Source organism: Neopelma chrysocephalum, unplaced genomic scaffold (assembly GCF_003984885.1).
Source record: "Neopelma chrysocephalum unplaced genomic scaffold, ASM398488v2 Primary Assembly neopelma1_96821, whole genome shotgun sequence".
Classification (NCBI taxonomy): Eukaryota; Metazoa; Chordata; class Aves; order Passeriformes; family Pipridae; genus Neopelma; species Neopelma chrysocephalum.
Genome location: NW_020925465.1, coordinates 694,925 through 764,103, shown reverse-complemented (window position 1 = coordinate 764,103; position 69,179 = coordinate 694,925). Strand labels below are relative to the sequence as shown.

Below are 69,179 nucleotides of genomic sequence, written 5' to 3'. Positions count from 1 at the left end.
CAAGGAGTTTGTACGCATTCCTTGTACATTCCTACAGAGCCATGGAATCCAAAGCATATTTGAACCTTTTTTGATTCCAGCAATCCATTTTATATGCTGAACTCGCTAAATCATTGCTTCAATGCACCCTCTTTGTCACATGCTACTGATTTTACTGCTACCATTGCTGCTCTCTCAAGTGACCAATCTTGCTTCACAGGGTGGGGTGTCGAAAATCAATTTCAGCACCTCTAACAGGGGATTAATTTGTCATGACTTCAGTAAGCACTCTTAGTTGTATATGGCATTGATTCCCTTCACCAGATCAAAGGTGTGGGGCCTTAGAATGCTCTTATGAAGGAAAAAGAGAAAGTGGTGAAGAATATTTTCTTTGTGATACACTGCAGCTGTCTCTTTTACATTTAAGTTTGCCTGTATGCAAGGGCAACTCTTTTGGAGCCTGTTAAAGCACATGAATATGCTGTTGCTGCACTAGGCTTTTAACTGCTCATTTTGAACTGTCTGATTTAAAATTGCACACATAATGTCATGTGTTAACTTAAATGGGAAGTGGAAGTATTTTACTTCTAATTTATTTTTCAGTGGAATAAAAAATATTACTGATCAACCGATACAGTTTTGGGAGCACAAAAATGATTTGCAAAAGGAACCTTAGGTCCACTAGAGCAAATCTATTAGAAAAGTGTCAGATTAATGAATTTTGAGGAGGGTATGAATAAGAACCAGCGAGCTGGGAAAACAAAATGGATAAAGTATTTAAATAATGCAGCCCTGTACCATCTGTGAAATTTTCCTGTTGTGTATCTACATATTAGCACAAATGTTCATTTGTCCTAAGTCTAATCACAGCTTTACTGCTTTCCTGAAATACTGCTTATTTTCTTTCATGGTAACATGTAACTGAGATGTTATTGTATGATTTTTATACTTTTTCCTTTTAGATCTAGCCATTGGATCTCTGTCTTGATTATATATACAACTAGCATATATATTTATTTTCTTTAATTTTCTACCGGGCAAGCTTCATAGGATTAATATAAAATTGTATTAAATTTTTATGTAATATTCTTGAGATATAACAAATAACAGCTCTAATGTCTGTCTGTCCATCTGCCTGTCCATCTATCTGCCTACCTACCCACCTACTCACCTACCCATCTACCCAACTATCCATGTTTTTGAGAAGAGCTTTTGTAGTAATGATTCCCCTTTACACTAATTTTCAGATATAAAAGCAAGCATGCATTTACTGAAAAACACCTCCCTAGCACTAATTTTTACTGCCCACCTGGCCCGGTTGAATCATGAGCTGAAAGAATTCCCACAGGCTAAAGAGGGAGAAGATTGAAGCAGAGCAAGAGACTTGTTTCGTTGTGGTGTTCAGTTTATCAGGAAAAGTAACTTTTATATTTGTTATTGTTTTCCTAATTCTATCCTTCTAAGGAAAGTAGGGGGGAAAGAACATAGAAGAAATACAGCTGAAGTCCCCTCATTCTAATGTGGAAATGAGGGTAGAAAGGTTTGGCCAAAGGCCTCTGTGAAGGGAGCCAGGCTGTATATGTGACTCTTGTGAATGTCAGCTGAACATCTATTCCTTCAGGTCATTATTTTTCTGGTGTTTGACCTGGTCTCCCCTATCAAAAGGACTCTATTGCTCCCACACTGTACATCTTTTAACTACTTTTCCTGGGAATCCTGGATTTGGCCAAGAATCTTTCAGATTGTTTCCCTAACAGATCCTAAGGAACTTGGTGAAAGCTCAGCCCTTTGGCAGATGCTTCAGGAACTGAAGGCATTTTCTGCTGAAATCCTGGTGACTCCTCATCTAATTTTTTGACTCTTCAGCCTGAGCACTCAGCCCTCCAGACCTGCTAAGCTTTTTTGAGTATTTTGTTGAGCTAAGCAGAGCCTTTTGTGAGAGAACAGGGGGTAATGGTTTTAAGCTGAAGGAGAGTCAATTTAGATTAGACATAAGGAAGATGTTTTTTACAATGAAGGTGGTAAGACACTGCCACAGGTGGCCCAGAGAGCTGGTGGCTGCCCCATCCTGGTAAACAGTCAAAGTCAGGCTGAATGGGGCTCTGAGCAACCTGATTTGGTTGATGATATCCCTGCTCATTGCAGGGGGGTTGAACTAGATGACTTTTAAAGGTCCTTTCCAACTGCAACGATTCCAGGATTCTGGGATTGTTTATCCAGCCACCACCAAGAGCTATAAGTGTCACATTCTAGACTCAACAGCTCCTCTTCCCAAAGGAAAACAGTCTCACACAGTAACACTGAGAATTTCTGTGCCAAGCAGATAGAGAAATAGCAATTTGTATAGCTTTGGCTTCTTTCTCATTACTTGTTCCACCTATTTTACATTTCATTTACAAATGACTTCTAATGCTTGTAAATAAGCTGAAGCAATGGAAAGCCTTGATATCTATGGCTAGACCCACACACCTTCATGGACAGTATGAAAACCTCATTTAAATGTGAGGAGTCTGTTGAGTATTGACAAGGAAAAAAGACATGCAATTCACTGACAACTGTGCAGTCAAAAGCATTAAAACTTAACAGGTTGAGGTGGAACTCTTTCAGTGCTTTTTTTCAAGGACCTTGGTGGTGAGGGATAATCTTATACTCACCTTTGCCTTCTCACATCAACTTTTCCAGAAGCATGTTTCCTCCAGGACTTCATGCCAGAAACAACTGTGGCTTCATAAGAGTGTTGAAATGCTTAGTGGGACAAAAGCAGAAATCAAACTGAGTGTGGATCAGCAGATCCATAAGCATAAATACTGCTTAAAATAAGGAATCAAAACTTGTCTAAAAAATCACATGGATGTCCACAGTAATGCCATGATGAACTGCTATTTAAACTGGAGACACAATCAAGGCCTTGATGACTGGCATGAAACAGCAGTGATGAATCAAAGACATGGGTGACAGAGAAAGTGGAAAGTGGAGCTGCAGTAGCCCCAAATGGGTGTGTGGAGGCATGAAGGGAATGCAGGGTGTGATGGTTTCAGTCTAGGCCTTCATGGAGACCAGCTTGTAACCAGGAAGGAACTAGGAAAGTGACAAAGGAAGTATTCCATGCTATTCCTTTACGTAACCTGGGGTATAAATAAGGCATAGATAAGAGAGCTTGCTCTCTTCCTTTCCGGCGAGGTTCGAGAACAGTGGGTCCCTGTCTTGGTCTGGCTTATCTGGAGCTGAGGCCTACAGTGACTGCTGTTGTCTGCCACGTGTGAGGGGAGAGTGCTGGGCCGCATCCAGACGTCCTGCTTCTCTCAAGGGAAGTGGTGAGATTTTGCCAGTTCTTTAGTCTGCTGGTTACCGGGTTTTTAGATTGTGTAGGCCTGTTTTGTTTTTGTCCCTTTTCGTCCTATTTTGTCCTTTTTCCCTTCTCCCTTCCCCTCTTCCCTTTGGGAAGCTATTTAGGGTTTCTGGGATTATAGATATATATATAATACTCTCACTGTATATATCTGTTTTATATGTAAAATATATATTTTTGCTAGAACTTTGGCTGCTTGATTTTTTTCTTCCCTCTCTGGGAAGCAGACCCTGTTGTCAAGTTTTGGAGACTTGGCAGGAAGCCAGCTCGAAACTTGCACAACATTTTGGTGGCAGCGGTGGGATGAGGTGTGGGAGGGGGGCTAAGAATCAGGAATTGGATTTTGTGGCTCTGAAACCATGACAAGGGGCAGATGTTCCATTGAGATATCACTGGGTGGTGGAGAAGGATGTCATCATTGAGTGGTGGATTGTGACATCACATCCCTCACTGCTAATGTTTGGGCACCAGCAGAGCTGGTCTAGCTCAAGCCTGGACTTCAGCTGAGCGTGCCTGCACATGGGAGCAACTCCTGATCCTCAGCTCTCCCCCACCTGCTACAGCAAGTAGACATGGCCACAGGGACAAACTGGAGCTGCCCCATCTGTCACAACACTCGGAATGATGTGGCTTCTGCTCTGCCTTGCCATGACCAATTCTGCCTGAGCTGCATCCTGCGGTGGGCAAAAACAAATCCAGGGTGCCCACTCTGCAGCAGACCTATAGAGATTGTCAGATTTTCTGAGCGGAGTGAACGGGACTATCTACAGTTTGCCATCACAGCTCCAGAAGAGACAAGAGAGAACAGTAGCCAGGCAGGGAGTGCTCCTTTCCACCTCGCTGAAAACAGGTCCGATGACCCCATGGTGTCCCCTCTGTCTTCTCCAGAGGGGACATTGTCCCCATCTGAGCAGAGGTCTGCAGGGCCAGAGTTCATGGGTGGCCTTCTGCCTGAGGTCTGGGCAGAACTTTTCCAAAGGCAACAGCAACTGCTGGACCCTGTGCTGCCCTGGTTACGCCAGAGGTTGGCAGCAGTCTATCAGGACCAGTGGTGGCGAGCAGAGGCTGCAGAGGGCTCCATCCTGCATGGCCTCTGTGTCTGCGGTCCAGATGCAGAGGTCTTGGTTGAGGTGCTGGAACCTCTCCTCAATGGGCACACAGCATCGCTTGTCCATGGCATCATTGATGTCATTTCAAGGCAGTGCAGTGAGGAGGCCCAGAGGCTACTGTGCTTCTATCATGCTAGCATCATCTCCAGCAACTCCAGCTGCACTAGCTCCCGGGAGGTGACTCTGGCCAGTGGCCCCACAGGCTCTGACGTGGAGGAGGAAGCTGGTACATCAGAGACCAGCCTTCAAGGGAGTCCCAGCTGCCCCCCATCTATGTCCATGTTCTCAGAGCAGGACCAGCCCCAGGAGGAGCCAGGGCAGGTGGTGGTGGTGCCAGGTCCATCTAGTCAGGGCTTCAGCCCCTCTGCTCCTGGCCAGGGCAGGAGACATTCACCTAGAAAGCCCCGGCGTGGCCGAAAGAGGAGAGCCTCCGGCCTCCGGAATTCTTCCCAGCCCACCAAGAGGCCACCCCGGCAGCGGCACTAACAGGGCTCCAGGAACTCTTCAGCCAAGGAAAAAGAAATAAATTGCTATTTCCCTGACAAAGTTTCTGGGTGCTGCTTTCTCCCCCTTCTGGTGCCTTTCCCTGACCTTCATGCCCCACCATCAGCCAACACCCCCCAGGGCCATTTCATCAGCACCTTCTCACACAGGAAATCCTGCTGCAGCTGTGGTGATGGAAGAGCTTCTGAACAAGCATCAAGTTGATGTTTCCTGCAGCATTGTGAGTGAAAGACTGATCAGGCATTCGTCACGAGAAAAGGAAAAAAATCCAATCGTACCTAACACAATTTCTGCCTAAGGCATTAGTGAAAAACATAGAGTTTGATAATGTACAGTCAGAGGAAAGGTGCCACCTGAAGGCGCAACCAATTGGAGTTCATTTAATCAGTGGGAGGAAAAAGACCTATGCATTAATGTAGAAAGGAGTATTATAAAAAAAGGGCAGGAAGAAAGGGAAAGGTGCATCAAACTGGGGAGAGGAGAAAGAGATAATACCAGATAAAGAGATAATACCAGTAGTGTCCATACTGCTGACGCTAATAATACATATTGATCTTGCAGGTGTGTTTCAAAAAAACTGAATAAACAATGAAATTGAAATGAACCAACCAACCAAAAAACACCTAAACCCAGCAAAAAATATGAGGTTTTTTTTATAAAACTTTGGAAACTGTTTTCAGACACATTAAGTTTGTATTTTGGGTGATCCTTTTGTTGGAGAGTGGGAAGAAATTACTGAAAGCAGTTGAAGGAGAAAGAAGTAATAACATTTAGCACATTGCTTTTTGTTTCTTATGTTTCTTCACAATGCCTACCTGTGCTGGTTTAAAAGTTAACCAGCAAGGGAAAATGAACTCAATTCAAAAGAGAGATTTATAAGTCAGAATAACGATTTATTAAAATAATGCAATAAGTACAATTATACAGACAGACAATTGGTTTTAACCCACAAAACCCAAATGTGTAACTCAGCACCCTGGGGTATGAACAAAAGTGGTGTACCTTGGCCCACCCCCGAGTCCAAAGCAAAGGGAGAGGGGATAAACCTGCTGGTGGGAGAGCTGCTGCAGTCTGGTCAGAAGTGATGATTGCAGTCCAGTCGAGGGTGGTGGTCTCAGTCTGGTTGAAGGCGGTGGTCTCAGTCTTCCTCTGGATCCCACGAGAGGTGGCAAGGTTCTGAAACTCCCAGTTATATACTCTCCAGTTCAGGCGGGAGTGCTCAGTCCCTCCCTCAGAGTAGGGAATTCCATAAAAGGGGATCAGAGCGGGGAATTCCATAAAAGGGTATAGGAACATCTTCCCACCTTGCAGGTCTCTACTGACAACAGTTTCTGGGAAATGGCATGGACGGCTATAGAATACACAGTTTTGGGTTGCACCCATCCAGTGATGAATTGGTCCCAGCCGTTCTAACCACGACACTACCACAGGTCATTCAGGCCACAGAGAAGGCTGGCCGGTGTGACAAAGTGAGAAGCTTGCAGCTTTGCCACCTCCCTGTACCAAGCAGCAAGCACTGTGACAGAACAGGCAGTCACTGTCCTGCCGTGTGCTCCTGGCAGGGAGCCTGTGCTGACTTCCCCGACCAAGTGAGTGCTGTGCACTCCACAGTCATCCTGTGAGATGCATCTGAGCATCTCACGAGAGCCTGGATGTCAAGAATGTGCTCCCAAGAGGAGAGAGAGGTGCTCAGCTGGCCAACCAGCACGCCTTCATCAAGGAAAAGTCCCACTGGAACAACCTGGTGGCCCTCTACAGTGGAATGACTACACCAGTGGACAAGGGAAAGGTTACAAATGTCATCTCTCTGGAGTTCTGTAAGGCCTTTGACACTGTCACCCACAACTTCCTTTGCTCTGAATGGGAGAAAGACAGATTTATTTGATGGGTGGACTTTTCAGTGGATGAGGAATTGGTTGGACAGGCACATCCAGAGGGTAGTGGTCAATGTCTTAGTTTCACAATGGACATTGGTGACAAGTGATGTCCCTCAGGAGTCCCTACTGGGACCAGTGCTATTTAATACTTTCATCGAGGGCATAGTGGGATCGAGCCCACCCTCAGCAAGTTTGCAGGTGACAACAAGCTGAGCAGTTGATCCGTCTGAGGAATGGGATGCCGTTCAGAGGGACCTGGACAAGCTCAAGAAGGGGCCCATGGGAACCTCATCAGGTTCAACAAAGCTGTGATTGCAGTCCAGAAAGCCAACTGTGTCCTGGGCTGCATCCCCAGTGGTGTGGGCAGCAGGATGATGGGGGTGATTCTGCCCCTCTGCTCTGCTCTGGTGAGACCCTATTTGGGACACTGCACCCAGCTCTGGGGCCCCAAGCACAGGAAGGACATTGACCTATTGGAGCAAGTCCAGAGGAGGCCACTAAGATGATCAGAAGACTAGAGCACCTCTGCTGTGAGGAACAGCTGAGAGAATTGCTCTTGTTCAGTCTGGAGAAGAGAAGCCTCTGGCAGACCTTAGAGCTCCTTCTAGTTCCTAAAGGGTTACAAGAGAACTGGAGAGGGACTTTTAACAAAGACATGTAGTGATAGAATAAGGGGAACTGAGAGAGGGCAGGTTTAGATTAGATGTTAGGAAGAAATTCTTTACTGTAAGGGTGGTGAGACACTGGCACAGGTTGCCCAAAGAAGCTGTGGCTGTCCCTTCCCTGGGAGTGTTCAAGGCCAGATTGGACAGGGCTTGGAGCAACCTAGTCTAGTGGAAGATGTCCCTTTCCATGGCAGAAGGGTTGGAACAAAAAGGTCTTTAACATCCCTTCAATCCCAAACTATTCTATTATTCAAAGCATTCTATGACTCTATGATTTCAGGTAAACCAAGTGGCTTTACTCACATTGGTGACCTGTGGTGTTTATTGCATGTTTCACCCTTCAGGCCAGCAGTTCTTCAAGAGACATAAAAATAAAGTTCCCCTTTAAAAATCTCACAAGATATTGTAGAGCTCCATGTTTTTAACAATTTGTTTTACTAGAATAGTAAAACACTAGTGTTGTGCATGACAACATAGTACCTTATCAGGATCACCTATTGTGGAAGACCAGGCACAAGCACATTTTGTCTCAAATGTTCTGACTGTTGGAACAGGAAAACTGTAATTGGAAGAGAGGGTTCTGAGGAGGTGGGCAGTGCTGTGCTGAGCCAACTTCCTTTTCTGCCTTGAGAATTGTACTCAGTGTGCCTGCATCAACTCGCATCCTCTACTCACTTCTTGGAGGGCTCAAAAGGGCTGACTGCAAAAGTCCAAACAGTATGGCACGAACAGCTTGAAAAATCTCTTTTGTATAAGGTGTGCACCAAGTAAACCATAAAAGGAAGTGGATAAGTCTCCCTAGCTCTTTTTCTCACGCTTTATTTTCTAACTCAGATGAGCATAGGAGTTCACAGACACGTGGTCTGGTGCTTTATTCAGCTTAACAAGAATTTATAAGGAACATCGTGCCCTCTGTTGAGTTGTTGTGACACCAGGGACTTGGAAAACAGCACAGGAGTGAAATTATATATCAATATATTTAAATTATATTAATGAATAATTGCATTCAATATCCAGTGTAGTTGCGTATATTTGAAAGCCTGTCATTTTCCCAATTTACTGCATGGCTAACAACCAGCAGGTTGTAGGCTTACAGGATAAAAAACCACACCTCAGCCTTGCTGCAAACTGAGTCTCAGGAAATAAATTCATATAGCTTCTTCCTCACAAGTTCACCACAAAACAAGGTGGGACATGGGCCTCCAAAGTTTAGGATTGTAAAAAAAAAAGTGGGCAAAGCCAAGCAACAAAACAGCTGCACACACATCAGCCTGCTGCTGCAAGGCTCTGGCATGTCCAAGAAGCCTTTTGGGCCTGTGACACACCTCTGGGAGCTTCCCTGGGCACATCTGTGAGCCACAGAGAACTGCCTAGTATTGATGTAGAGAAAGAATGAAAAGAAACTTAAAAGGGGTTGTGGGACAACTTGGAAGGTGGAGCTAGGAGGAAACCAGTGGGCCAAAATGGGAGAGTCCCTTCAGAACTGGGAGCTGTGAGGCAGAGACCAAATAGCTCAGGTGGTGGGAAGGCTCCAGGAAGGCAGGCTTAGGAAACCAGCAAAATCCCAACCATTCCAAAGTTTGGAAGCATCCTTCCCTCACCTCTCACTCTGAAAGCAGTTTTTCTCTCCCACATAAAAAGAGAGGGCTGAGGATTGATGGCAGCTTGTCTCACCTGAAGAGCTGAGAGGCTTTTGCCCCTGCTGCTGTGCTACAGGCGGACTGAGCACCATTGCTCAACACAGAGACACCCAGAGGGACCAAAAGCAATTCCATTGGTGCTCCTGAAACTCCAAGGTCAAAAATCTCTATATGAAAAGGGAATTGTATGGCGACAAGTAACAAATAAACATTTACTGACTTTATGAATTCGCTAAAGAAAATGAAGTTACTTATCATATGAACACTCTTAGCTAATTAAATGAGATTAAATAATTTTTTTAAATGTATCACTTAATATGCCCAGATAGTCATTTACTTTGAAAGAAAAGCAGACTGCTGCAAAAACATACCACTGATAAGACCTCATTTAAGCAAGGCTTCCACAGTTTTCTGTCTGTAAACCATGATTAATTCATACAATTAACACTTTTTTTAAAAAAAAAATCTGACTTTACACAGCAGTTTGCTTGAGTCCTGTGATATTTCCACTATCAAATCAAAGCTGGCTTTCTGCTCTTTAACAATTACACTCTATTTTTTCAACAAGACAAGAAAATCAAGTTTTTCACATCTTACAAAATCTTTTAAGGTGTTGGTTTAAGTGCACTGTGGGTTTTTTTGTGGTTTTTTTTGTTTGTTTGTTTTGTTGTTTGTTTTTTTTTTTTAATTCTAGGTTTATATCCAAAATTAGTCATTGTTGCTAACCATTCTGTATGTGCAAAATGCCTTCTGAGCAAACTCTATTAATTGTGCCTAATTACTGCAGGCAACCAATCTTGCTTTCTGCATGTGGCTCCTGTACAGCACAAAGTCCAAGCTCTGAAGTTCTACTTGAATTACCACGTTTTGCTGCAGCCACTGAGACTCTAGAATTATGGAATGGTTTGGGTTGGAAGGGACCTTAAATTAGCTCATCTAGCTCAAATGCCCCTGCCTGGACAGGGACACCTTCCACTAGACCAGGTTGCTCAAATCCTCATCTAAATAAATGCATGGGGCTACTTACTGCAGCCACCAACTCCAGGTTTTTCCCCAAAATGTTTGGGAACTATCCAAATATAACTGTATAACTATATCACTGTACAGTACTCAGGAATGCTAAAGGTAGAGGCTGTAACCAGAGGGTATTTTTAATTATGATTATTTTTTTTAACCATCACTGCCCTCAAAGTGGGTCTGGCAGACCAGGAAAGATGCTCAAACAGTAGGTGTGAGCAACTGGCTTCCCCTGGAAAAATGAGAGAGCAAACATGCCTTTAATTTGATGGGAGTTTTTTTCCTGAACATAATAGGTTTGCAAGCTCAGTGATTCAAAGTAGGAGAATTAAAAAACAAAATAAAGCATGAGAAACTTGGTACAAAAGAAGTAACTGACTCTTTGGTGACAATTCAGATAAAAAAGCTGAATGTAAATAAAGTGCTTTGGGCCAAATTAATATTTTCCCTGATTTAAAATGGCATTCTGTTTCTCTTTGATTCATTATTCATGAAATAAATAAACAGCATTTAATTGTCACTGTAACAATTCTATATACCCTTTCTTATTGTCTACTGGTACATTTTGTACATTTTCAATTTTAGAATATTCTTCAGCAATGCTGAAGGAAACAAAGATCCACACTGTTTCTTGCTGCATTCAGGACACCAACCTTCACATTCTCTATGGTGCTCGTACAGTATTGGCACATCTACTTGAGTAGGGAAACCTCTCTATGAAGAAACGTGAGGTGTAACATACCATTAATCTTTTATTCCACTGTTTGTGGCCCAAGATCAAGACCAAGGAGTCTTTGAAGCATTAACCTTCAGAAAATCTGGGAGCCAACTGCACATTTTGTCCTTTTTGGTGAAAATATCTCCATCTCCTTTATTTGTATATAACATTGGTCATGATATTTGTAAATAACATTAGTCTGTTACTAAATCTTATAAGATCTTGAAAAACAAAATAACACGCCTAGACTGCATCCTCTGCAGAAAGACAGCTGTGATAAGCTGGAACAGAGAATTATCTTTATCATAGTGTTTTATTTTTCAAGACTTGTCTCCCCTACTTTACATAGGGGAAAAAAATTTCAAGGAAACCTGGTTACTCTAAAAAAGCTTATGGGTATGGGAGAATCATAAGATGTTCAGTATTTAACAATTTATGAACCACCCTGTTTCCATGGCTGTCTCAAAAAGGAACTTTACAGCATCAAGAGTTTACAGTATTTTAATTTGGATCTTTCTCCTGCATAAATCCTCATACATTTTTATAAACCATTTTCAAGAGAACAGCTGAAGTGCCATAGAAAAAAGATTCTTCTTTGAAATTAGCTGCTTTATAGGATGAATATCTAAAAATGTTTCTGTGACATCTTATTTAACAGCCTCATAACAAGCTGCCTTTGAAAAAAACTACTGGAAGCTTTATGAAGGAATGACAACCAAAGAACAACTCTAGAGCCTCCAACTCACTCATGGTGGGAATGAGTCCTGATGCCAGTCTATAGGTTTGGTTGCCTCGATTACCGCATGCAAAAAGATCTATTCTCAGCAAGTCTTTGTGCCTATAATTGAGATCAGTCTGCTTCTTAAACTGCAGCAGTTCTTCCTGGATTGGAAAAAGGCAACACAATCTTTCCTGGCCCTCTTCCTTGTGCAAATGCTCCAGCTCCTCCTGGCGTTTCCTCTGCTGCTCTGCCTCACTCAGTTTTAGGCTCAATACCTGGGGAGAAAAAGACGGGAGAGAAACAAAACACTTAAATAACTCCTGTTCCTACACACATGTGCCTTTTGTGTGTTTCCACAACAACGCAGCAGGTGCCCAGGACAGTGTCAGAAAATACATCCTCACTCCAGGACTGCCATGTAAATGCAAATAAATCCATCGGTCCTTCCTGTTCCAACCCAGTAGTCACTGCCTTTTACTAAAAGCAAGTCTTTAAAGTCTCAGACCTTTACTCTGTGTAAGTGTTCTTCCTTCAACTTCTCTTGCTGCCCCTAAGTGTCTTTTGAGCTATAATACACATAAAACCAGAAGACCTGTATTCCAAACATGCACAAAACAAAATACAAACAAACACACAGCAAGTTACTTTTAAAATAAGCTAAAAAAACCTGTAACTGTCACAAATAGAGTATTTTTCTAACCAGTGAAACCTCGACAATAGCCAGAGATTCACCCTGAAAGATGAACAATAGGACAATTAATGTAAGAGAAACAGCCAGTGAGTTTCCAACTCTTGGAATTCCTGATGCTGGTTTACTTGCCTTATTTCATCAAAGTGCCTCAGTTGTTTGCTTCCCTGGGCATATGCTGCCCTCACAACCCACTCTGGCTGTTGGAGATTGCAGAGGGGCCAGAAGCACTACAATGTGGTAATTGCCAGAATTTGGATAGAAAAAAATACAAACTAAATTGCCCAAAGCAGAAAATTTAGTGAATTCTGAAGAATTCAGAAAACCTGGGCTGAAGCCTGGAGAGAATTTCCGCACAAGAGAGTTGGAAAGATCTTCAGCTGGGAGGTTCTCAGGAGGATGGTGCTACGCAAAGGTGAATGCCTTTGAGAAATGCACACCAGAGCTGAGGATGTTGTTGTGCTGAAGGCAGGCTCCTTACCTGGTGCACAGCGCCCGCTCACACACGAAGGTGAGGTATTTCTATTTTTTATTCTGGTTTGCACAAAGCAGGAAGCTGGGCGGTAACCCACGAAAGGCCCGCTCCATGACCATCAAAACAATACACTGTTTATACATTTATATGTACAACAAAGGAATCAGCATCCATTGGTTAGAGATCACACTACTTTTCCATTAATTAATACTCAAACTCTTATTTTCTTGTTATCTTTCTTGCTTCTCATGTCAATTAGTCTGCTTGCACACTTATTCCCTCCATTTGAGTCTGGGGTCTGTTTTGAGTAGGTGGTCATTGAGTTGGTAGTTGTGATCTCCCACTGTCACATTTACCTCTCCCTCAGTTACTGCTCAGTCCTGCTGACGTCCCTCCTGGTGCAACTGCCAGAAAGGGAAAAGGGTGATAGATAATATGATGAATATGATTTTGATTTTTTTAATTGGTTCTTTAATATTAATACATGCTTGCCCTTGTGGCATTCTCTCATTAAGCAAGAAAAATATTTTAAAAGGGTCACTGAAAGAGGTTATGTATTAATAACAGTAAAAAAAAACAGAAAAAAAATTAATTTTTTGGATTAATATTTCTCTGTATGGCCTGGGGAAAGGTGGCCATTTAAAAAAAGGGGTTTGGGAAGCTACAGTGCCTGCAAACAGGTGGACAAAAGTAAATACTGAAGTTGGTACTAAGTAGAAATCTTAGAGATGGAAATCTTATCCTTTACTTCACAATAGAAAGGTGATTTTAGAGACTATTTCAATACATGTTGTAAATGCCAATGTAAAATCATACTCCCCTTGCACTGGAAGAGCAGGGAAAGCCTTTATCATGCAGATGGATATTGATATAGGACTAGTGGTTCTTAATCAGTCTTTCACACCACACGCTACATTTGCAGCTTAATTTTAGACTTTGATGTGTTTAGGCTGTGTCTGTACAAAGCTGTTTTCCAGTCCTTATGGACATGTGATTCCTGATGAAATCAGGGTGGCAGAATTATGATGCTGCCTTGATATTTGTATCTTGGAAAGGGGTTTGGGTTTGTTTTTCTGGTTTATCTTCTTGGGAAGAAATCTGGGTAAGGTAAGAGAACTGATAATAGATAACATTGCCACTGTGGTTATGATTTATTCTGATGTTGAGTATCAGGAAATTTTGGCTCCATGTGCTACAAAGTGTGGAATATATCAAAATTCTCTTAAGTCAGGAAGTTCTTCAATGTTTGATCTTTGCATACTTTCAAACCTAGTCAGCAACAAAGGAGACTTAATTGGTGGAACAGATAGAAGCTAACATTCCTTGGTCAGGGACATCCTGGAGCTAACAAGCTCTAGGGATAAAGTAAACCAAGATATATTGCCAACTTGGCAAAAGACTCATGGTCCATGTATCCTAAAGATGAACTATCTTCATTACAATACTAAAAATCATGCCTACAGGTCAAAAAGGCCCCTGCCTGGGTGAAGACCCTTCCCCTGAGCATGCATAGAAATTAGGTGGGATCATGTAATTTGTATAGAAATTATTAACCAGAGGGACTATACTTGGGAAGTTACAAGCACTAAAATTCTGTGTATAAATAGTGGCATGGAAAGTCTGGAGCGGCGTGCTTGATTTGTGGAGCACCCAGGCTTATGCAACTCTGGAATGAATAAAAAATCAATGTTTCTCTCTCAAGTGTGTAATTATTGGCTTGTTGCATACCAAGTAACAAATCTGAGTTTTGCAGCCAACACAGGCACTGACTGTAAGGGTGATAGGGCAAAAAAATACAGTTTTGGAGACAGAGTTATATGATTGCCCAGAAGCTCATCTTTATTTGTGGTAGGATTGGGGCTTGAAAACAAAATTTTTTGGGAAAAACCTGGGTTTTTTTGGGATGTGGAATGGAGTGACACGAGATATATGTGTATAAAGCCTAAGCCTGTGGCCAGGACTTCCTGCAAAGCCAGTTGCAATTTTGTCCTCAGGTCCTCTTGTTATGTGTAAGTGTTAAACTGAATCCTGTTAAGCTTCAATATTTTCATGAACTTCATTGCTTTAGGAAGATGCATAATTTGTATTTCTTATGTGTTGCTGAAGAAAATAACTGGAAATGATTCTATTAAAATTCAGGGAAGCAGAAAAGCTCTAGAGGAGTTGGATTGCTGTGGCATCAAGTTTTTATTTCTTTTCCTAAGAACTGGAGCATAAAGCCTCTCAGATAAGAATGAGAGAAATCAGACTTCAAGTGAAAACTTGAAGTGCTTGAACTTTGGCTCAGCTGGTATAGGCAAGACTGTCAGGGTCTATTCTCCTGCCCTTTAGGGTTAGCTGTGCTAACTTATATGCATGTGCTTGCTGGCAAGGAAAGGGTTACAATTTTGCCTTTTTTTTCCAATTTTTTTTTCCGAATGAATTAGAAAAGATGTGTGCAAGTCTGCAGTGGGCCACTGTTATATTTGGGGCTCCCTAGAGTTTAATTCTTGTTCAGCCAGGTTTGAAGTCACGGCTAAAGAATGGGTCTCTCACATATCAACTGACTCGTGGCTGAGATGATGAGTCTCTGTCTCTGGTGCCTTGAGCTCCTCCTCTTTATATATAGAATTAGTCACTGGATTGCTGAGAGAGTGACTCAAATAACAGGAGTTTTAGGGCCTCTGTCTGTAATGGAGGAGATGCAGAACTGCCCTTGGGCTGCAGTTTGACAGTTTCTCTTAGGCAACATAAACACTTGGGCTTTCACTGAAGGGTGGTGGCTTCCTTCGGTTGCTCTGCTGTTCTGCAGGATTTGTTCAGCCCTGTGGTGAGCTGGAGCAGGGGCGGAATCCACGTGAAGCCTGAATCTGACCAAAAATGTTTTCTTCAGCTTGAGCAGTACTCAGGCCACAGCTTTGCTGAGCATGAGCATTAGAAGAAAGAAGAGGTGTCACAGTCAGCCAGGAATGAAGGGGCAACAAGAGTGTCAAATTGCCCTCTTGGCAGCAGCTTCCATTCAAATTGGCTGGAAGCAACAGCTGAACTGCAGCCTAAGTCTAGTCCATTTCCTTGATGCATGAAGAAGTATCTGCAAGAAGCATTGTATTTTGGATGGAAATACTTATAGTACATATTCTTGTGTATTTTTTAACTATGTCTTGAGATATCCTCCAGTTTTGATAATGCTGTAATGACTAAGGTATAACAAACGTGACAAACTTGTCTAAAATATCTTCCTATCTCCTTTTTCTTGAATAAAGACTTACTGGAGCGCTGATAATGCCGCTAGCAGAGTGGCCTCTTGAAGGACTGGGAGAGTGCTGGGAGCCAGCACTGGTCTCTGGTAGCAACCCCCAGGTACCCTAGCTTGGTCCCAGTGCCACAAGGGCCATCCTGAGCTTTGTCCATCCAGAAGGAGCATCCTCAGAGCCTAGGACCCTGCTACGGGGTGTCAGCATGGAGACAGGTGAGGAGGAGAAGTCCCCTCTCCCCAGTGTGCCTGGCAGTGACTTCCTCTCCCAGCTGGGCACAGCAGGCTGTGTGCCAGTAACAGGACAGGTGTGCAAATGAGGGAGTGATGAAGCTCTTCTTGCAGGAATACCTGGCCAGTGTGGAACACTGCTAATGTGATGCCAAAATTCTGGTGGCGAGAAAGGTTCTTGTGTCTCATTTTACAAGCTGAGCTTCCTATCCCCTTCCAAATCCATTCACAGCCTGATCTGCTGTCAACATCTCTTCATTTCCATGATGGGAATTCTGAAGTCCCTTGAAAGAAGTTTTGCCTGAAGGAGAACAGGTCTGGCTGGCAGTTCATCATTGCCCTGCAATCCTTAGGAAATCACTTTTTCAGTCCTTACCCACTGGCTATGATGATGGCCTGAAGAAAAGGCAGTTGGGGCGAAATAAAGACAATTATTGTGGTGTTGGCAGGTTGGGTACCAGCTGATTGAAAAAAAGGACCCTAAGCCATCTGGAAATAGCTCAACCAACAATCAGGGAGGGGAAGGTGCAAAGAAAGAAAGAAGTAGAAACATCAAAGGAAGGAGAGGATATGTATTGAAGGTGAAATTAGCATAAGCAAGAGTAAATTGATAAAATACCGAAAAAATAAAGCAAGGCTTCTCCTAGAGCTGGGTGGTGCATTGGGAGCTGCTGTCAGCAGCTCTGGGTGCCTCTTCTGGAGCCATCACCTATTTCCCCAGCCTTGCCTGGTCCAGGCAGCATTTTTGATGGTGTTCTCCCACAGAGCACACAATTGATCATAAGCCTTTGTTTAGTTTGCTTTTAAAAAGAAGAGAGTGATGTCAAGTTTGCTGTAGAAGATTTCTCTGGTGAACACAACATTCATTTGCAATCCAGTTTGAAAACTTAGTTGGCCATTGTTTGAAAAACTCCATATAAAGCTTTGTGGCACTTGACCAAATTCTACTACCACTGTGCAAAGATTTCAGTAAAAAGGACAAAGAAACGTTTTTATTTTAAATGGATTAATTACATGTGTAAGTACTTGCAAGCATAGACCCTACTGCTGTCCAGATCACCTGTCAGCAAGAAAATATCATATCTAAAGCATCACATTCCCATCTGAAGGGAATGCCATACATTTTGATTGTTTGTTTGTTTATGTTTATTATTGTTTGTTTAATGATGTGCAGTGCGACCTGAAGACCAATTAGAGTTCATTTAATCAGGGTGGGTAAAAAGACCTATGCATTAATGTAAAAACAAGTGTAACAAAGGTCAGTATCACTGCGGAGATGGGTTTTGGAGTATATTTGAGGGTTAGCCAGGACACACACGGAAGGTGACCTCTGACATGCTCTGTTGGTGTGAGTGCCCCAGGGCTGGGTGTCCCATTGTGATGTCACCAGGTACTGTCACTTGGCAGTGGACTGTGATGTCACCAGGAGTAGATTGTGACTTCACATCTGTCACTGCTTTAGGTACAGGCAGAGCCTGATTCAATCTGCTTGGGTCTGAACTTCTGCCAAGCATGTCTGTGAGATCTGCAGGGCTGAGAGAGGCTTCTCCTGGTGCCGGGGAGTGTGCTGGGGCCTGCCGTCATCTGCTCCCGGTACCAGTCGCAGAGCCATTGCCACTGTTCCTTCAGCCCTGCAGGGGCTCCCCAGGACAGCAAGGGACCATGTTTTCTCCATTTTGTTGCAGTGTGTGAAAGCCTTCGGTAGTGTCAGCAATGGGGAGCAGCTTCTCAGGATTCCTTGAGTTGCCAAGGAGAACAGACAGGGCCATGGGGATAGAGTGGAGCTGCCCCATCTGCCATGATGAGCAAGAGGGTGTCTCTTATGTGATACCCTGTGGCCACAAATTCTGCATGGGCTGCATCCTGCGTTGGGCCGAGAAGAAACCAGAGTGCCCACTGTGCAGAAGATTGATAGAGTCTGTCAGGTTTTCTCTGCAGGAACAAAAGTATCTGGAGTGTGTCATCGCACTCCCTGAAGAATCACCTGAGGGCAGCAGCCAAGCAGAAGGAGCTCTTGGCCTCCTGGATGGAAACAGCTGCCATCGCCCTGCAGGGTCCCCTCCGTCTTCTCCACAGTGGACGCTCTCCCCAGCTGAGCAGGGGGCTGCAGGGACTGAGGCTGTGAGTGGCCTCCTGCCCAAGATCTGGGCACAACTCTTCAAAAAAAAAGAGCATCTCCTTGACCCTGTGCTGCCCTGGCTGCGCCAGAGGCTGGAGGCAATATTTGGGTCCCGATGGTGGCTGGCAGTGAGAGCAGAGAAGAGCATCTTGTACACCCTGTGCCTCTGGGGTCCAGATGAAAAGGTCATGCTCCAGATGCTGCAGCCTCTCCTCGAGCAATGTACAGAACAGCTGGTTGATGGCATCATCAGCATCATTGTGGGTCAGTGCAGCGAGGAGGCGCAGAGGCTGCTGCACTCCCATGCTGCTGGGGAGGAGGACAACAGCCCTGAGGCCAGCTCCTGCTCCACCAGCTCCCAAGGAGGTACTTCCACTTGGCCCCCAATCCCTGCCAGCAGCCCTGCAGGCTCCGACATGGAGGACCAACCCAGCACAATAGAAGCTGCCCTCTGTGCCCTCCAAATCATCCACCCATCTGTGCCCATCCCTACAGAGGAGGTGCAGCCCCAGAAGGAGCAGGGGGAGGCAGTGGTGGCAAGTTCCTCTTCCCACAAGAGCAGCTGCAATCCTGCTACTCCTTGTCAGGGCTGGGAACACTCACCCAGCAGGCCCCAGCACCTCCCAGAAAGAGAACACTCACCCTCCAGGCCCCAGGACTCTTCATGGAGTACAGAGAGGCCCACAGAGACAGAGTGGAGCTGCCCCATCTGCCATGATGGTCACGAGGATGCCGCTTATGCGATGCCCTGTGGCCACCAGTTCTGCCTGGGCTGCATCATGCATTGGACAGACAGGAAACCAGAGTGCCCAGTTTGCAGCAGAACGATATTGATTGTCAGGTTTTCTGTACGTGAAGAAGATGACTATCTACAGTGTCTTGTCACACCCTCCAGAGAGTTGCCAGAGGTCTGCAGCCAGGCAGGAACAGCTCCCAGCCACATGGCCGAAAACAGTCCCCATGGCCCTGTGCCATTCCTACCATCTTCTCCACATGGGACATTGTCCCCAGCTCAGCAGAGAGCTGTATGGCCAGAGGCTGTGGGTGGCCTCCTGCCTGAGGTCTGGGCAGAACTTTTCCAAGGACAAAAGCATCTTCTGGACCCTGTGCTGCCCTGGCTGTGTCAAAGACTGGAAGCAATATATGGGTCCCAATGGTGGCTGGCAAAGAATGCAGAGGGCTGCATCCTGCAGGTCCTGTGCCTCTGTGGTCTGGATGGGAAGGTCTTGTTCCAGATGCTGCAGCCTGTCCTTGAGGGATATACAGCACCACTGGTCTATGGCCTTATCAATGTCATCATGTACAGGTGCAGCACAGAGGCCCAGAGACTACTGAGATCCCATACTAGTAGGACTGACAACAGCCCTGCAGCCAGCTCCACTAGCTTCTGGGGGGAAAATCCTGCCTCCTCTATGGCCCCTGCAAGCAACTTTGCTGGCTCTGATCCAGAGAACCAACCCAGCACCTCACAAGCTACCCTCTGCAGGGATACTGGCTGTCCCCTCTCTGTGTCCTTGTCTGCAGAGCAAGTGCAGCCGCAGGAGGAGCTGGGGGAGGTAGAGACAGCAGGTTCCTCTGCCCAGGGCAGCAACTGCAGAGCCTCCACTTCCAGACAAGGCAGGGTCTGCTCACATGGGGGGTCCCAACATCCCCGGAAGAGAAGGGCCCCTGCCCGCCAGGACTCCCACAACCGTGTAAGAAGCCACTCTGGCAGCAGCACTAGCAGGGCTCCAGCAAGTATTTATTCAAGAGAAAGGAAATAAATTGCTATTTCCCTGAAAGAGTTGCTGGTGCTGCCTTCTCCCCCTTATCCTGGGGTCTGTCCCTGACCTCATGACCCTCCACAGCCCAAGGCTCTGCGGAGCCCCAGGGCCCTGTCAGCAGTACCTTCTCCTGCAGGAAATCCTGCTGCAACCACAACAAATGAAGAGGTTCTGAATTAAAAAAGAGCAGTGCATTTACATAGGAGAACGTGACAAATGAAGGCTTATGGTGTCTGTGTGCAGACAGAATGAACATGCTGCTCGGTGCAATGCCTTTCTCTGTGGCCAAGGGAACAGAAGGGACAGCTCCTACCCCAGCCAGTCATGACAGGCCATGTCACTGAAAGGGCAATGGCCCTTCCAGGGTACGGGGCATTGGGGCTTCAGAGCCCAGCTTCTCTGAATCCAAACACCGCTTTGTAGGGATGTCATGGTTTGACAGCTCCAAAATCCAATTCCCTTGTTCTAGCCCCCCTCCCACATCTCAACCCAGTATGAGATGGGTTTCCAGACACCACACGAGACTCAGAATGGGGGGAAAGGGATATATTACAGCCTGTGGCTGGTCACAGCACTCAGAGCAGATTAGCTCTGGCAAAAGAAAAAGTGGCCTTGATGCTCCTTGAAGAGCTACACTTGCATGAAGAAATGTGCTTCACAGAAGACACTCTTTAGTTGAGCCCCTGGCTGACTCTCGAAGTCAGGAAGTATCTGGCTTATGGAATGATTCCTCCCTCCCTTTCTCCCTCCTTCCCTCCTTCCTTTCCTCTCTCTCTTTTCCACTTTCTCTTCCCACTCCCTTTCCTCTCTTTCTCACTGAAGAGAACAATTGATGGGACCACACATTCCACGTGGTGATGGATGCTGGTCTTCCTGGAGCAGTGAGAAGGTTGTCTTCTGCAGCCCTTGTACCGTGCTCTGAAGGGACAACTACAGCTCCTTCCTGCATCTATGGGATGAGGCTCCCATAGAGGTGTTTTTGAGGAGCACCAGTGCAACAGCTGTCCAGGTGCACCAGCTTCCAGAAGCATGGCAGACTTGGGAAGCAAAGAGGGACCTGGCACTGTGGGCAAGTGCCAGCAGCAGTGGATGGGGTGGTGTTGTGGTTTAACCACAGGCAGCAACCAAATGCCACACAGCTGTCCTCCCATTCCTCTGCCAGGGGCAAGGGGGAGAGAATTGGAAGAGTAAAAGTTGCAAAACTCCTGGGTTCAGGTAAAGAGAGTTTAATAGGTAAAGCAAAAGCTGTGCACATGAGGAAAACAAAACAAGGAATTCATTCACTGCTTCCCATGGCCAGGCAGGTGTTCAACCATTCCCAGGAAAGCAGAACTCCATCATGTGTAATGGTTACTTGGGAAGACAAACACCGTAACTGCATGTCCTCCTTCCTCCTCCTGCTTTATGTGCTGAGCATGATACCATTTTACAGTTACTGCACCAAAATTAATCCATTCCATCTTTGTTTCCTCTGGGAAGCTGTGTGTTCTTGATTACCCAGAGCTGTTCTTCCTGTGAACTGCCATGCAATAACAAAATATTCTCCAGCAGTGCCCCCAAACCTGCTTGCCAGCTATTGTCCAAAAATTTCATGAACTCTCACAGGCTTGGTGCAGTGCCCACTTCCCTGGGGAGCCTGTTACAGTGCCTAACCACCCTCTGGGTGAAGAACCTTTTCCTAATATCCAACCTAAAACTCCCCTGACACAGCTTCATGCTGTTCCCTCAGATCATGTCACTGGTCACCAGAGAGGAGAGATCTGTGCCTGTCACTCTGCTTCCCCTTGTGAGGAAGTTGTAGACTGCAATGGTTTCCAGTGTTTCTTCTTTTGCTTTTTCTTATTAGGAGGTCTCATTGTGTCCATCACTTTTCCTTCACAGACCATCTGTACACTTGGACTCCTCATCCTTTTTTTCTTTTTCTCACTCTTTGTCTCACTGCTTATTAGTTACGCGAAAGGCTGTAGTCACCTGTGCAGCAGTCACTGAGTTATGATAGTTTTCTCAGGGTCATTTTCTCTCACTATACTTGTGAACTCCTCAACTGTGCTTTTCACGTGGCAAGTTTTTTATTTCCTTTATCCCTCACATTTTTCACTTTTCATCCTGTTCTTTTCTCCAAAAGTGGTCCTTGACCTGTTGTTTGATCAGTTTCTTGACCTGCTGCTTTTGTCAGAGCAGTAGCATCTGCTGCAGTGTCCCCTCTGGCTCTACAGAGCTCTCCATTCAGTAAAGGATTGTATCCTGAGTTCTGTACTAGTAAATTGCTATAAACTGTGAACAGTAGACCGAACCCTCCTCCTGCAGGAGGGCTAACAGTCATCTTCAACAATCTCATAAAAAGCAGAACCTCTTCAATATTTGCCTTGCCCACTGTATCTTCCATAATATTGATCACTGTCTCTGCTTCTTTATCTCCTTTTACCATGGCCTTTACTACACAATCATGATCTGTTTCCTTCTCTTAATGGAGTGCTCTTATGACTTAAAGAGCCTCTCTGGCTTTTTGGAGAGAACACGGAATCATGGCATGGTTGAGGTTAGAAGGGATTTGGCATTGGTGGAGGAGGAATACTTAAGCAAAGTGGAAATAATGAAGGCCATGGACCCTGATGGGGTGCACCCATTCAGTGCTGAGGGAGCTGGCAGCTGTGAGGCCTCTCTCAACAATCTTTGATCATCACAGCAACTATGGAAAGTGCCCAAGTGCTGGAGGAAAGCAAATGTTACTCCTATCTTCAAGAAGGGCAAGAAGAACCCTTTCCTACCTTATCCTTTTACTATGGATGTTGTAAACTATTTCTTTTCCTTGCAGAATAAAGAAAATAATTACATTCATGAAAGAGGCTCTCTAGATGTAATTTGCAAGGTTTTTCAGGTGATGCAAAATGTGCAATAAACAATCTCCCATTTTTTTCTATGAAAACTAAAGGCATATGGCTTTGGTGAAAGTTAAATGACATTTTGATCATTTTTCCTGCAAAGGTACTCTGTTCCCTGTTGAAACTCAGTAAAGTGAGCTGTGCAAAACATTATGGATGTATTTGTCTGGAGCAGGAATAATATTTTTTGACAATGAATATGTAGAAGGGTTATGTCTGTTATGTATAACCTCAAAATCAGTTAACACCAATCCAATATAGATATCTGCTATGCAAGTGTTGATGTAATTTAATGCAATGCCCTATATTCTTGATAAGCTTTGTTATCACTATGTCTCTACAGAGCTAAGCTTTTATGATGTAACCTTAATTCAGAGGAGGTATTTTCATTGCTCAGTTCTGTATATGTATCTAGGTCCTTACCTCCGCACTTGCAGCATTTTTTAAATAGCCCATTGACTTTGTGTATGGCACTTCTGAAATTATTTATTTTGCTTTGAAGTGACCACAGCTGCTGGTAAATTGAAGAGCTGAGATTACACTTGGGATATATTAGCTGTGTAGTATGTGAGAGGGAAGAGAGCCATGCTTCTAGGTTTAACTCGTAAAGATGGAAATAAAATTATTCTGGTGGTGTCTTCTGGCATTCTAAGTTTTTATCGTTTTGTGTGCATCAGTAAAAGATAACAAGTTCCTCTCAGTAAATACATTTTGGCATTTTGGCGTTCATGCCAATACATGGGTAAATGGATGGGAATATCCAAACAAAGCTCACTGTAGCTCTTAAGTGGATCATAAAGAGCTCATACACACTGTAGAAAATCTAAATAGTCATAAAATAGCTTTAAATTTTAAATACACTAACTTTAACTATAAAAACCAGAGTTAAAAAGAGAACTTGAGAAAAAGCAGAAGTAACAGTGTGACAGATTCTACACAATATGTCATAATCAGATACTCAAATCATATTGCACCAAACGCTGTTGTCTCATGTTTTATTTAACAGAGATTAATCAGAAGGGATGATCGTGTCAAATAAAACTTGCCGAGTTATTCAGGTGTTTCAGTTAGATAGCAGATTGGTACTCAGTGATATTGTGTAAATTTTGGGGAGACCTCACATTGATGCTGCTCTTCCGAGTGCCATCAGAATGTAGTATTACTTTTTATACATATGTAATTTTGTTCTTCATTTGTGGGTGTTCATGAGTGATACATGGACTTTGGCAGTATTAATGGATAAAATGGGTCCATGGTTATCAAGGGAAAAGAGACAGATAAATATGTAAAAGATAAGTTCCCTTAGTTCAATAAAGAACTTTTCACCCACCACTAAATCCAGTTGTGGGTTTAAACTGAAATTGAACCTCTAGATTTTTTTCTCTGTTCATGGACAGCAGAAGGCAATTATTTTCTTACAAAGTGTATGGCTTCAAATGTCTAGGTTAGTATTGGTGACAATGAATTCCTAATGAACAGTAAACTATATCAGAAGTATGAGAGATGCAGGCCATTTGTGTACAGCTTTTGTCCAACTTATGTCAGTATTTTATTATAGTGGGTCATAGAGTCTATAAAATATTCCACAAATCATTTTTAAGTAGAACAAGCATATGCTAGCACTGTATTAGAGGCCCTATGCCTTTTTTTCTGAAACACTTGAGGTTTTCCATTCGGTTGCTTTCCGCAGTAACCTGAATATCTTCTGGGCACGTTGGGTCACTGCTGTTACAGAGTGTGGTTTACTTTGAAAGAGACACACTGTATAGAGACCTTGAGTTCATACAATGCCTTTTTTCTATCTTAGTCACAACTGAGTCATGGAAAAATATCATGTGTCCATGGCTACTTGAGTGGTGATACATCCAAATGCAGCCAGGGTTTTTTGCCCACTGCCACACAGCAGTGGGGTCCTGGCCTTTATGTAGCCCCAGGGGTTCCTTATCAATGAAAAGGTAAATGCTTGATGCTTCGAGGGAGATATTACACATAGATTTCTTAGAGAAGAAGGTAGTACAGATGAGATTTCCATTTAATGCTAAACTTGTCAAATATTTTACTATAAGCTACTTCTGTAGCTTATAGTAAACAAAAAAAATAATTGGTTGAAGAGACACATAAGTATTTTTCCTTTAACGGAAAAACAAACTGGGGGCCTCTGACAAATTCTGCTCTCTGTGTCCAAGTTAGTCTCTCTCCATACTTTTGGGAGAGTCTTAATCCCAAGCTCATGCAGACAAAATTAGTGTTGTAATACTGCAAAATATTCCCAAGGGTAAGTTTAAGCTTGTATAGTTTAAACCACATCAAACTGTCATGTAAAGTTTACCAGTTTTTAAGTGTTTATCAAAAATAGCTCTTCGCGAGATACCAAAGCTTTTGTCACTTTTTTTACATTTGAATCAATGCTTTTGTAGAGTGTAGAAAAAAACTACATTAGTCTGCATTGGTGGTGAAATCTATAATCAAAGGATAAAAATTTTCTGGAGCCTTTAATATCCAGTGAAAGCAAAAATGAGGGAATTCACCGTGTTTATGATCTATAATACATTAACTGCTTATCTCTTTTCTGAATTCATTCTTCGGCATCTTATGTGTAGTTATCATTAAAACCATCTTGCTGCTTTTCATTGTACAGAATATATTCATTAGTTATGGTTTAGCAGGTTTTTCACTCCTGTTTTGGTGTTTTGGCTCCCCCTTATGGTATCAAGAGAATTGTCTTGCTGTAAAATCTCTTTTCGAGCTGCTTTTTACAACCAGAGCTATTAGATGGAGCTATTGCCTTACCGTGCTATGTTAGCAAACCCAATGGCTCTTGCACTTAGTTGTGGGGTAGTTGTTTGTTTGCTGTTGGTTTGTTGTTGTTTTTTTTAATCAGTAAGCATAATGATATGGTTTTGTAACACAAAATGTTAATTTGCCTAATCAAAAAACCCACACATGCTATACATGTATGGTGGGTATATAAATATACTTTTAGTCTCGTAGCCAAGATTCAAGCTCTCCTGTTGGGTTTGTGTTGGGAGGAATGGATTTAAAATCAAAAGACTGTTGAGGAGGATTGTAAATCACTCAAGCAACCTCAAGCAGTTGGGAATTACTCTTGATAAGCCTCTGTGAAGAGCAGGCCAGTGATCCTCCTGCATGGGTCATCTCCACTTGTGTGCTTCTGCCCGTGTGCTGCTTTGGGGTTCCCCTGGTTCCCCTGGGCAGAAAGTACTCTGGTTAGAAAGGTAACGGGAATAAATTTATTCTTTTTGTTCTCAGAGTTTGTGGTTGTTCTGGGTGCCTGCCTGTGCTGACTGACACAGTTTGAAACAACACCAAGAACATCTTCAAAACTAAAGTAACTTAAAGAATGAAATAGGTGTCTGTCCCACCAGAAATGAGGCATATGTGATGCTTAATAAACACGAGTCAGGGTTCTCACGTTGCAGTATTTAAAATCCTTCTTCTCTTTTTTTTACTGTATGGATTTCAAGTATTTGTGTATGTTTAATTCCATCATGTTGTTATTTTGTCATTCAGTCCCACAAAGTCCTGGTACAATTCTTCTGACAGACCACATTCTTACTAGTCTGTTTAACTTAGAATCATCAGCAAGGTTGCTCATCTCCCTCTTCTCAGGGTTACCCTTTTTTTGCACAGGGTTACGTTTAGGAATGTACTGGATTGCCCAGGTCTGAGCACTGATCTCTGCAGAACTGTAGTGGCAACTTTCCTCCATTGCAGAAGTTAACCATTAACTCATACTCCCCTCTCCCATTTCCTATCTGTTAATTATTTATCAGACTTTGCTCTTAAGTGATTCTTTTAGGCTTAGGACTTCTCTTAAGGCTTAAGGTTTCTTTTAAAAGCCTTTAGGAGACTTGGTGGGAAGTCTTTTGGAAATCCCACAGACTGTATTAACTAGATCCTCATTCCTTACCGATTTCTTTAAAGTGTTATCAACAAACTCTAAAGGCTTTCAAGCTTTTCCCAGCTTAAATAAACAAACCCAAAGTTTGCAGTGCATTTAAAAAATTGTGTAAAATGAGGCAATCCATTAGCAGGTGATTACTGTGTATGGTATGTAATCCACAAAACACTGTTCAGACATCTGGGCCCCCTTTGCTACGTTAATTACTTGTAATAAAAATCTTTATGCCTTAACTAAGGCTTTACTGTCTGGATTAATTAATTTTTCAGGATATGTAATAATAAATACATAGCTGATGGACTGTAGGGAATAATTATTCTTTGAAGGCAGTCTGTAAATGTGGATATGTAAATATAAAAATGAAAATGTGTCAAACACTTCAAATATATACAAACTCTTTCAGTATCCAAAATAGTGCAAACATAAACAGGACCACTTAACTAAACATATGATTTATTTTTCAGTGTCTTTAATTCCATATACGTAGCAATCTACCCAATATCATACTGGTGTTCATTTTTCTCAGGTCAGATTTATTTTATCAAAGATGTTGGGAAGCTAATAATAAAGATATTTTGGGAGGTAAGCTTGACATTTACTTTCTTTAAGAACACCTTCTTTTTCATTAAATTAAGGAAAATAATACAGGAACATCTTTAGTGTACAAGTGTAACGTGACATCTTTCCTCACTTGCAGCCTTATTATTTGGCTCTTAAAACTTTTTTCAGTTCAAATCTACATAGAATTACAATGTTAGTAGCAACATTTTAACTATGATCTTGTTTTTTAATCCTTGTATAGCTTTCTCTTCCATTGAGACCTAGGCATCATCCGACCTAGGCATAGGTCTGTTTGTTCAGTGTGTGATCTGGATAAAATCTTTGGGTTTTGGAAATTAAAATATTTAAGTGAGAATAAAATTGTCAGCCAAGGTCAACCCACCACACTAGTCTGTGCAAAAATGTTTATAACCTTACAAAGAATTATAGAGTTCCTTATGCCATAAATTTTGTCTGCAGCATACATTTAAATACTAAATCTTTTGTATCTGCATTAATAAGTTGGGTGTATTCCATTCCATTTTATCTGAGAGTAAGTTTCATATAATCTGTGGATTCTCATTGGGTTCTCATGTACTGTTGAGTTTTGGGCAGAAATACCTGCAACTGGAAGATGTGCACAGAGCTACAAAAGATAATACTGATGGTAGTGATGTAAGAAAAGAATGTGTAAGGCTTGAGTTAATGGTGTTGAATAGGGCTTAATACTGGCAGAAATTTTGAAATGAATTGAGCATCAATGAAGGGGAAGACGTGAGGACAGCCTTTTGTGTTTGTTTTGATTTTTTTCCCATGGTAATTTCCCATTGCTACATTAACGTTACAGGTCAAAGTTTGAAACATTTACTGATAAAGATCCCGGAGTGGCAGACTTAACTGCTACTTAGCCTGCTGATGTGACTGCTACAGGTATGATTGTACTGATGGAGAAAGGCGAAATGAATTACTTTCAGCCAATGGACTGGAAACGAGCATCCTTGCACTCAGCCTCTGCATGCTGCATCTAAAGCAATCGTGGAGGAAGATGAATTAAAAACAGAGGAACAGGAGACTCAGTGAATATAACAAAATATCAGCCATTAACTCACCAGAACAGATTAATATGCTAGAACTGGCTTTGCTAAAGAGAGTGTGTTCTGCACAGAAGTACTGCCATACCTATGTAGGTGGGCTAGAAGGCCAAGTCAGCTTCAAGGCAAGTTTCCTCAGCTTCCTCTTAACTTTGCCAGGATCAGACCTGAGCTGAATAAGAAGTCATAGGCCTGTTCTGAGCCATAAGAGTTACCCATATATATAAAAAGAGGAAACAATAAATTAAGACTAATACAGTTAGAAAGAGACTGCAGCTAGTGTTGCTCTTTAACACATTTTTATTTACTTTGCATTTGTACAGTGTGTTACTAGAGTCCACACTTGATAAGTTGTGAGCATTTGAAGGTTTTATTAAAATTTATACCTTAAAAAAAATCACTATTTGGAAGTTTAAGCCCTCTGAAAAAAGAGATTGAAGTGTAATGTAAAAAATTTGATAGCCCATACTGACAATGTAAGCAAAACTCCCACTGCGTTAATGCTGTTTTGTACTCAGCCGCAGATATTTGAGGTGAATGTAAAACACCCTTCGTGTTCTGCAGAAGACAACGGCGCAGCACACAGGATTTCTCCTTCATCTCCTGAGTCTGACAAATGGTGGGAAAACAGCAGTGTTGGCTTGTCTGAAGAGACTGCTCGGCTCCTTGTGGTTCCTCATCACCGGGCCGGCTCCGCACCCGGTGCTGCCCGAGCACCAGCACATGCTGGGGGCTGACCTGCTGCAGAAGTGCTCTGTGGAGAAGGACCTGGGGTCCTGGTGGACAACAAGCTGTCCATGAGCCAGCAGTGTGCCTTGTGGCCAACAAGGCCAATGTTATACTGGGATGCATTAGGACGAGTGTTGCCAGCAGGGAGAGGGAGATGATCCTGCCCCTCTGCGCAGCCCTGGTGAGGCACATCTGGAGTGTTGTGTCAAGTTCTGGGCTCCTCAGTAAAAAAGAGACAAGAAACTACCAGAACGGGTCCAGTGGAGGGCTAGAAACATGATGAGGGGACAGAAGCATTTCTCTTATGAGGAAAGGCTGAGGGATTTGGGCCTGTTCAGCCTTGAGAAGAGGCAACTGAGAGGGGACCTCATCAATGCCTGTAAGTATCTGAAGGCTGGGTGTGAAAAGGATGGAGTTGGGCTCTTCTTGGTGGTCCCAAGCAATAGGACAGTAGGCAATGGGCAGAAACTGATGCACTGCAAGTTCCACTTGAATATGAGGAGGAACTTCTTTACTGTGCGAGTGAGCATGCATTGGAACGCGTTGCCCAGAGAGGCTGTGCAGTTTCTCTCACTGGAAATACTCAAGAACTGCCTTGATGCAATTGTTGCCATGTGCTCTGGAATGACCCTGCTTGAGCAGGGAGGTTGGACCAGATTACCCACTGTGGTGCTTTCCAACCTGCCCATTCTGTGATTCTGTGGCCACCGCGCTCAGCCCTCCTGCGGGGCCCCCGCGCGGGTCACCGGCCGCGCCCCCGCCGGCACCCGAAACTCCGGCGCACCGGGAATTCGGGAAAGCTCCCGTCGCTCCCAGCCGGGGCGGTCCCGCCACTCCCGCCCGGAAGCTCCCGCCTCCCCGGGCGAAGGCCGTGGGGCCGCCGCAGGTGAGGCCGCCGGGGCGGTGCAGGTGTCGGGAGGCTGCGCCCGGTAGGCGCTCTCCGTCCGGCTCGTCCTTCTCCTCCGTCCGGCTCATCCTTCTCCTCCGTCCGGCTCGTCCTTCTCCTCCGCCCGGCTCGTCCTTCTCCTCCGCCCGGCTCGTCCCTCTGTCCCGCCCGGCGCCGGCTGCCCTTCGGACTCCGCGGCAGGTCCCTCCCGTCGGGTGAGCCGAGCGGGGCCGGGGAGCGCCCGAGGCCGCGCCGAGCGCCGGCCATGTCGCGGAGCTCGCAGGGCGGGCGGCCCGGCAGGTCCCCGCTGCCCCGCGGGGCCAGCCCCGCGTCCACCGCCGCCCCGCTGCCGCCGCCCCCGCTGCCCCTGCAGCCGCCCTTCGGCCCCGGCGGGGGCAGCCCCGGCCCCAGCGGGCCGGCCGAGCTCAAGCCGGTCCGGCGGTTCATTCCGGACTCGTGGAAGAACTTCTTCAAAGGGAGACGCCACCCCGGCTCCAGCTGGGACAGCACGGCCTCCGACATCAGGTACATCTCGGACGGGGTCGAGTGCTCGCCGCCGGCCACCCCCGCCCCTCCGCAGCCGGGGACCAAGGCGGTGCCCGGCTCCTACAGGGACCCTTACGGGGGGTCGGGAGGGAGCTACAACTCTGGGAAGGAGGCCGAGGCCATGCTGCCCTCCGGTGACCCCTTGGGCTCGCTGGAGCGCCGCGCCGGCACCGGGCGAACGTACAGCGAGCGGGTGGAGGAGTACCACCAGCGGTACGCCTACATGAAGTCCTGGGCAGGGCTGCTCAGGATCCTCGGCGTGGCCGAGCTGCTGCTGGGCGCCGCCGTCTTCGCCTGTGTCACCGCCTACGTGCACAAGGACAACGAGTGGTACAACATGTTCGGGTACTCGCAGCCCTACGGATACGGGGCTGGCAGCGCCTACGGCGGATACTCCTACAGCGGACCCAAAACGCCTTTCGTTCTGGTGGCGGCGGGAATGGCGTGGATTGTCACGATAGTGCTGCTAGTGCTGGGCATGTCCATGTACTACCGGACTATCCTCCTTGATTCCAACTGGTGGCCTCTGACCGAGTTCGGGATCAATGTGGCCTTGTTCTTTCTCTACATGTCGGCTGCCATAGTGTACGTAAACGACACCAACCGAGGTGGGCTCTGCTATTACCAGTTGTTTAAGACACCGATAAACGCATCTTTTTGCCGTGTGGAAGGAGGTCAGACTGCAGCAATCATCTTCTTGTTTGTCACGGTGATCATCTATCTAATTAGTGCAGTGGTCTCTCTAAAGTTATGGAGGCACGAAGGGGCTAGGAGGCGCAGGGAATTAATGGAACAGGAGGTAAGTCTTTAGTTACCATTTTCTGTCTACTGGGTACGGAGTGATAGGGAGCACTTGTGACGTCTTAACCGTGTAGCAGATGGAGTCATATCAGATGTCCTCTCTGCAGCAGGTCCATAGCCTTCAGGGTGAATTTTAACCAGTCTTACATTATTTGAGACTGCTAGATGAAAGACCTTTTAAGATGTCAGACCCAAGTTCTTGGACTCTTTTTTTTTTTTTTTTAATAGTTCACCCTGGCTCTGTTTTCTTTGTAATACTAGGCTCTCTTCCTGAGTCAGCTGATGAACTACTTCCTGGTGTGTATTTTCCAAACAAAGGAAGAAATTAACAATGTGCTTGTTCATCTGTTCGGCAGGGTTAGGCTTAAAGCCACCTAGCATTTATTTTAAAACTGCTTTCAGCGCATCAAGTGTTAGTGCGAATAAATGTAAGAACGCGAAATACTTTTTACTTTGCAAACGAAACTCCAAGCTACTTCTTTTCATCTTTCCTTACAATGGTTATCAAAAAATAATAGTAATAACAGAGTGGGCTAGATTTCGGTGTGTCAGATTTCCGTCAGCCTTATGTTTTTCAAGGCAAGTATTTTGCCTGACTTCAGGCCTTGCCCATACTCAAAACATTCAATACGCATCTGGTTAATGATAAACTATAGTAGCAGAGACTTACACTCTTAATTGGAGAATTCAAGTCATTTGTGTAAAACTTCCTTCATGCGAAAACACCAAAAAACCCCCACAACTTTAAAAAAAAATGATAAGACTTAATATAGCATAAAAATAAAGGCACGTGAAGCCTACATAAGCCTAACCTAAAGAGCGGTCAGCATGAAAGTGATTTTAGTAGGAGAGAGCTGCTCTGTGACTGCGTACTCTTTTGCAGCACTTCCAGCACTGCTTCCCAGTTCATCATCTTGCATAAAACTTTGGAAGAGTACATAAAAGTTTTTTAACCAACTTATAATATGTTCTGCAAGAATGAGGTGATTGCTGGAGTTACACAGAAGGCATTTGTTCTTCCCTGTAACTATCCAAGTTCTTTTATTCCAATTACTAAATATTTCTAAACACAATGCTTTTATAATAGAGGTTACAGTCGGAGAGTACTGTGCAAAACAGCTGCAGGTTGAGCTACCAGTTCGGGCTCTGTTGTGTTTTCTACACAATGAATTAAGGTGCAGAGTGTTAGTGAGTTAACGTGGGCTGGAATGTGAAATAATAAAGGAACTTGGGAAGTGAATGGAGTATTTCCTGCCAGCTGTTCCTTACAGCTATGCTCTGGGAAATCCTTCTGGGGTTTGGGTGGTTGTTTTCCTTCTACTCTTCTTAAACAGTCTTTAAATCGATGGCTCTGAAAATATTCTTATGCTAAATTTCTTCGTACCTAAATATAAATCTAATTCTCTTAACAGTATGATTTTGAAAAAGTTTAGATTTTAAGAGTCTGTGCTTTTGCATACTCTTTTTCCTGAAAATAAAATGTAGTTCTTTCCATATTTTTTTTTGATAGATGAAAACACAGTCCTCTTTTCCAGAAAAGAAGGTAGGAAATGGGAATTTATTTTTATGTTTACTGGTAATTCTATATTGTTATTCTTTTTCTTGTGACTATTTTGATTGACTTATTTATTTAGTTATTTGACTGGGAAGAGATTAGGTTTAATTCTTTAACCTAGTTTGTACATCATTCTCCTACCTAGAAGATTCGGATGAAGCTCGTAAAGGAGTTACTCCTAATAAGGCTAAGTTATAAAATAGACTGTAAATAGCAGATCCGATGGTTGCCTCTGTATGTTCTTTTACCCTCTTTTACAAGGTGACAAGTTCTGTAGCATTTATCAGTGGATTTGGCAGGTGACTAAAACAGCAGGTCAGATGTGAGGTGGGTTTTAGACTTACTTTCTTCCTGGCTGTGTGCTTCATTTACAGGAGAACCAGTGGGAAGCACAGTAGGTCCTCCTTGAGTTGAGTTTCTTCCTGTGTTTCTGAGACTGCTCCAAAGACCTTGCTGGTTTTGGAGCATCAGCAACGCTACTGCTTCTGCCACACAAAGGTGTGGTTGCATATGCTGCAAAGATTCTATAGGATCTTAACAGAACATGCTGATTCCCAGAGGAATTATGGTGTATTAATTTTAGCCTTATTTAAAATGTCTCCTGTAGACGCTGTGAATTTCCTACCATTATTTTCTCTGTTTATTCGCTACTGGATCAGGATCCTTTTCTGTGTGTTCCAACAAGACTGCACGTTTTTATTTCTGGATCAAGGGATAAATTGTGCCAATGAGTGACCTCTTCAAAGACTACAACTTCCTTGTGAGGGGAAGAGGAGGGGCAGGCACTGATCTCTTCTCTGTGGTGCCAAGTGACGGAACCGGAGGGAATGGCCTGAAGTTGTGTTTAGGTTTAGGTTTAATATTGGAAAAAGGTTTTTCACCCAGCCAGTGGTTGAGCACTGGAACAGGCTCCCCAGGGAAATAGTCACAGCACCACACCCAGCAGAGTTTGAGAAGTGTCTGGATGATACTCTCTGGCACATGGTGTGACTCTTGGGGTGGTCCTGTGCATGGCCAGGAGTTGGACTCAGTGATCCTTGTGGGTCCCTTTCAGCTTGGCATATTCTGAGATTCTGCTGATAGGAAACAAGGAGAAAAGGAAACTCCAGAGAACTGAATGATTCCTGTTCATTCAAAAATTAGATGGATATCCAAAGAAACTTCCTTAACTTGTTTTTTTAAGACAGGCAAACAAATCTTTCCAAATCCTTCTTTGGGTATTTATCTGTCACTGGTACCGCTGTTATGACAAACTGAAGAAGAATACCGTGTGACAAACATTACTGTAACTCATTACCAATTTTCTAATTACAATAAGGGTTGTAAGAAATACCTGTTATTTGCTCCTACTGCTACTAGGTGCTTGTATCCCTGTCTTCAATGAGTTGCATATTGTGTGGTTTATGTAAAACTGACTTCATTAAGAAGAAATTCTTTTTCTTTTAAAGCAGTATGAAAGTGATGACAGACCAAGAGAAGAAGTCAGTTACAGGCAGCTTAAGTCTGTGGAAAGAAAACCAGAACTACTTAATGGTCATATACCTGCAGGCCACATTCCTAAACCTATAGTGATGCCAGACTACTTAGCGTAAGTGACTTGACTTTGGTGAACCAACTTAGTGGATAATACTTGAATGATGTTTTTCACCCAGCATTTCTCATATATACACACTTGGTTTCTATGCCATGCATGTGCTGTCTGAACTCACGGTTCTTTATTAAGTTAATGTTAAAAAATAGAGAGGATGGGGGCTGGTATCAGTGGCATTCAGTGGCATAAACCAGTAATTATAAATAAAGAATCTTAATGGAAAAAACAAACCCACACACACCTCAAATGTTAAAGCAGAAAGTTATCATCTAGCAAGTACAGTAAGTGCCAAAGGAACAGAAGACCACCATACAGACATTATAGAAAAAAGTAAAATACATGGGAAATTGCCTTTTTAGCTCCTGAAGTTTGACTACTCTTGTACTTTCTAAGTGTTAAATTTGTAACATGCTGCCTTTTAGAGGGGAGATCTTTCTGTGATAAACTACGAGATCATTAAGTAATTTTTATACTATTTGCCATAGATCAGGGCACAAACTGAAACCCAGGAGGTTTCACCTGAATATTAGGGAAATATTTTTCACTGTGAAGGTCTGCACAGGTTGCCCAGAGAGAATGAGTCTCCATCCTTGGAGATATCAAAAGCCATCTGGACACAGTCCTGGTCAGCCTGGCCTAGGTGGCCCTGATTGAGCTGGAGGTTAGACCAGATGAACTGCAGATGTCTCTTGCAACTTCAGCCATTCTGTGATTTCAGTGCTTTACAGGCATGCAGATTTCAGCAGGTTGTGAGATTAGCAAGCAATACAGAAATACACTATCAAGGTGAAGGGTCCAAATGTTTGTTAAAAAGTCCTATCTCTAAAACTAGTTCTTGAAAACGTGTTTGTTTTGTTGTTTTTTTTTTAAGGAAATACCCAGTAATTCAAACAAATGAAATGAGAGACCGGTACAAAGCAGTATTCAATGATCAGTTTGCTGAGTATAAAGAACTGTCTGTGGAAGTTCATGCTGTATTGAAAAAGTTTGATGAGCTGGATGCGTTGCTGAAACAGCTTCCCCACCATCCTGAAAGCATATATGTAAGTACCTGTGAAATGGGCTCACAGAAAACAATGGTATTAGGTGGTATTATTAGGTAGTTTCTGACTGTCTTTAGCTAGGACACAGTGTTTTGTAGGGCTGGCTGTGACTTGGTGGGAGAGAAAGTTTTCCCATATATGTGACATCTTGTCTGATCGTTTGTTAAGAACACCAAGTTGAAGTTAAGACATATACCTGCTTTTCTGGGGGTTTGTTATTTGTTTGTTTCATACTAGTAGCTTTTACATTTGAGTGAATCACAGTTAATATACTTCCACTATTTCTCAAATACAAGATTTACAACTGAAATGTTACAACTATAATGAGAATTTTGCTTTTGATGAGTATTTTGTAGAATTTACATGAAGATATGGAGCATACTCAAAGTGTTTAAAAATCTGTGGTCTCTCATTAGGAACAGGAAAGGATATCAAAAGTTCTGCAAGAATACAAGAAGAAAAAAAATGTAAGTATTTTTAGATTTACACTGCTAGTGAATCTAATTAATAGCAAAGAGAGTGTAAATAGCCAACAGTTCTGACACTAGGCACAATTCACTAGCTCAGGGTATCTGTAGACACGACAGGACAATGTGTATTTTCTCTTCTAAAACTTTGGAAAAGTTAGGGCACACACCCACACACTCATGCCAACAACCTGTTTTGAGAATGATGATTCCAGTAGCCAGATGTGGAAGAAAAACCTAAACCACAAGCAAACATTTAAGTGTTTTCGTCTTCTGAGAGTATGTTTCATCTCTTAGCATTCTGCACTCAGAAGACTAGTTATTTTTTGGGATCCATTTGGGGTTCGTTTATGTTCACTGACGGACGCAGCCAACAGATAATAACAAAAAACATAATCTTACCCTAGAAAAGTAGTTTTGTATTTTTTGAGGCATGGGATTTAGGCACTCTGAAGAAGTAATTTTCAGTGTAATGCCAGAGGTTTCTCTTTGTCATTTTTAATGGTGGAGAGCAAATGTGTATCTGTGTTCCATTAAAACTGTAATACATTGCAAATACCATTTTTCTTCCTCCATGGAATTCAAAGTTTGTGTCCATATTAGTTAAACTAACTTCATAGCTTTGGGGGGGGATTTATTGCACTTACTACAACACATCTATAAAGTAGTAGGATGAGATTTATATTTGGAGATTTCTGTTTTAAAACTGCTCTGTTTACTAAGTAACTACAACATATAAAAGCAGAACATCTTTTTCTAGCCTTTCGTGAAGGAAGGGGAAGCAGGACATGAAAAATTGTGTCCAGGGGAAAAAAAATGTGATTTTGGAGACAACTTATATACTGTCCTTTGTCAAGAACATAACTGAAAATAGACTATTCTTGGAAGAATATGAAAACATAATATATTAATGTAAAGGTTTTTGTATTTTTGGCAGGATCCTGCATTTCTGGAGAAAAAGGAGCGTTGTGAATATCTAAAGAATAAGCTTTCTCACATAAAACAACGAATTCAGGACTATGATAAAGTTATGAATTGGAATGTAGAAACTTAGCTATGCCTTCATTTCATGGATGCTATTTTCTGTTTTTTAAATTGATATGCATATTTTAACCTATTTATTTACTCAGAACAGTACAGCTACGGGGATTAGTTAATCATTGTCGCTTACGAAGATCCAATTTTAAATCAATGTAATTGAAGTTATCAGATAACTTTAGAAAACCTCTTCTAACATTCTGTTTTCATTAGTGGGAATCCTGACCTCTTAAATATGAATGCTTTATTTGAAAATACTGTGTTTGCAAACCTGCAAAGCCCACCAGAGAAGGCAGTTCTAAATACCATGTGGAAATTTTGCATAGAAATGCTGTTAACAATTTCAGATTTTATTTTTAAGTGGTATTTAAATGATATCAGGAACAGCTGAGCTGTTCTTTCTGTCTGGGTTTTGATGGAGTGCTTCATCATATTGAATAATTTTGGCAATCCAGAATAAGAGTTTTTGTATTGTATTTCCAAATGCTGTACTGTGTGCCAGAAATGATGTTGAATTTCGCCCAACAAGAGATGAAAAATAATTTCCTATTTAAGCAATGTGGGGAGGGGCACTTTGGTTTGGGTTTTTTATTCCCCTCTTTAGAGATGATGCAACAAATTTATACATGGAATAGAGGTACAGGATGGGACTCACATTAATGTTCCATTAGTGTTGCTATATGTCATTAGGCTCTGCATGCCATTTCTGGGTCATGCTATGATGAGTACAGGTGTTTAAAGGCAAAACACTTTATTCTTCATGAGCAAGTAACAGGACATTTTGTCTAGGCAGCAGATGTTTGTGAACTCGGCATTCAGAGAGTTAAGCAAAATTAATTAATTCAAAGTATAAATTGTTAGTATCATTTATAAGGCCAGGTAAAACATATTAACAGACATTCTTTCCAGAGCATATCTGCATAAATTCAATATATATTTTTATATTTTCTTGGGGATATTAACATGGGGATAGGTATGTATGTGTAGATGTTTTCATAAGCCAGTAAAATTTGTATCCTTTTTCACATCTTTGTTAATTATTTTTACTTACTAAAATTGTTAAAAGCATTGATAGTTTCTTTGTACAGTTTTTTACAACCTCAATTTGTCTGTTCTGAAATATATTTTAATATAAAAACCACAGCCATATTACTCTATTGCTTATATAGGCATTTTGTTAGAAAAAACTGTTCCGATTAAGGTTATTGCAAATTTTTGTTAGTGATCATTTTTTCTTTAAAAGAAAGTTTTTAACTTTTGCCTTAATTTAAAGGAAAGACATCAGGAAAGCCGTTTCCAGTTCAGAATGGTCATGGTAGTACTACCTCCGTCCTTCACTTCTGTTAACATACCTCACTCTGACAGTTAAACCCCTTCTGACTTTTCAGCCCTTATCATTCACACTGCAATCCTGATGGCCGCACACCCACTTTCATATTTATAAAGTTGACATTCCACTTTTATCAGCCACTTAATTCCAAGAGTTTTAGTGGATGAAGTAAATAGCACAAAACACTATGGGAACACTGAGAGAATTTGAAAACTTGGCACCTCTTCATTTAAAAACCTTCAGTCCCATCTACCTCGAAGGTGCTTCAACATTTTCATCAGTCTGAAATCAGATGACAGCCTTGTTCTCCCTCTCTATTCAGATGCCACTCTCTCTGGTTCTGGTTTGTATTAATTTCAAACAGGAAATCTCTCTACTTTATAAAGGAGATGGGCCAAATGTTTATACCTGTTGCGCTTTATACTTGTTAAACTCTTCTTTGTAAGAGAAATACTTGTCCAAATCCCCAAAATCTAAATAAATGACCTCTCACTTTGCATCCAGTTTTCTCTTTTTTTTCTCAGTGAGAGTTGTGGGCATGGCATCAGTTATAGGAGAAGATGAACGCAACTTGAAGGTTCAACTGGTGTTCATAAAGTGCTAGAAATAAGCTGACTGATTCTTTGAAAGATTCACAGTCTGCACCCTTAATAGGTCTTCTTTCCATAGGACACTGACATCCAGCCCCAGGCTCTCTTTGACAGTGGTCTTGAGCTTCAGTCTTTGAGGAACTGGCTCCTGGTCTCTCAGACAGTGTCTCCATAACCTGTGAAGAACTATTGTGCTTACCCTTTACTGCAAGGTTTCCAACAAAGGAGCTGGGAAAATGGAACAGTATGCCTGTGGCTGGAACAGGCAAATAAACCAAGTGGAGACAGCTCTATGTGGATAGCTATGTTACTGGGTGTGGTCCATGTTTCCTAGAAAGATGCCACCCTTGTGGCCAAGGGGGTTTTCCAAAAGTTGGAGAGAGAAGCTGGGGAGAGAAATGTTCGTTTCTGACTGCTTTTTGGGTTCCAAACAGGATTAGTGCAGTGCATGGCAGTGGGCTTGCTTAGCATGGAGCCTCATGAGAAGGCATTTACTTCAGTACTGGACTTCCCAAGTTACCATCCCAAGGCATGCAGGGCATCCTTAGGTTGCAGCAGGGCAACATGTTGCAACCATTGCAGTAAGTTACTTGCCTAGTCCTGTATCTCTTGGGGCCTCAGGACTGTTAAGGCACTTTTGGTGCATACAATCAGCTGGTTTTGCTCTAACCTATCAACGGAGGACTGAAAAAGGTCTGTCTTGTGATGCCTCAGAGCTTTTAGGATTTTTTTAGCTTTTTGTAGTATATAGAAGTAGTTGTGTAGTAAATGTAGATTTTAATGTAGCTTACCCTTTAACATCGTAGTTTACAAATACCCAACCTTACTACCCCATTTCATATCAAATCCTCTAAATTCCTTTAGCATGTTTAGTTTTCTTTTCAAGGTAGGATTGTAGAAAACACCTCTTTTTAAGAACATTGCACCCTAGGCCTGAACAATGAGATACCACAACAGACAAAGTGACCTTCAAGCCCAGGACTTTGGAGGAGCTCCAAGGACTGTACTGCTGTGAAGATGAAGACGAGGAAGAAGGGGTCCCAAAGACCCCAGACCCAGTTCCCGAAGGGATGTGTCAGGGGCAGAACTGGGCAGAACCGAGGGGGTGGATAAATCTGGGATTGGATGGACCTTATTATAAAACCATAGAACCATTGCCTGTGTGCGAGTGTGTCGCATGTATTCCCCTGGGCCTGAGAGCCTGATTAAACGACCTGCTCTTTTATCATATATACTAAATTGGCCTGGAGTTTTTTTCTCTGTGGTCTCTCAGCCCATCAGTTGTCAACAGTGCTCTGAACGTGCCAAAGAAGAATTATTAGTTTAAGAAACATTTTCATCTATAGAAGAAATTGAGATTAACAAAATAAGAATAAATGGCTGGGAGTTGAAGCAAGTCGGATCAAGACAAAAATTAAGAGGGAATTGAAAATTAGTTACCATCAGAGCTATCAGGGCAAGTAGTCTCTTGATATCCTGAAAGAATAGAAGGTATACTCCAGACAAAACTGAAGTTATTAAATGATTATCACCTCAGTCTCTTCATGCAGAGTCTCTGGGCTCAACTCTGTGAATCTACATTTTTGCATGTACATGTTAACAGTCTGTGTGGTCTTACTCGTGTGACGGGATTTTTGCAGAAGGTGTAGTTAACATGTATTTGAATCTTACCAAGTAATACTGTCCTACATCCACGGGCATGTAGTGTCTGCTTCCAATTACAGCCTGTCGTCAGACCCTGTGTATAACAAGAAGTTTTATCCTTCTTAGAAAACGCTCTCCTGTCTCCACAGATCTACAAAGGAAATTACCCAAGAAACTTAGTTTCTAGGAATAAATTTAATAGTTTCCAAACTGGACCTTTTTTTGTTCTTTTTTTGTCTTTGAAAACAGTTGGATATCCTTGATCAAGGTAAGTGTGGCAACATCTGCATACTTTTTACTGAACTGTACATTTTTTCAGGCCCGATAAAGCAATGTACCCAAAAGTTTGGATAGCATAATAGGTGGACCAGCTTCCATGACAGCATACTCACAGCAATGAAAAACTTAATTGATTTGAAATTGTAAGAGAAGGTAACCAGTATTTAGTTTGTTAATCTCAAAATTGTGATGGAATTTCAAGCACTTGGACAATTATAATCTACAAAATTATTGTATTCCAGTCAAGTATTGAAATTCTTGGCCTTGACAATAAAAAATATCGCTGTTCTGAAAGAAGTCTCGTTTTTCTCCTATAAAATTGTCAGCTTGCAGCCATTTTCCCTTTCAATGTTTTATAAATTGGACTTTTTCGTCCTAAAGAAAGGATGGCATGTGTTCTAATGGGAATAGATCAAAGTACAGATATTTCAGTTCCAAGAAGCAAATCTTGGCTTCTCAAACTAAAGAATCCCCCTTTTTCCTATCTTCAGTGGATTGCTTTCCTTAAAAAAATTGTGAATTTTCCCCAGGTATGGTTTAATTGAAAGCAAGTTAATTTCACTTCTCTTTCCCTTATAAATTGCTCCCGATAAGCGCAACAGGCTTAAGGGTACAGCAGAAACGGCAAGTTTTTCCCTGCTCCTGTTTCAGGAAGTGTTACCACTGTTTACACGTTTTCTTCCTCATTTATTGTCTTACTTGGATGCAGAATGACGCACCCCTCTCCCCCTTAGGAACGGATGCTCAGCACCTTTCCTGTAATTGAAGAGGTGAAACCCAGTCTTGGCACACTTCCACTGTATCCCTGGAGTTTGGGTTGCTCTGCAGAGCAGTCAGTGCTTAGCTCAGCTGGCTCTGACCTAATCCTTACTGCGATGCTTACGAAATGGAAACTCTCGGTGACATCAGATGGATGCTCAGAATTATTTCAGGTAGATGCAAAACATAAACACGTAACATCAAAATACCTGAAACTGTTTGCTTTCGCTACCAGGGCGGTAGACAGCTGCTTTAAGTAACTGGCCTATGAGCATAACCGTGTTAAAATTCAGTGCTACAGCGTGGCCTTTCCAGGCTCTTGGGTCCTCCTGTTAATTACTAGAATTGTTTCAGTTAATTACAGAAACACAGGTAAACCCAGACGGTGCCGTGACTCCGAGAGATGAGCGAGGGGGCACCTCACAGAAACGCCACCACCGGGGCCTGGCGCCCGCACGAGCGATGTCTCCATGAGGCGTTTTCCTTACGCCCTCACCCTCCCCACGACTTACGGGGAGCACTTTGGAGGCGGTGTGGAAAACACAACAGAGCGCCCCCGGAACGCTCGCTCCGCGGCCCGGGCGGCGGCCGGGAGGGTTTGGCGGCGCACCGAGGCGAAGGAGGGCGGGCGTGTCCGGGACGGCGGGGCTTGGCGGCGGCCCCGGCTCCCCTCGGCCTCCGGACTACCTTCAGCACCCCTCGTCTGCCCCCGGCCCTCCGCTCGGCTCCCCTCGGCCCCCTGAGCCCCCCTCGGCTCCCCGCATTACCCCGAGCCCCCTTCGTCTCCCGTCAGGCCCCCCAAGCCGCCTCAGCCCCCCGCGGAGATGGATGACGAACCCGAGCGGACCAAGCGCTGGGAAGGAGGCTACGAAAGAACATGGTGTGTTCTTCCCCGTTCCCTTCCCTCACCCTATTTCTGGCGAAAGGGGAGAGAAAAATCTCCCTTCCGCTCGCTAACACTGCTTTGCGTAGGGAAATTCTTAAAGAAGACGAATCCGGCTCGCTGAAGGCAACCATCGATGACATCCTCTTCAAGGCAAAGAGGAAAAGGTACTTTTCGTGGCCACAAGCCTGCAGATAGCCCTGGCTTGATCATACTGAAAGTGGGTTTTTGTGTCCTTACTCCTTCATGCTTCCTGCCTACTGCTTATTGTACCGTGGGACATTGTAAAATGAACTTTTAGCTTTAATCTAAGCACTGTGTGTGCAGGCTGGATACCCCACGTGTATGCAAGCTGCAGGTCTTGATCTGATGGACCGCGGTGCAGAGCACTGCAGTTGCAATGTGCACAGCTTAGAGAAATCCTCCAGCACATTTTTTAATATACAAATCATAGAATCATAGAATGGTTTGGGTTGGAAGGGACCTTAAAGTTTATCCAGTACCAACCTGCCTGCTATGGGCAACACTTCCCACTAGACCAGGCTACTCAGAGCCACATCCAAAATGGTCTTAAAAACTTCCAGACATGAGGTGTCTACAACCTCTGAGCTTCTGTGGGCAACCTGTGCCACTGCCTCACCACCCCCATCATAAAAACATCTTTATGTGTAATCTAAACCCACTCTGGTTTAGTTAAAACCGTTGCCCTTTGTCCTATCACAACAGAAGCTGGGGTTTGGTATCATGGGACCAGATTTCCATTTCAAATTTCAGAAAAATTACCAGAAAAAAAATCTAACTTTTGCTTTATTTCAAGTTATGTTAAAACATTCAAATTTGGATAAAATTTTAAAGCTTCATTAAACCTGGTTGTAGCAAATAGTTTTTATTTCTCTTCTGAGAGACGAGAAGTCTGTGGCTGAGTTGTGAGATTTTTCAGTGTAAATAAGTGTCTTCAGTTTGTTACTGCTCCATATTTTGGCAGAAGTCTAGTTTAGGATTTGTTTTGGGCTTTTGTTTTAGGAGCCATTTCTTCACTTGCATCTTACTTAAATCCTTCTGTGTTTTGTTAGGCTCTATGAACACCATGGACAAGTTCGACTGGGAATGGTATCTTGATGTCTTCGCTCTCTTCTGTCCTCGGTCCAAAGCTACTTGACTAGAGTCGGTGTTCCTGCACTGAAAGACACTCCTTCTGACCTAACGTGCTTGAGACCAAACCTTGTGTTTCCTACCAGTTTTATTTTTTTTTTGAGCATTCTTTGTTCATTGGCAGGGTGAATGTGCAGCATGAGCATTCAGAGGTGGAATTCAGAGGTTTGGCACACGGGGTGTGTTTTGCAGTGGGATCACGCGTACTCGCACTGTCCATTTCCCTTTATGTGAAAAATGGGTGTAACTGAAGCAGCTTGTAAATAACAACGTAGCTTTAGTCCAACACTAAGTTCTTCAGATGAAAACATGAAGGTTCCAGCTGTGCATGTATTGCAGCTTATCGTGAGAAGAAAATAGCAGTGTGTATTCTCCGAGAGAAGTGGTTTGGGTTTTTTTTTCATTTTGAAGGAAAAGTGGACAAATGTGTTACTTTTTCAGTTGATGTTGATTGCATTGCTCAATATTCTGAATTTTCCCAGTTTGAGGGAGGCATTAGTGGCTTTTTTAAGTAAATGGAATAAGGAATTCAGTTCAGTATGTATTCTGTGAGTGATTTTCGCTTATGGTGGAAATGCAGATGCGTCACCTTTATGTGGTTGTTGATGGATCAAGAACGATGGAGGACCAAGACTTAAAACCGAACAGACTTACTTGCACTTTGAAGGTATTTCTGGACTCAAAAATGTTCTCTTACTAAGCCACTGTTCCTTTATAAACCCAGTTACATTTTGCATTTGAAAGAATTGCAGTCTCCTGTATATGCGTAGCCTCATCTTTCCTGTCATCCCTGTTTTTTTTCCCCTTGCTTCTGTTGCTAGTCTGTTATTTTCCTGGTTTTTGTATAGTGTGACAATATTTTGCCGTGCACATGTACTTCTGTACAGTAAAAGCACTTTATAAGGATATATTAGGGAAAGACGTTTTATGAAAAGTATGTGGAAATTAATTGTTGCCCATAATAAGGGGGTGAAAGGAAAACAGACGTGTTTTCAGAAAATTTAGAATTGTATTTTTTCTTGCAGTTGGGTTTTTTTAATTAATTCTGATTTGAAAGAGTGTTAGTCAGGAGTTGAATTGGATTGGTGTTTTAGGTATGGGGGACTTGAACTGTACATATTGTACTATATGGTCTTCCCTAATAACACTATAGTGTGAATCCCTGGGTTTTGATGATTTTGTACAGATTGATGCTTTGTGGTGTGTTGGAAACCTCCATTTGAACCACTGGGAATCTGGAACTTGAATGTATGACGTGAATAAAGTAAAAAGGGGACAAGTTTCTGAAATTTGCATTGCATTGGTAACATGGGATGAAGGAGAAGGGCTGGGGTGAAAGACGAATAGAAAAGAACGCCTCATTCCCTTGTTTTGTTTTCCTCAGCTTTTTTTTCCCTTTAATGATACTAGATTTTTTTTTGCAAATATCACCTGTTTAATGCATGGGGAACAAAACTGTAATTAGTTCTTAACAGTCTTAACTTTTCTTTGTAGTTACTGGAATATTTTGTTGAAGAGTACTTTGACCAAAATCCCATTAGTCAGGTATGTACAACCATACAAGAAACAAGTAATAGAAAGCTATTTTGAAAGGTAGTTTTAGTTTTAACAGTATCTAGTAAACTGTTCTCTGTTTATGTGTATCTTCCCATCCCATCTAGTGAAACTCTTGTTTCTGCCTGAACTAAAGAAAATAAGAACCTGTCTGTTCTCTTATTCCTAGCATCAATTCTGACACAGAAGACCTGATTATACTTTTTTTCGGGCACTTGGAATTTTCAAAGATTTCTTTTTTGCAAAAGTACTGGAGATATACAGTTTGTATTAACTGATGCATCACATTGGGCTGCTGTTGTTACAGTTACAAGAAAACTTGTATAGACTTGTATGGTTAAGTAATTCTGATCCATAAAGAAGTATTAGGCAAAACATAGCAAAAATATAAATCATCCTCTTTTAAAACTTGGTAAGAAAATTTTTGACTGTTTTTTTTTTCCTTTTCCAGATTGGCTTAATTGTAACCAAGAGTAAAAGAGCTGAAAAAATGACAGAACTCTCAGGTAGGGAGTTAGTTTTGGGTTTTGTGTGGTGTTTTTTGGTTTTGGGTTTTTATTTGTTTGTTTGTTTGTTTTTTTTAATTGGAGATGTTTTTGTCTGTTTCATTGATGTTACAAATTCTACCTGATACACTGCTGGAAGTGATGTTAACGTATTTTTAAAAGATAAATTATTGCAAATCGTCTGAAACCATAGTCTTTATTTTGATCTGTTTTGATCTAGAAGTGGCACAGTGTGCTTTTTGCCATCGTCTTGTCCAGATTGCAGATAAAACATGATTTGTTTCCCCTATAGTTAATTTTCCACCGTTTGTTAATTTTGTATGTTATGACACCTGTGTGTATGGTGAGATTTGATCAGATGTTAAAAGCAGGGTTTCTTTGGTTCCTCCCTGCTGTTACAGCAATCTCTGTGACTTCAGAGATAAAGCAGACTTTATTGAGGAAGTTGAGGATGAATCAATCCTTGAACAGTTCTTTGAGGATAACAGAAGAAACTAAATTCTTTTTTTGCTGAAACACTTTGTGAGACACTTTGCACTTATGTTGACCACTTAATGATACACAACAGTGATTTTATTTTGTTGGCTTCTTGAAGTTTCTAACAGCTGGGTGCCTGTAGAGTAAATGTCTTTCTGTTAATACACTGTTTTATTGTTTTCTGCATTATGATTGGCACATCAGTTTCTAACAAAAAATAAACAGTTTTTTGTCACAGTTTGAAAACTTGTTGTATAAGTACACTTCATTGCATATATACTTTAAATATTTCAATTCTTATAACTTGTTGTATCACTTGAATTGCTTGAGATTTTTTTTTTTCACTTACAGGAAACTCAAAAAAGCACGTAACTGCTCTGAAGAAAGCAGTGGATATGAACTGCAGTGGAGAGCCTTCTCTATATAATTCCCTAAATTTGGCCATGCAGACTTTAAAGTTAGTATTTACGTGGAGGTTTTTTTATTTTCTTTGTGATTGTGAATTTTTTGAGAGGCAGAGACAATTTTTTTCTGAGGATCATCTTGCATTATGCTGGCTTGAGTTTTTAATTATGTTCTCTTACAATACAAATAAGTTAAATATGCTGGTAGTGCAGAATTTGATTTTTTAACACGAGATGCTTCTCTTTAGAGGTGTGCTGCTTATAAAATGCAACAGTATTTTAAAAGCAAGTAGATGATTGTATGTAGATATTGTGATGAAGGACACAATTTTTTTTTACTGGAGGGCTGAGGTATGGAAAAGGACAGAGTTAGGGGTTAATGATAAGAGAACAGGCAAAGAAGCAGCATTGAGTCACAGTAATCTTATGGGAGTTTTGGCATTCTTTAGAAAGATAAATTTTCAGGTAGGATAGATTTAAAACGATTTTTTGCTGTGTGAGGTGTTGAGATGTATCCCAGTTTGGAAGACTGAACAAAAGATTATAGCTAGAAACACTGACAGAACAAAGTTAGTAGTCAGTGTCATAAAAAACTATTTGAATGACTAGCTGGAAGAGAGTTTGCAACTAAGAACCGAAGTAGATAAGAGTAATGAATTTACACTTATAAATTTTTATTTTAAGAAGTCAGAAGACTTGCTGTAGTATTGCTAGTTTGAAGGTAAATTTTACCTGTGGGACTGTGGATAAGGTACAAGGGATTCATTAGTGCAAACAATTAGATAACAACTACACAATCAAGTACTGGAAGGGTTTGGCTTATGGAAGGTGAAATTCTGGCGCTCAGAGAAGGATCGTATTAGAATTTGTGGACGACTTCATATTGTATCATCTTATGACTTCAGAGCATTAAAGTCCTTGTAGACATTATCATACAAGTAGCTTAGTGTGCAGCAGTAAATTAACTGTGTACTTTCCTTAGGCACATGCCAGGACATACAAGCAGAGAGATTTTGGTAGTCTTCAGCAGCCTGACAACATGTGATCCAGCCAACATCTATGATCTAATTAAGGTACAGAATTGAAGTTTGACTACTGCATTGAACATCCAAGCTATTAGAGTAAAAACAGACAGTTGCAGTGTCATCACCAATTAATTTTCATTTAAGACTTTTTACTAATTTTTGTTCTGCACATGAATTTGAGTATGCTTTCTTTTTCTATTTGAAGTGTTTAAAAGCAGTTAAGATCAGAGTATCTGTCATCGGCCTAAGTGCTGAAGTCCGAGTCTGTACAGTACTTGCCCGAGAAACTGGTGGTATGTATCTGAAGTTCAGTAGTAATCTTACTGACACAGGTTTAAAATCAAAATTAAGTAACTGTTTTATAAATTCATTAATGCATTTTGATATTTAATTAATAAAATATTTTAATGAATAAAATATTATTCATTAATATTTTCCATTGTGCTGGCAGAAAATTCAAGGGTTTCCCAAATCTACGAAATAAACAGTAGTAAGTGAAATTATTATGAGCTGGTAGCTGCAGCTCTAGAGAGAAGAAACAGATATATTTTCAAAACTACTGTTCCATGTATTAAGCTATGTGATGTGGAACTTAAGCAATGTAACATGTTAATATTAATTGCTGCAGTGGTAACTTTTACAATATCATTACTACAGTGTAATGTTGGGAAAAAAAGCTATGGGGCTTCATGTCTAATTTAACATTCTGGTGTTACCAAATTCACAACTTGTCAGTTTCAGTAGCATTAACAGGGCTAGTTTTTAGGAACAGGTTTGGAAAAATTTCTACTTGATTTGTTTTCTGTCATTTGGAGTGTATGTTTGTATTCTCAACTGCTCATAACCTGCGAGTAAGGCATTTATTTCTTTGTGACAGGAACATACCACGTGATTTTAGATGAAAGTCATTTTAAGGAACTGCTGATGCATCACGTTAGTCCTCCACCTGCCAGTTCGAGTTCTGAGTGTTCCCTTATTCGAATGGGTATGGTACAGTTTTGTTAAACTCCAAGCACAAGATCTGCTCTGTCTTTTTATTTCTTTGCATCTTCTGTGTTAAAGCCTCACGAATAGTAAGAAGCTTAATAAAGACATTGCACAGTTGTTTTTTTTTTTGACATGTATTTTGCTAAAGAAATACAAGTTTTCTTGGTGTTGTTCCTGCAAAGTAGTCAGCTTTAAATAAAACTAACAATTAAAAAAGAGAAATTACTCAACAGAAGTTGGGAATAATGAAGTGGAATGATATTGCTTGTAGAGTAATTGTTAAAAATGTACTACTTAGAAATGAAGGATGAAAAATTATTTTGTTTCTCCCTGTTATTTCCCTGCAGAAGGCAACTGTCATAACTATTAATTGATTGTAAGAGCCATATGTTTAGCCATGTAGTACATATTTGTGAAGAGCACTGTTGTGGTGCAGATTAGGTGCCTTTTCTTCTCCTGATGTGTTTCTCAATAAATTTAAGCTTGGAGTTAAACCAAAGTAGGAACTGTAATTCCACAAAGTAGAGCATTGAGTTCTCACTTTCATCCACCCCTTTCGCAGAGAGAGATGTATGTATTTTTATGTGTAGATATAAACACTGAAGAGGTTTACTTGTTATAGGTAAAGCCTGAGGAGCAGTTGGGAGAACCAACTGTCCGTTTGTCATGAGCTGTAAAAAATAAGTGGTAGAAAGAAAGGTGTCTGTTACAGTCTCCATAAAATGCTGTAGTGTCATCTGTTGTATACTGCACTTGGAAGGTGAATATAGGCTTGGTGTCTGCATATATAAAAATATTTCCCCCTAGTTGTTTAAGTGAACATTTGTGTGGTGCTTATTCTGCTTTCCTATCATTGCATATAGTTTTCTTTTTCACTGTTCTTCAGAAATGGGGTTCCAGTGAGCTTCAGTTAATACAAAGTCTATCAAAAGACATTTTTTCAGTTGGGGAAAGTATGCTGAGGGATATGTGTATGTAGGTAGAGACCTTTAGGGAGAATTTGATACCTAGGAAGAGTGTATTATTTCTACTGTAATAGCATACAAACAAGAAGGAGATAGGCCTTAATATTTAGAATAGTCTTTGAACTTCTCCACTGAAGTATGAAACTGACACATTACTTGCATGCGTAAAATTGTTAATATGGGCTGGTTTTCTCTTCAGGTTTTCCTCAGCATACTATTGCTTCCCTGTCTGATCAGGATGCAAAGCCTTCCTTTAGCATGGTGTAAGTAGAGTTAATTAGAATTCAGTGAGCTGATAAGAATTCAGTATCAATTAGTCATATTTAGAAAATCTTTACAGTGAAAATATTGCAAAATAACATGAAAAAATAGCAAGCAATGTCTTGTGACTTCTCAGCAGATATTTTATTTTCATTTGCACATCCTGTATGTGACCAGAGTTACCTGTGTTAAATATGCTTTTTAAACTTTGCATTTAAATTTTTGAAAGATGGTAAATGGTGCTTAGTTGTGTTATACAATGATTAGGGCAAAAGGGTGCTACAAGGTGCTAAAGTAATTAATGCCAATTTTATGTGCAGTTCTTCATTTAGGTATTATTATCATTATAAAAGATAATTATTAGGATGAAGGGTATTATCTGAATGAAGTACTTTTTTTTTCTATTTCCTAATATAACTTTAAAGGGAAGCTTAAAATATAGGCATTATTTGATTACTGTATCTGAACTCTTCTTAATTAAAAGAATCATAATTTTCAGGGCTGATATGGGAGTCTGAATTTTCAGAAGGAAACAGTGTCTGCTATTTGAAAGAATAAGTACACTACCATGCAGCTTACAGTCAATACACAATATTTTTGTGCCAAAGTAGAAATAGCAATGCAGTTGTCACTCATAACTTTACTTTTTAAAGATACATTGGTGCTTTTATGTGAGAAAATTTGGTCTTTGTTCTGTTCTTGTGGAAAAATGTAGTTACTAATATCTCCTCATGTCAGATGCTTTCTGACACACATGGAACTGTTGCGTGCAATCTACTGAAACTTTTAAAATTATTTGTTGTGAAAACTATGTAATATTTGTAGTTAATGTAGTAGTATGGTGTTATCTCTTAGGTACTGAATTTTTCTTTCTACTGTAGGCAATTGGAAAACAACAGTGAGCCCAGTCTCACACTGGGTGGGTATTTTTGTCCCCAGTGCAGAGCCAAATACTGTGAGCTTCCTGTGGAATGCAAAATCTGTGGTAAGTAGCAAGAAGAGGTGAGTGGATGAAGTAGGAGTTAGTGGTAAGGGAGTTGTGGAGTGGAAAAATTCAATTATACTTAGGAACTAAAAGCAGCTCTGCTTTTAGAATCCTGCATTCCTGTGACCTGGGATGCCAGCTTCATACGAGGGACTTTCAGGATATACCTGCAACAGTAAACCTGTATCATATCCCCTGGTGTAATGTTATAAACTAAAAGCCCTAAAGCAAAGCCTAGGGAAGAAGGGTGATCCATATGTGAATGGTAATTTCTCAAGAATCCAGATTTGACAGACACACCAGTGTTCCAGACTCCTCAGTGCAAGGCTGTGGAGATAGAATGCTTTGGAGTAAAAAGGCAGACGACCTCCCACCTCCGGGAGTGTGTGAATGGAAGATTTCCAAGTTGACCCCAAGGGCAGGCTGCACAGTGACACATGACAGACCGTAGAGTTGTAAATGGAAATCCTTTGGTCTTGCAAATGTTAATGGACTGTGCAACCAATGATTCCTCCCCCTCTTGCACTTAGTGAGGGTGGGAGGGAGGATTAGCATGTTTTATAGTATTAATACTGTGAGTGGTGCTGTCCTGTTAGCTTCTACTGGCATATGACTAAAACGTGATAGGTATTACCAAGATGTGTGTATTTGGCAAGAGGATGAAATAATTACAGTTTTGGGTCACTTTATCCTATTTTCATTTCAAGTTTTTCATACAAGCATGAGTTTGGTTCCAGCAAGGGAATAGTGTAAAAGAGAAATCCTGTATCAGCAGTGGATTCTCCACAGCTGCAGGGATCAGGCAGAACAAGAGCTCAGATGCTTACACTGCATGTGAGTGATGGAGATGTTTGTGCCAGCCCAAGCCCCAGCTAATCTGTTCTCATGGTCTGACCCCAGCTGGCAACTCAGCCCCACACAGCCACTCACTCCCTCCTCCCTGGTGGGATGAGGGAGGGAATTGGAAGGGTAAAAGTGAGAAAATCATGGGTTGAGATAAGACAGTGTAATATATACAGGAAAAGCTGTACATGCAAGCCAAGCAAAATAAGTAATTAATTCACCACTTCCCATTGGCAGAATCTCCAGGAAAGCAAGGCTCCCTCATGGGTAACAGTGAGGGGAGAAGATAAATGCTATCACTCTGAATGTTCTCCCCTTTCCACCTTCACCCAGCTTTATAGGCTGAGCATGATGCCATATAGTGTGGGATATCCCTTTCTTCTGTTGGGGGACTGACTGGCATCCCAGCTGTTTCCCCTCCAAACTCCTTGTGCACCCCCAGTCCTACTTACTGGTGGAGTGAGAAGCAGAAAGGGCCTTGGCTCTGTGCAAGCACTACTTGGCAGTAAGGAAAACAATCCTGTTCCCAGAACAAACCCAAAACAGATCCATTTACTTGTTAGTGTGAAGAAAATTAACTGTTAAAACCAGCAGACCTGTGTTAGCTGAAACAGGGCTATGGTGTGCTTTTGGCAGTATTACAGGAGGCTGCAGTAGAGCATTTTAACTGGTGATGTGATACAGCAGAGCCATCATTGCCAAAGAGGAGCTTCCTAACTTCACCACCATGCATTGTAAATGTACTTCTAAAGACACAGTTAAACCTTTTCAGTAGAAATGTGAGTAATTTGCTTATTCTTTATATTTGGATTTAAATCTGGAAAGGATTACAGCTTTGGCTTTTAGAAGCTAACGGAACAAATAATTTTAATTTTTTTAATTCCTGAAAGCTTTGAACCACTGAGTAATTTAAAATATTTTTTTCCCTTTTGACTGTATTTTATACAGAAAAGCTTTTCAGTAAGTTCTCTCTTGTAATGATTTTGATGTCTCTTTATTTGCAGGTCTTACACTAGTGTCTGCACCTCACCTGGCTCGGTCATACCATCACTTGTTTCCTTTGGATGCTTTTCAGGAAGTTCCACTGGAAGAATACAAGGGGGAACGGTATGCAAATCATATTTATGATAATGAGCGTACTTGTGGTTCCTGTAATTTTTTTGTCACCAAACTAAGAATAGCTGGCAGCAGCTACTTTGCTGATGGAAACACTGAATGTTTGTGTAGTTTTGGGCACCTCTGGCGTTAAGAAATATTTGTAGATCCCATCAACAGTTATATCTATGAGTTCAGTTGAATAGCTGAAATAATTGCCATGAATTTTTACTATGTATAAGATATTTTTTAAACACTGATTGACTCTTTTTTCAGTTAAAATAACACAGTTTTGCTTTCAGGTATTGTCAAGGCTGTCAGGGAGAAATGAAAGATCAAAATGTAAGTATGTTGAGCTGAGTTGGAATTTGCATTAAGGGGTTTGAGAAGCAGAGGTGATTCTTTAGTATAGTCGTCTTAAGACCACAAAAATATTTGTGGATGTTTATGTTGTGGTTAACTGGTGTCTGTGATAAAGAGCCATGCTTTTTAGACTGCAAAGTCTATAAAAGTGTGGGAAGGGATTTCCTAGGAAGCTGCATAAAGAAGCTTCCACTCTTAGCCATTTGGAAGCATCTACAATGACCTGAGCTCAGCCCTGTGGATATACTTGCTGTTAGAAACTTTAAGTTCAGTGTTTCAGAGTTTCAGTGATGTTAGCAACATAGTCTATTTACACTGTCTTCTTGACACAACTGTTGCCCTACTGTAGTGCTACGATGGTGATAATTTTTTTAATTTGACTTGTTTTTCTGTCCTTTCCACACAGGTTTACATATGTAAAGTGTGTCAGAATGCATTTTGTGTGGAATGCGACCTGTTTGTCCATGATTCTCTACACTGCTGTCCTGGCTGTATTCACGAGCATCCTGCTCCCATATCTATATGAATATCTTTGAGAAATTGTTTTATTTATGTCACTCTTGCATGAATTTTTTTTATTCAGACAATTTTTATTTTTTTCATTCAGACAGTTCTTTTTATTCAGACATTATTTTAACTGACACATCTCAGAACAACAAGATGGTTAAAGAGGGATGAACAGTGGCATCATAATATTCCTGAATTACTTATATCTATTTTCTCTGTTCTTGTCTAATGAGCTCTGGCTTTTTCCAGCTGTTATTATGGCTAATGTGTATATTTTTAAATGTGAAAGTGATAAAACTGGTTTCTATGATAATGTGGTGATTTGTTTTTGTTTCGTTATTTGTTCAAAATGAAGCCCTGAAAGTATGTTTTACATATCTGTTGTTACAAGCTTTTGCTTTTGGTGGATGGTGGAGTTCTACAGATCAAAATATTCTTTTGCAAGGATTCCACAAAGATGTTTTTGAGCAATTAATTGGTGGATATTTCATATATTAATTTCAAGTATTGTGGGTACTCACCGTGGCCTTCAGTAAGACAGCTCAAATACAGCTGTTATAAATGTGCTGAAAACACATTTTAGGTTTTAATGGTGAAACTCAAAGCTAACTGAATTCTGTTACTGCTGTGTTTGCAGTTATGTGGTTTCACTTTCTTGTAGGAGGTAAGGTTGCTGAAAGGCAAGGAACTTGCAGAAGGGCAATACCTGGGTTTATACAAACTATTGCTTGATGGGCTCAGTACTGAAGAGAGATGCTATTTGGTTCTGAGGCTACAGTGAATTGACAGAACTACACATTGTCTTCTCTCGTGGGCTAAACCCCCAGAGCAACAGACAGTAAGGTGGGTGGAGAAGGGGAAGCGTGTGGTCTTATCTGAACATCAAAAGAATAGAATTGAGACTAATGCAAAACTCTTGTCGTGCTACACCTCAGGAAGAGGTTACAGGTGCAGTGTCTGAAGCAGTAGGTCACAGCTGGTTTTCTTGTCATCTTATGATTGTAAACATATCAGTGACTGAGTTACTCTGGATGTATGTGAAATATGACTTGATTTTTTTAAATGGTGAGCTTTGTTGTCAGATTAGAAATGGCAGTATAATCACTGAATCTTAAAACTGCAAACAAGCAAAAAAATCGAACCTCTATTTTAAGTTAGTTCCCTGTTTTTCATGCTCACCACATACAAACAATACACACTACATTTCAGTTCTCACAGGCAGTTTTAAAGTCTGTTAAATATGAAAATTCTCAATTGTGAACATAGCTCTTTCTGTGCTTTTTCTACCATTTACGCCTGCAGGCTGGATAGAAGGCAGTCATTCTCTTGTGTTGGCAGAAAAATGATTGTTCACTTGCATTTCATTTTGTTCTTAGTCAAACAATACCTATAAAGCCTTTGTGCTATGCCTATTACTGTAAGAGTGTCCTTAAAAACTAGCAGAAAAAGGACATAGCCCTGGGGTTTAGTGGGGTCTAGGAGGCCATTCCAAGCCAAACTAATGCCTTGAGCTCTTAGATATTCTGATGCTGGTGACAGCGTCTTGAGACAGTTTTTTCTGGTAATATTTTCATCTTTGCATTCAGCACTTCCTAATGGAAAAAAAGGTTTTGTCTGAACACTTCAAATCCATTCTAGCTTCTTCTCTTACTAGATGCCAAAATAACATACTCCTACACAGCTTCTATTTCTGAAAGCAAAAGCTGTGTATGAAGTTGTGGGCCTATACTCCATTACCTGCTTGTGGTCACAGCAATAATTTGGTTTGTACTTTTCTACCGTTCTCGTTGGAAGAGCAGTTCAAACTAGCTCCTGAAAAATCGCTACTGGGGCAATATTTCTCTGATGCATGAAGAATTTCAGCTGTGTCCTGTGTATTTAAAACAGCATGGAGGCAGTTTTCCCATCACCTGTTCTCTTTTTCTGGCATTCATTGGCTGTCAGGTCTTCTTTGCTTCTGGGAAGCTCCAACCTTCTTAATTCTTGTTATATCCTTATTTACTGGATCTGCCACAAGATAAGTTAGTCAGTGAGGTTATTAGCAGGCCTGTGAGAAATTCTTGTAGTTCTTGAAGATGTTGCATAAAAGGTTTTGGACATAAAGTGTTGAGGGAAGAGACGAAAAACCAGAATATCCTGTGGTGGGATTGAGGACACAACTGCAGCAGTAAGTTCAAGACTGGACTGTGCTGCCGTGTGGAGTGCAGGGGACTTCAGAAAGGTGAGTGCCTTCACTTTCCTTCCACTTCATACTTTCCTTGCAGGAATAACAGTTGCCATCTGTAATAATGGTCATAACTAATATCCAAGACTGGAAGTGCTAATATTAAAATATGAGTAAAAGAGGACTCGACAAGAAGAGCAGGTGGATGATTGAAGGAGGCTGTGACCCCATGGAGAGCCTGCACCGGTAGCAAGCTCCTGGCAGGATCTATGGCCCCATGGAGAGATTATTCCTTTCTGGAGCAGGTTTGCTGGCAGAACTTGTGACCTTATGGAGGACCCATGCAGGAGCACCCTATTGAAGGACTGCACTCCATGGAAGGGAGAGGGCAGTTGTGCCTCTTCAGGAATGAACAATTGCTGAACAGATTATTTAGAAGCTTTGCATCACTGCAATCAATCTTAATTTACTTCAGCTAGACAATGAAGAATACACCTTCAAAGTAGCTTAGCTAAGTTATGATTAAGTTTTTCTCTTTTTTCTTAATTTGTCAGAAAACTGATTCTCTGACAATTGACCACAGTAGGAGGAGGAAGTGAATGCAGTAAAGTTGAGGTCCGTATTTCCCTGAAAAGCAAATCACTGGCATTAACTAAATTACTGCCTAGTTTTGTGTCTACAGCCTCTACTCTGTAAGAGTAGAATTGTAGACTAGAATTCAGCCCTACATGATAAGTGATGCAACCTGTCCATAATTAGCATTATGTTTCCAGAGAGTCTGCTTTTTCTAATTTATTTTTAGTAATGGTACTCAGGAAAAGGCAACACAGCGAGACTTTCTGATATATTCCAGCCATTCATCCAACCAACAAATGTCTACAGAAGCTAAAAATAAAACCACCTCAAAACAAACCACAAAGTTTGAAAAGTAGAACTTTATTAACAAGCACTTGAAACAAGAAATTAGTATTTCTGAATAAAGCTGTCATATTCATGATTCTAATCAGACCCATAAGATGTCTCTGTTACTATGACAGTACAGTTTTCCGGGCCATTGCTACCAGTGGGCACCGTAACACATTGCTGCCACAGCTCTCTCTTTTGTAAAAGAGTATTCCATAATCAATGGTTCTGGTGCTGTCATTCAGACAAAACGTCTGAGGAATACAAGAGGTGTTAGGATGAGAGATAAATGAAATCTATCACATGGGATCAAAAAGGTTAAATCTATCATGTGGTAAGAAGACTTGAAATTGTCTCAGGGAAGTAAGAAATACTTTGTTGCTGCAGTCCTTGCTAAATACATTTGACTGGAGGGCTTAAAGAAATAGCTCATTTCAATGTACATTTACTTACTAGTAAATGAAGTTACTGAAGGTATTTCTTTACTCATTAACGGGGGCAGCTCAGTGTTAAGAAAACATGACTAATTGTCTTTGTAGAATTCTGTTCTTCACCATCAACCATCAGTTGGTGATACAGTGACATACTCAGTGGGAAAGATTTGTACCTGGCTTTAAAAAAGAAGCAAAAATTAGTATAGAATAGCTTTTTCCTTTTTAAACACATAAAGAAAAATTACTCAACTACAGAGAAATTACACATTGTCAAGGAAAATCAGAAAACAAGTCCTGAAGAGAATATAGTTTTGTTTTATAAGGAACTGAACAATATACTGCAGAATTCTGAAGAAAGTATTTCAAATAAAAGCACGGGCACTGAAGTAATGAGAACAGAACTGCTCAATAATATCAAACTGAAATGTTGATCTTGTCCTGAAAACAGTTTAGCTACACAGCTACCGGCTATGTAAGGAAACACAGATGAAAAAACTGCATTTCACTTACAACCCTTTGTTTCCAAAACAGCCCACTACTAACTATTAATAATTCAAATAAGATGTACTGTTAATCCTGATGTAGAGAGATACTGTATTTAAAACTATCATCAGAGCAATAAATACTTTCCTTCATTTTAGCTAAGAAAATACTATTCCACAGCTGCTAAGCAAAGAGGGGATTAACACTGGCAGAAGCAGTCTTTGTAGAGAGCTGTAAGAGCAGATGGAGGTCCCAAAGCTCAAGGGATTTTGAAGAGAACTCAAAACAACTGGATTTTCATTTACCACAAAGTTATGATACTTACAATCCTTCAGAACAATGATGACATTCAGTCATTTCGCATGCGTCTGTCTCTCCAGTGCTGCTTCCATTCGACTTTGTTTTAAACCCTACAGGATACAATTTAGGAAAATCTTGGTTTTGCTAACATGGAAATAAAAACTTTAGTTGCAGAACAAAAATATTTCTGAACAATCTTTTTCGGTCCTTCACAAATCACGAATAGCTTTTAACTCTCTGGAAAGCAGAACGGGCAGTTTAAAAAAGGAGAGAAGCCAAACTACAATGTTCTTTATAATCAGCCGCTCTACAGAATAATTTCAAATATGTATTTCTTGTTCAATTTTAAGTAGATTAAAGCAATCCACAATTACATATAATCTGAAACAAGAAATTCCAAAACTAGTCTTTTTGAAGATATCCTATGGCATCCATCCCTCCCTTTCCAGCTTCTTCAATGCAACTCTCGACATCATTTTCTTTCTTTGTAAGTGTCAGAGGAAAATACGAATCAATAATACAAGTCAAAGATTTTCACAACTATGCTGACAGCTTCTGCTGGGCCTCCACAACCTGATGAAACAATTACTGATGAAAAGTCTCCACAAAAATGCCAGATCTGATCTTAAACGTGATACTACCGCTCATAGTCAAAGAAAATACATAGAAGACTACTGAATAATAAACATATTAACTCCACCTGCCTACAAAAACAGAACTGGTTGTTTCAGAATGCGTATATGACAGTGGTTATAAAAGTACCTCATGGTGGAACGAAGTACTACAACAACATTGACTACATATATATATATTTATATATATATGCTAACTCATGTGACTCCTACTCGACGATGACAATACTTGTACAATACAAAACACTCTTAAATGTAGCAATTGTAGATTAGTATAAGAGATCTAAAAAACAGCCCTCCCTATCTAACTTTTTGCTGCAAACAGCAGCAGCAACAGGAACACAAAATTACAAAGACACTTCAAAACCAGAGTGGCACGTACCAGGTAATATCCAGTGTGATAACCACTCATGTACCAGGCTATCAACATGCTCCCCAATGCTTCGTCATCCTCAGGAGAGTCTGGCCTCATAGGTGGTGGAGGAGGAATCAACTAAGAAATCACAAAGGAAATGTCTTCGTTTCAATAGGGTGTATCCCACGTTAGAGAGCAACCAATTCTAAAAGGTTAAAACATAAAACTGGAAAATAGGAACACATCTTCGATGTCTTCTCTGAAAAGGAGTCGAATAAGATGATGTTTTCTGAACATATCTAATTTCCATAGCCTGGGAGAAACAGGATTCCTGTAGCTTGTACACAAATTGTTATTAGGCAGAAATATTATCTGCTTCAGGGAAATACTTTTGATTTAAGGTATAGTTTCTTCAAATAATTTTCCCCTTGATATTCTCACCAACAGCTTCACTGCCACAAAAATGAGTGCAAATCAGACCTTGTGAGTTATATTATTGCAATATTTGTAACTGAATGTGCTTACACGTGAAAAATACAGACTCTAACAAATCTGTTCTAAAAACACAGGCAGTGAGCACATTCACTGAGAAAACCTGAGATCACCAACACCTTTCTTCCTCATTCTCCCATCACTTACCGGTGGTCCTGCTGGGAAAGGTGGCGGCCAGCAAGATAAAAATGATGGCGGTGTCTTGCATTTTGATCCAGGCTACATGGAAAAAAAAATGGAGCAGTACAAATTAAAAAGGAAATTGGGGTATTAGGATTTTACTTAAGAGAATTATGTGAAGCAATTCACGTGCCTTAAATTTAAGGCAACACACCCCAGCAACTTAATGAAAATACACCCAGTAGCTATTTCTGTGGCACATTCCATGACTGGAAAAGTACAGCTTACATTAAACGTGTTACTGAGGTAAACAGGGCTGAAACGGGGCTCTAGTTAATACAGGCATTTTTAAAAAGTTTTTCCTAAATGGAAGTCAGTCGTTGCACTCTTACAGAAAGAATCATATCCAATATGCACACAGGCAAACAGATAATTTCTCTGCTCCGGTGTGGCTGGGGGCACAAGCTGACTAAATTCCATTACACTGGTGAATGTCTTAAAAAAGATCTTAGATACAAATCTATTGATATGAAGGAAAAAAGATAAAATAAAACCTTATAAAGAAATTTTGCCCAAACAGTAATATTTAGAAAACATAATGCTGAGTTCAACTACACTATTACTTAAGACTCCTACACCACAGGAAAATTTAAGGGTGTATCAATATCCCATCCCTCATAATTCAGTAGAGAAGCTACAGCTTAAAGGTTCTATGACATGTGGACATCAGTTTTGATGCCTTCAAAGACCCATGTTGTGAAACATACTAATTGGCTAGAAAAAGTGAAATCTTAAAACATCGACAGCACTGTCATTAACAGCACTGGCAGAGTCCAGGGAAAAACTTCCCTCTTCGAAGTTACATGGCAACAGTGAAGCAAGTGTTACCTAGGCAGCAGAAGGCTTTCCTCACTAGACAGCAACACTGCAAAAGGGCTATGCTGTAGCCAGATTATCACAAAATGGCAAACCAACAGATTCTAACATGCATATCTGCACATCCCTTCCAAAATGCTGTCAACTGAATTCTAGACAATGATAAATATAATGGTATAGTCCCAGTATTCACTACAGTACCAGGCTTAGCAGTGGTATGTGAATTATTTCAGATAAGGTTGAACTTACTCTTCCCAGGCCTGGGACTGGTGGTGGTGGTGGTGTAGGAAATCGCAGGTTTTGAGGGGAGAATCTTGCTTTTGTGCAGTTGTTTTTGTTTTGAGGTGACTGGGAAGATTTTTCACTCTCATCTGTTGAATATGGAGTCTCATTTTCATTCTAGAAGATCAAGACATTTTTAGGAAATGCACTAAACAGGAGTTCACAGCTAACAGTTTTAGTGTGAAAAGGCTTGGAACGTCCCATTCACATCCTTCCCTCTCTCTAGCCCTCCCAGTCCTACTCAGGAATGATTTTATAATCTCACAACTTTATCTGCTCACCATTTTAGCTATGTTATCTTTCACTGGTGAATTTCTTGTTGTCCCCTCCCTTTCTTACATACTGAGTTCAAGAAGTAAAGGGACACTTTCGTTCCTTCCATCAGCTTGTGTCTGTTTACAACAGAATCGTGTATCGATTCTCTCTCAACACCAGCAGTGCCACCAGACACACTAAGAGAAGTTGATTGTCCCGTTTTCTCTTTCCTTTACAAAAGAATTAAAAGGCGTCCCTCACCTCCCCAGAATTCCCCGTCCCATTTACTGTTTCATCGCTGGCTGGAGGAAGTAGATCAGACAGGTTCTGCTCCTCCTGATTTCCATATCCCGTGTAAGTAACAACACATGTGCCTCTCTTCTGGTTGATGGAGGCAATAGTTGCCAGGTACAAATTACCGTCCTCAGACCAAACAGCACTGCAGCTGTCACCAACTTTCCACTGCAACAGAAGCAAGAGAAGCGTGTCCATACCTACGCCAACAATCAGAGAAAAGGTGCTTTTTCCTAAATTACTTTTTGTCCCAGCCACGAGATGACACCCACCTACAGTGCGGGTTTTTTTGTATTTAGTGGAATTGCTCAATGTAACCTATAAGTAAGGTTTATAACGTTATCACCCCCACCCCAAAATGTTACTCCCAAGGTGAAGAAGCTGCTTTTGAGAGAAGTACAACCCGCAGTACAAGCACGACTGGCATGTAGAGGCAAGCTGACCTGTTTCAAAGGCGCTGTGTTGCTCTTCTTTCTATTTCTGTTCTTTTTATGGTTTTTTCTCTTTATCACCATGCACTGCTCCTGCTTGTCGGAAGGCTCCGAGCACTCCCCATTCTTTAAGGCATTCTTCGGGAAAAGAAAGGGGGAAAACAATAAACGCCAACCCACCGGCCTCAGCCCCAGGGTGCGGCCACGGCCGCGCCGACCCCCTTACCTTGAAGGAGGCCACCGCCTTGTCGTAGGCCTTGATGAGGGCCGTGTCGTCCCAGATGTCCGAGTCGTCGCTCTGCGGAGGGCACAGAGCCGGTTAGCGCGGTGCCCCGGCCCCGGCCCCGGCCCCGCTCCCCCCCCGCGCCCGCCGCGCTCCCCACCTGGCCGGTGCCGCGCCGGAACAGCACCGCGTCCGCCATGGCCGCGAGCCCCGCGCACGCGCCCCGCGCCGGTTCCGGCCCCTTCCCGTGTGTGGGGCCCGCCGGGATCCGCCCCCGCCTCCCGCCCCGGGAGGGGACGGGGGCGGGCTCGAGGAGGGGATACGCACCGCCGCGGGTCTGAGCCGAGTAGCGGCCAGCAGAGGAATTGCTGCTGTATCCAGTGCTGGGCTCCTCGATGCGAGAAATACGAGGAGAGGCTGGAGAGGGTCCAGCGAAGGACCAGAAAGATGATTAGAGGTCTGGAGCATCTCTCTTAGGAGAGACTGTGAGAGCTGGGCCTATTTAGCCCAGAGAAGAGACGACTGAGAGGGGATCTCATTAGTGCATATAAGTATCTCAAAGGCAGGTGCCAAGAGGATGGTGCCAGACTCTTTTCAGTGGTGCCCAGTGACAGGACGAGGAGCAAAGGCCATAAACTAAACCAAAAGAAGTTCCATCTCAATGTGGGGAAGAACTTCTTTACACTGAGGGTGGCAGAGCACTGGAACAGGCTGCCCAGGGAAGTCATGGAGTTTCCCTCTCTGGAGACATTAAAATCCCACCTGGACACAATCCTGTGTAACCTGCTGTAGGTGACCCTGCCTTGGCAGAGGGATTGGACTGATGATGTCCAGAGGTCCCTTCCAACCCCAACAATTCTGTGAACTTGCTTAATTTCTCACCAGCTGTAGGTATTATGATGCCAGAACCAGCTACATTTTCCTTCCAGCTCTCCTCAAGCTGTGTCAGGGCCTGTTAACAAGCAGCAAATGCACTTAAATGGGATAGAACTGACACAAGCAAAGGTCACAAAGTTGTCTCTTTAGAGATTGAAAACAGTTGCTGAGGAGCACATTTGGCACAGGTAGCTCAGTGTGCAGCTGCAGTGGAGCTACAGGTTAAGCTCCGGGTCGTGAAAGCCCCAGGCAAAAGGCCAGGAACTGCACAGGTACCTGTGGGCTAGCCAGGTGACCAGACACTGAGACACAGCAGGAGTTGAGGACCCCCAGACTTTCCCACCCTTAGACTGTTCCAGTGTAAAAGCCCAAGGTTTCCCTTGTTCAGAGTCCTTCCTCAGAGTCACCAGTTCCAGCTGTTGTTTTGTTATTTAGTTATTGCACCAAGATTAGGTTTTATTAAGGATCAGGACATCTGAGACTCTGTAGAAGCAGCTAAACAAGACAACACCAGCCACCTGGATGATAGAAGAAGAAAATATTAAAGCAAAATATTGTGGTCCTGAGCAAGCCAGAGCTAAGATTAGTGTGTACGTGAAAAGAATTGCAAGGTCAAGCTGGAAAGCTGTTTGAAGCATGGCTGCTCTCTGAGGCTGAAGGCAGCCATGGGAATGTTTGTGTGGAATGTGTGCAGGTAAGTAACATCTGGCTGGCTTCATAGCTCGGACCCTTATTCTGTATATAAATGGAGTAATAAAGTTACAACAGAGCTCTGCCTGGACAAAGTCTCCCATGGATTCATTCACTGAAAAGGGTGCTGAACGAGGGACCTTCGCTGCAAGACTCAGCTGTGGGAAACCTGGTCTGCATGAGTGTGGGGTGTGTAGCTGTGTGGGGGCTTTGGTCTCAGCTCAGGTGGTGCAAGAGTGACTGCCAGAGTGGCTGCTGTATGGTTAGACAGTTCTCCCTTGGTCAGCACACAATACACTCAAGCATGCCTGTGAAGCAAGGGCTGAGTTTTCTCACACTAACTTTTATTCCTCAGGCAGGTTTAAGTACTATTTAAAAAAATTTTAGTGATGCAGCAATTTCAAGATCTGCTGACACTGCAATTCATTAATATCAAGCCTGCAGCTTCCCTAGATAATATCAGCACTAGATTCTTTCAGTTTTGTACACCAAGAGTGTTTGCAATTCAACACGCAACTTTGCCTATAGTGCAGACTTACACTGCATGTGATATTGCTTATAACATGCATTTCTTAAAAACTTTATTTATATTACACTTACATATATGTACTCCATTTTTCCACTATATTATCCATTCCTTGTGTTCTTGGTAACTTCTTGGAAATCAACTGACTATCAAGCATAACCATTTCAGGTTAGACAGTATTTCATGCAACATTTTATTGTAAAAATATTTCAAGATGAGATTTACAGTTCAGACCTCTGAAAGTTAAGCACATTCTGAATGAAGCTGTACTTTCAAGAACGGAGACAACCATATTTGGTCTAACTGCAGATTCAGGAATCCTGTTACTGGAACCATTAAGTAAAACTAACAAATGCAGCAAAAGCTGGAGTAAAGCTACTGCTTGGTACTTCTATTCATACACATGCAGAAGAGTGTAGTCAGTTTTGAAACAGCACTCCAGACAACTAAGCCTATGGTAACCAGAAAATACTCTACACTAATGCTAGTTGAACAACTCTGCACAATAAATGTTTAATCATTTAATGGCCAGACACTTCTATGAATGATCTTTGATCTTCCAGGCCCTTCTGCTTCCCCGATGCACTCTGTCTTATCCATAGAGGCAGCTCATTTTGCTCCTGCTTGCAGAGACTTCCTTTCATTAGCCGCCTTTTGCTTTTGCTGCATGATTTCAGAGTCTCTGTGAAGAAAAAGAGTTGGATATCAGATACTGGCTCACAGTTTTTCTAAGCAGAGTCTCCTCCAGCTTATTTTTGCCCTTTGGCAACCCCCTCTTCTTTCTCAGTTAGCCACGAACACACTATTTTTATTACCCCGTGTCTTTTCAGTGTATGCATTATCCCATGAGGCAGACAAGTTACTTGATTAGTAGACCTTATATAATTCAGAAGTAAAGGACACAATGGATCAAACATCTTCAAGAAAGCATTACACAATCTTTTCCTGTCTGTACCAGCCAAAAAGCTGCTCAAAAGAAAGAAAAGCTTTATGGGACTTACAAAAAAAACCCTGTTTAACAGCAGATAGAGCAAAACTTCATCCACGGTTTATGCTCTGACACGGGATTGGACCATGAATCAAAGCAAAGTACTTAAGTGCTGTTTCAGCTAAGACACTTGATTATTTCTGACCCATTTCCCCCTCCTTTTCTGCCCAACCATTTCACTCAACTTTGCTAGATCTTACCTCTGTTTTCTCTGAGAAGCAGACAAGCTATCCTCTTTCCTTTTGCCTTTGTGGATCTCCTGGGTTTTCTTCAGGTTCTTTTGGCGGGCAAGTTCACGCTGGTTCCCACCTGTAAGATAATATGTAGTTAAACAGTTACTACCACTTTGTTTTTTTCCTCGCACCGTTTGCCTGTGTAGAAGTCTGTTATAAAGGTGGTGTGGTGTGGCACAATCTGAAGAGCTGGTATGGCTGCATCTTCCATCAGTGTTCCCCTCCAGTGCACAATGGGAGAAATTAAAGCCTGTTAGTTCTCACATGTATAATTCTAGGTCATGTCCAAGAGTTATTAATTTCAATCAATTTTAAAATTAATTTCAACATTTCTCACCGAAATAAAATGCAGTTTGCCATAAAAGACCAAAGGAAGGCCATCCCACAACAGCCTGGGCAAAATGATATCAGTAACTCATCTAAACAAGAGTCATCATCTCAAACAAATTTCAGCATCCAATATAGCTTAAAAATTAATTCTAGATGGAAAGAACAGCCTTAAAATTAATTGCAAGTACTATTGAAGAGGTGGCCTCAAAAGACTTTTTTGTTTGAAATCAAGTGCAGTACTTTAGCATGGCCTTAGCAACTGATTAGCATAACTTTCAACAAAAGTGAGAAGAGTAGCATTGCCTATCTATCTATCTATCTCTATATATGTAGGTATAAAGACACAAAACCACATCACTGCCAGTATAGAGGACACCTTTTCAGGGAACAGAAAACTTACCCCAGGACTACCGACCCCATGAACTGCCGACAAGTGAGGCGTGCAATCTATTTGATCAGACAAGGTTCCTGTGGGCACGACATCAAAACTCTCCATCTAAATACTCAGGGTTTTCCAGGCAATGGCCACAGCCATCACAATTGCAAACTCTTTTGCATTAGCTGGCAATCTTTCCTCACTATTCTCTTCCTTACAGCTCTAGTCTGCTCTAACCTGCCAGAACTGGTTCACTGGCTTGCTATTTCTTCCTGTTCTTCTCCTTTTGGACTCAAAGTGTTCCAGATATGCTAGGCATAATCACTTGTGCTGTTATACAATACAGATCACATTTTTCTATGCTCAAAAGTGAAAACTCCATCTACCCATAATTTCTGTTGTGTTTCTCTGGTCTCTCTCTAGTCTTATGACTACCTATGCCATCTTTCAATCCTGAAGCCAGAAATCTCTCCAGTCTTCACGTGCCTGTAATTGGTATATGGAAGCAGTTTAGGACTAGGTCAATTTTAAACAGCAACCTGCTGATATGATTCACAGGTTTGTACTCACCCCATTTCTGAGGTGACAAAGGTACCTGCCGTGTCAAGAAGTAGACAAGAGCAACCCTGCAGAGGCAGGGGTTTTGTGCATTCTTCACAACAGTACATGTACTGCCAGAAGTCCAAGTGAAAACAGCCTATTATGCATGCTATTTCCCGAGAGCTGCTTCTGCCTTGGAAAATACACTTCATCTGCGACAGGACATCAAGTACTACCTTTTGAAAAAGCAAAGAGAACTTCTGCTCGTCCTCCTTATTATCCTGTCCCCAAAGATCACCTAGAAGAAGGGCAGCTGTTTGTTCAGGGACTGAAGTGAAACAGCTCTCTATCTCTGGCAGCACTAGTGTTGATTAGAACTTGATGACTCATGAGCAGATGACACATTCCAAGCTATAAATGGTTCCTGAGTTTTGTGGTGCTCAGGAGGCACGAACGTCATACGAACGATTCAGCAGCAACAGAAGAGCTCTTCTGTGGTGCTTTAAAAAAAAAATCAAGCATCTTCCTTCATCATAAAAAAAGAGAGGAAGTCAAAACACACTGCTATTGCCAGAATTCATACAGCAATTACCCTCCACACTTAACCTCAGGCACTTCCTTCCTTTACAAGTGAACACCATGTATTGTTTCTGCAGTTATTCCATATACACGGCGAGGGTGTAAACTTAGGAACTAAACACAATGGCATCACTGAAAAGCCTAGCTGTCACTTCTGCACAGCAAAGCAGAGCAGGAAGAAAAGCTGAGCAATACAGAATGCACGCAAAGCACAGAAGACCAAATAACTATCTGGAAAGAAACTTACTTGTACCATGCCTGCTTCCAAGTCAACATTTCCAAGGACTATTTGGCCCCATTACTTCACCTGGAATCCTGAATGAGTATCCCTAGCTTCAAGGGAGCCAGTGCTGTTTTCTACGTTCTGTAACATCAACCTAAATCTTCCATGAAATTGTTTTACCAGATGACAATTCAGCTTTCTGTAATGTGAAATTCAAGCATGAACTGCCCTACAAAGGCCAGTGCACCCTTCCTGCTTATACTTACACTTAAGTATCCCCATCCCAGCCTGCCTGTGCAAGACATATGCCTTAATTCAACCTGTCCTTGCTCTTTCAACTCCAGGGAAAAAAATACCAAAAAAAAAGCCCTAAACCTGCCACTTCCTCACGTTCAAAATCTGTTCTGTGCACAAACTGTTTTTGATCCAGGTCTTCAGCTGCATTTCCTGCAGCAGAGTGGCTTCAAAACTGTGTATTTTCAAGAGTGAATGTGAAAGCACAGCCTCAAAACTTTGTATTTTTAAAGGTGAGTGTTGCAAGCACAACCTCAGTTAAATATAAGCAGTTTCTGTACTGCCAAGCATTATACGCAGAAGGCACAGGAGCGACTCCAGAGCGAGCATCTTGGGTTTGGTTCACAGTTCTCCGCCATTTTAGAGCGGGTCTACCAACAACATTGCTGTTGAACACGGTGATGATTTACCAAGTCCTGCTGCCCTTTCAACGACAGCCTTAACAACCGCAACTTAAGTAGTGTAGTATTGAGTATTCAGCACTGATATAAAAGCCCTGTATTTCCATTTCTGGGCGGCAGCCGGGACTGAAACGGGCCGTGGTTGTTTTTCCAGCCCATCACCACCTTTATTCCTTCTTCCCGCCCCGCAGCACAGCTGCGCCAGGAGGCGGGGGAGGATGTTTTCGCCTCCAGCTCTAGACGGCGGCAGGGCTGGGAAGAAGCCTCAGCCCCAGCGCCCCATGCCCACGCACTCGCTACAGGCGGGACTTCGCCGCGGGGACGCCAAGCCCGCAGAGACTCAGACACGGCAGCGGCATCACAGCGCGGTGAACTGCCGGCCCCTGGCCGACTCCCGGCCGGGCTGCGCCTCGGTATCGCGCCCAGGCCTGGAGGCGACCGGGGGAGCGGCCCAAGTCCCACCGCCCCCTTCGCTCCCCGACAGAACCATGGGGCATTCCCACTGAACCCTATCGACACTCACGGGTCATGGTGAGACGTTCAGGCCGCGCACCACCAGCACCACCACCGACAACACCACGGCCGCGCCGGGACACACCTCCGGTCCTAGCGCCGGAAACGTCTGACGGGCCGCCTGCCGCCGCCAGCCCTTATGAAACCTCGCTGGCCGCTGACGTCACGGAAGCGCGCGGGCTCGGCCCAATCTGAGGGCTGCGTGCCACCGCCCCAGCGCCGTGAGGGCGGGAGGCCCGCGGGGCCGCCGCGGAGCGTCCGTCCGGGCCGGGACATGGGGGGGAGATGAGGAGTGGCTCTGTTTAACGAACTGGTCATGGCGGGCGACGCGGGGCCTGAAAAGCAGTTTAGGGGTGTCTGGACTGTAGGGTGATGCGCCTTTGGAGTGCCCGGCCGTTACAGGCGGTTTCGGTGCCGTTGTCCGTTGCCCCGCACGGGCTCTCCCCCTCCCCGCCCCTCCTCGATGCGCCCGCCGGCGCTCACCGATGACGTATCGGGGCGCGCCGCCGGGGCAGCACGCCGTGAGGCGCCGGGGCTCGCGCCACTGCCGGGCCGCCGCCGCCACGCGCCGCTGACGCC

At 42.3% G+C, this 69,179-nt stretch overlaps 6 protein-coding genes and 1 long non-coding RNA gene across 11 annotated transcripts in view; 4 read left to right on the top strand and 3 right to left on the bottom strand.

Moving 5' to 3' along the window:
• LOC113981943 overlaps positions 1–1,325 on the bottom strand; it is a 2,122-nt gene extending 797 nt beyond the window's left edge. The window contains exons 1-2 of the long non-coding RNA XR_003538581.1: positions 1,289–1,325; positions 1–230 (exon numbers count right to left, since the gene is read on the bottom strand). The exon at positions 1–230 is cut by the window's left edge and continues 797 nt beyond it. This is a non-coding gene — a long non-coding RNA (uncharacterized LOC113981943). The remainder of the gene's footprint in view (positions 231–1,288) is intronic.
• Positions 1,326–3,780: 2,455 nt separating this feature from the next.
• Positions 3,781–4,979, top strand: LOC113960618 (E3 ubiquitin-protein ligase Topors-like). The gene has a single exon (XM_027670255.1). It carries the CDS (start codon positions 3,901–3,903, stop codon positions 4,921–4,923), a length of 1,023 nt encoding a protein of 340 aa, XP_027526056.1. The 5' UTR covers positions 3,781–3,900; the 3' UTR covers positions 4,924–4,979.
• Positions 4,980–17,685: 12,706 nt separating this feature from the next.
• LOC113960637 lies at positions 17,686–20,105 on the top strand. The gene has a single exon (XM_027670297.1). It carries the CDS (start codon positions 17,919–17,921, stop codon positions 20,085–20,087), a length of 2,169 nt encoding a protein of 722 aa, XP_027526098.1. The 5' UTR covers positions 17,686–17,918; the 3' UTR covers positions 20,088–20,105.
• A 10,297-nt stretch (positions 20,106–30,402) lies between these two features.
• MARVELD2 (MARVEL domain containing 2) lies at positions 30,403–37,311 on the top strand. Its single transcript, XM_027670269.1, has 6 exons — positions 30,403–31,482; positions 32,995–33,027; positions 34,491–34,627; positions 35,502–35,673; positions 36,090–36,140; positions 37,078–37,311. The coding sequence occupies exons 1-6, from the start codon at positions 30,403–30,405 to the stop codon at positions 37,192–37,194; spliced, it is 1,590 nt and encodes a 529-aa protein (XP_027526070.1). The 3' UTR covers positions 37,195–37,311.
• Positions 30,658–53,952, top strand: GTF2H2 (general transcription factor IIH subunit 2). Of its 2 annotated transcripts, none has more exons than XM_027709668.1 (16): positions 30,658–30,662; positions 42,605–42,660; positions 42,753–42,830; positions 43,737–43,773; positions 44,396–44,482; positions 45,310–45,360; positions 45,821–45,875; positions 46,704–46,809; positions 47,739–47,829; positions 47,987–48,074; positions 48,659–48,766; positions 49,933–49,996; positions 50,876–50,979; positions 52,827–52,929; positions 53,220–53,259; positions 53,687–53,952. In XM_027709668.1, exons 2-16 carry the CDS (start codon positions 42,605–42,607, stop codon positions 53,804–53,806), a joined length of 1,188 nt encoding a protein of 395 aa, XP_027565469.1. In that variant the 5' UTR covers positions 30,658–30,662; the 3' UTR covers positions 53,807–53,952. The 2 variants fall into 2 exon arrangements, with proteins under 2 accessions (XP_027565469.1, XP_027565468.1); XM_027709667.1 differs by lacking the exon at positions 30,658–30,662 and adding an exon at positions 37,315–39,363 and having other exon boundaries at positions 42,574–42,660.
• Positions 53,953–56,866: 2,914 nt separating this feature from the next.
• On the bottom strand, positions 56,867–62,265 carry LOC113981945 (survival of motor neuron protein-like). 4 transcript variants are annotated; one of them, XM_027709672.1, is made up of 9 exons: positions 62,192–62,265; positions 62,035–62,106; positions 61,809–61,946; positions 61,372–61,545; positions 60,796–60,945; positions 59,698–59,769; positions 59,086–59,196; positions 58,097–58,181; positions 56,867–57,465 (listed from the first exon to the last, which is right to left on the bottom strand). In XM_027709672.1, the coding sequence occupies exons 1-8, from the start codon at positions 62,228–62,230 to the stop codon at positions 58,125–58,127; spliced, it is 813 nt and encodes a 270-aa protein (XP_027565473.1). In that variant the 5' UTR covers positions 62,231–62,265; the 3' UTR covers positions 56,867–57,465; positions 58,097–58,124. The 4 variants fall into 4 exon arrangements, with proteins under 4 accessions (XP_027565473.1, XP_027565471.1, XP_027565474.1 ...); XM_027709670.1 differs by having other exon boundaries at positions 61,345–61,545; positions 61,821–61,946; XM_027709673.1 differs by having other exon boundaries at positions 61,821–61,946.
• Positions 62,266–64,285: 2,020 nt separating this feature from the next.
• LOC113960624 (small EDRK-rich factor 1-like) lies at positions 64,286–68,776 on the bottom strand. Its single transcript, XM_027670266.1, has 3 exons — positions 68,611–68,776; positions 65,312–65,420; positions 64,286–64,805 (listed from the first exon to the last, which is right to left on the bottom strand). The coding sequence occupies exons 1-3, from the start codon at positions 68,615–68,617 to the stop codon at positions 64,733–64,735; spliced, it is 189 nt and encodes a 62-aa protein (XP_027526067.1). The 5' UTR covers positions 68,618–68,776; the 3' UTR covers positions 64,286–64,732.
• Between the last annotated feature and the right edge of the window lie 403 nt (positions 68,777–69,179).

Excerpts from the sequence above, each read along its gene's own strand:
- LOC113960618 (XM_027670255.1), top strand. The coding sequence starts at position 3,901 with ATGGCCACAGGGACAAACTGGAGCTGCCCCATCTGTCACAACACTCGG.
- LOC113960637 (XM_027670297.1), top strand. The coding sequence starts at position 17,919 with ATGGGGAGCAGCTTCTCAGGATTCCTTGAGTTGCCAAGGAGAACAGAC.
- MARVELD2 (XM_027670269.1), top strand. The coding sequence starts at position 30,403 with ATGTCGCGGAGCTCGCAGGGCGGGCGGCCCGGCAGGTCCCCGCTGCCC. Across the intron at positions 34,628-35,501 it reads GTGATGCCAGACTACTTAGC|GAAATACCCAGTAATTCAAA; the intron begins GTAAGTGACTTG and ends TTTTTTTTTAAG. Across the intron at positions 35,674-36,089 it reads ACCATCCTGAAAGCATATAT|GAACAGGAAAGGATATCAAA; the intron begins GTAAGTACCTGT and ends GTCTCTCATTAG.
- GTF2H2 (XM_027709667.1), top strand. The coding sequence starts at position 39,335 with ATGGAACAGTATGCCTGTGGCTGGAACAG. Across the intron at positions 46,810-47,738 it reads TTGGCCATGCAGACTTTAAA|GCACATGCCAGGACATACAA; the intron begins GTTAGTATTTAC and ends TACTTTCCTTAG. Across the intron at positions 53,260-53,686 it reads GAGAAATGAAAGATCAAAAT|GTTTACATATGTAAAGTGTG; the intron begins GTAAGTATGTTG and ends CTTTCCACACAG.
- LOC113981945 (XM_027709669.1), bottom strand. The coding sequence starts at position 62,230 with ATGGCGGACGCGGTGCTGTTCCGGCGCGGCACCGGCCAG. Across the intron at positions 62,107-62,191 it reads TCCGGCGCGGCACCGGCCAG|AGCGACGACTCGGACATCTG; the intron begins GTGGGGAGCGCG and ends TGCCCTCCGCAG. Across the intron at positions 61,546-61,820 it reads ACACAGCGCCTTTGAAACAG|TGGAAAGTTGGTGACAGCTG; the intron begins GTCAGCTTGCCT and ends CTTCTGTTGCAG.
- LOC113960624 (XM_027670266.1), bottom strand. Across the intron at positions 64,806-65,311 it reads GCTTCTCAGAGAAAACAGAG|AGACTCTGAAATCATGCAGC; the intron begins GTAAGATCTAGC and ends TTTTCTTCACAG.